We start from the raw sequence: 53,504 nt of genomic DNA on the forward strand, positions 1-53,504 counted from the left end.
AAAAAAAAAAAGCTAGAAGAAATAATTTGGGATCTCTGAAGTAGAAGGGAAACCCATGAAGTCTACAGGGCATGTTTCTTACGTGCTGTGTATCTAGAGATAGTCCTTACATAATTTTGGTTTGTTTGGAAACCAATATTATTAGACAAACCTGGGTAAATAGGTCATTCCTGAGTTGTAATTGCCTCTTGTCTTTAAGATTCCTACAGACAAGGATTATTTGTCTGGCACATAGTAAGCACCCAACACACATTAGGCGAATAAATAATGCTTCCAGAAAATAAAGCCTTACAGGCTTATAAAAATTAAAGAGATACCACGAAGCAAAATAAAACAGCTATACACATTAATTTTTTAAAACTCTGTATATTTAGATATATACATCTAAAAGAAAAATAACTGTAACATTCATTCATCCAACAAATTCATTTTTGGGGTATCCACTATGTAGCACGCACTGTGCTAGAAGCTGCAGATAGAAAAAAAAAGAGTAAGACAGAACTTTACGGAAAGCAGAGGCCTGCAGTACAGAGTGTGGAAAGAGCATTTTTGTGTGTGCTCTGATAAAGTAAGCGGGGGGGGGGGGGGGGGGTCAGAGAGTTACTGGTAGAGAGGTCAAGAAAAGCAAAAAATGCTTCCTGAAGAGCTGAATGTAAGCTGTTTTGTTTTGTCTTGTTTTGTTTGTTTCATTTTGTTTTAGATAAATTCAAATACCTTTAACCAGAACATTTAGAGTTCAAATTCCACGCCTATCTAGCACCAGTGGTTCTCAACTAAGAGTGATTTCACCTCCTAGGGAAAATTTGGCAATGTCTGGAAACATTTTTGATTGTCACAACTGGCTGTATGCTACTGAAATCTATTAGGTAGAGGCCAGGGATGTTGCTAAACATCCTACAATACACAAGACAGCCTCCTACAACAAAGAATTATCCAGTCTAAAATGCTGATAGTGGGCCGGCCCGGTGGCGCACTGGAGAGTGCGCCACTTGGGAGCGCGGCGGCGCTCCCACCGAGGGTTCGGATCCCATGTGGAGTCCGGTTCCCGCTCACTGGCTGAGCGCGGTGCGGGCGCAACACCGAGGGTTGCGATCCCGTTGCTGGTCCCCGGTACGGGCGCGACACCGAGGATTGCGATCCCGTTACCAGTCAGTAAAAAAGACAAAAAGGAAAAATAAAAATAAAATAAAATAAAATGCTGATAGTGCCAAGACTGAGAATTCCTCATCTAGAGTGAGAGAAGAATTAGGAAGTACAACACATAAAAAAACCACAAATACATCACTTAGTAGAGGTTACTCTAATGCAATTAATGTGATTATTAATTTAGTAAGGAATAATTTAATGAGCTGCCTCACTGTACATCAAAAAAATACAAATAAGAAAACAATCAATTAAATTTTATAGTGACTATAAATAAAGCACTTAAGTCTCACGATATGTACAATTCAAATATATAAATATTAATCAGTGTTATTCCTAACATTACTTATCAAACCTAGGGTCTCAGGAAAATATTGCTTGATTAGAATTCCAAATTAAAGAATGTCAAATAGAAATTGTGATTTTTTTTTTATAGCTTTCAGCTTCTAGAATGGAAAGGCTTAAGCCCATTCCTTTTGAGTTTAAAATTACATTACATAGTCATATGTTCAGCATTCTTTAGCTAGATACATTTGCTCCCTAAAGGAAGTTTATAACTTGTAAAAGGAGTTTTATGCAGAATACAAATTGAGAGTATTACATGACTATCTCTTGAGGACACTGAGTTGTGCAAACAGCATCACTTTATCTGACATAGTGGCTTTGGATTGGTCTATCTGTTCACCCTAGGGCTCTCTGGAATTATAGATCAGGGACATCACTGTCATACCCCAGCTGCTGCAGAAAGCTAGTAGCAGAAAAGGAGATTTATGAGTATTTTGGTTATACTCAACCAAGGATACAGGAGCTAATACAACAGGGAGCCTAGTGGCTCTAAATTGTAGGCATTATGCAAAAAGAAAGTGCAGAGTTGGGTGTCAAGAGAGTCCTCCAGGATCAACAGGACATCTTTGTAAAATCTCTAAAGAATAAATTTAACAGTTATTAAAGAACACCACCCTGTTGTTGTAGACACTAAACTTTATATCACCAGAAGGGATACAGGAATTTTCAGGAAACCATCTGTCATTTAATGGTGATAGTGACCTCAGCACTGCCAAACAATTCAAATCCCAGTTGAGAGGAGTGATTTAACCCTTTAGGGGTGGCTGTTTGGAGTTCTAACATTAGCAGATTATTAATATCCTTGTCAGTAAAGGAACTTTGATGCCAAAGGAAAACAAATTCATTGAGAATAACTATAATTAATTCTGTTATATGAGACATTCACGAATTATTTCCCTTCAATGATATGAAATTATCAGGTCATGATTTTGTTAATTTTGACCAAAGCCCTGTCCTTAGAGAGAAATGAGTAGATGTAATGTAATCTTCACCACAAGTTATGAAAGATCAAAACTAGGTCAAAATATTTTGAAAAAAATCTAAATTTCTGCATTAACATTATAAAAAGATTTACCAAGATAATACTTCTCTATTTTGTCTCTAATTAAAAGTTAATTTTAAAATAAATAAGCTCGATTTTCAGGTAACAGCAGGCAAACTAAAATTTAAATGTTCAGAGCCAACTAAGCACACTGGATAGTGCTGGGTGTTTACTTAGATTCATTTAATCTTTGTAACAATCTTGCAAGGAAAGTAGCATTATATTCATTTTATAGATGAGAAGACTGAGGCTTTACTTAATTTAAATGTTTTTTCCAAAACGGACAGAACTAGAAACTGGTACAGCAGGGGAAGGGGATGGGGAATCGTAAGGAAGAAGATCTGCTGAATCCCAAGGCTAGTAAGCTGTGTTACACCATGCTGCCACAAGAAATTACATTTTTATTTGTGTCAGACACATGAATATTAAAAGCCATCACTTGAAAGAGAAAGCATTAATACTGTAAGTTGATTATGAGCTCCCCTAAGCACCATACCAATATATCCAATTCCTTGATAACACCATTTCAGTGCCCCACAGGCAATGCCAACTAAACATGCCCCAAAATTGATTTATTATCTTCCCCACCTAAACCTGATCTTCCTGTTTCTCTTACCTCAAGAAAGAGTATCAACATCTACCTTGATAAAAAGGAAAACAGATCATAAGGAAATATAGTACACAAAAACTTTTACCTGGGTGACTGGATTCTGGGTATTTTTTATTTTATTCTTTATACTTCTCTGTATTTTACAGGTTTGGGGTTTTTTTTAATGTTTACATTATAACAGATGATTTTATCCTTTTTGTTTAAAAAATTAAAAAACAGAAAATGGTAGAGTAAAAGTCTCCACTTTCCCAATGCAACTTCGCTCCTCACATGTAAACACTATTTGTACATCCTTTCAGACATTTTTTCTATATATTATTTTTATTTTTATGCATTTCTGTACAAATATATAGTTTGTACAAATGTATAGTTTGGAATTTGTATATTTACATTTATACATATAGTTTTTCCTAAGTGAACCTCTTATACGTTATATTGTAACTTGCTTTTTTCCTCTTAACAATGTGTCTCAGAAATGTTTTCAAGTCAAATAATATAGATCACTCTCACTCTTTCTAATGGCTACAGAGTATTCAATTGTGATGTCTGTATCATAATTTAATTATTCCCCTTATTTCTGGGAATTTAGGTTGTTTCCAAATTCTCGTCATTATAAATAATGCTGCAAAAACCACTATTATTGATATACCATTTCAGCAATTCTCAGACAAAAATACACACACACACTCTTATCATTTCTGGTGCTTAGATGTACCTTACAACTGAAGGCATGTTACCATCACTGTCAGCCAGGTAGTATTGTTATGTAAAAAACTTTTTATTTGGGTGGGGGGATACCTTCCCTTCCTGCAAGAGAAAAAAGCATTAGCCTCAATACATTTTATATTAGATAAAATACGTATCTTTTTATTCGTGTGTATTTCAGACATTTGTGATTTCAGGCAAATACATAGCTATTCATGGGTGGAATTGCTGGATTAAAGCATATGTGCATTTTAAATTTTGCTAGGTACTTTCAAATTGCCCTTCATATAAGGTAAAGCAATTCATACAGCCATTGGCCATCTTAGAAAGGGCTTGTTTTCCTCACTAAGAGTGGTTATTATAAATCTTTGAAAATTTATCCACATAATGGTTGATAAACTGGAACTCTCTATTGATTTCTTTTACTCTTTTGTTTCATACATATTACAAATATTTTCTCCCCTTCTGTTACTCTTCTTTCAACTTTGTGTACAGTGTCTTTCACCCTGCAGTTTTTCTTTTTTTAATGTACCAGATTTGTCACACTTTTTCCTTATGGTTTCTGGGGTTTATATCTTGCTTAGAAAGACCTCCACCTCAAAATTATGATTTTCCTACAGTTTAATACTCATGTAGTTTTTTAAAAAATCTGTAACCCACTTGACATTTATTTTTGTGTATTGTGTGGTATCGGCATGTCTTCTCCCAATGTGGCTATTCTACTGTCTCCAAATCATTCATAGGCTACTTTATTTTTTACCCATGATTTTAACATATACTATATATCTACACATTACGAGTCTGTCTTTTTAATCTTGCTTCATTGATCTATTTATCTGTTTGTCTGTAAGATGCTTATATTGTTGTTTTGTTGTATGTTTCTAACAAGAAATGTAAGCCAAATTTTCCTCATTGTTCCTTTTTTTTTTAAATTTATCTTTCTTGATTATTTACTTTGCATAAGAATTTCTGAATTAGCTTAAGTGTAACAATACTGCTACTAATACCCTAATAGCCATTCTCCCCTTTTCCTACAATACCTGCTCTTTTAGTTGGGAACATGGCCGAACAGAATAAACACAATTCCTAGCCTTCCTGTCAGTTAGATGTGTACATGTGTCTGTTTCAAGCAACGAGATTCATATAGAAAAGCAGGCACAATTTCTGGGAACTGTTCTTAAAGTGAAGGTGTATGCCTTTCTTCTTTTTCTCCTTCTCTTCTGGCTGACAGATAGACAGGATGACTGAACACAACAGATTTTGAAGATGGCAGAGCAACAAGATAGAGGGAGCCTCAGTCTCTGACATCTTGAAGGGCACCACAAGCCATGCTAGGCCCACCTGAACTTTTTACATAAGAGAAAGACTCTTCCATCTTCCTTAAGCCACTGTTATTCTTAACTTTCTCTAACAGGAAATACTAATCCTAAATAACGGTGGAAAGGGTACTTAATATATGAGTTCATCTGAGGATAACTGACATGTAGACAATATTTTTTACAGAGAGGAACACAGAATAATTTTCTATTTATTCAGGCATTTTGTATCCTTCATTAAAATGTAGTTTGCCTCAAATGTAGCTTACATTTTTCCCAATGTCTATTCCTAGACAGTATATAGTTCAGATTTTTGTTGAAATGGAATTTTTAAATTACATTTCTAATTGGCCAATGCTAGTCTATACAAAGGTACAGATTTTCACATGTTGAACTATTTAAAAACACTATCTTTTGTTATTTCTAATAGTTTTTCAATTCATTCTTGTAGATGTACTATCTTTACAATGACATTTCCTGAAATAACAACTGTGTTGTCTCTTCCTAATATTTCTATTTCTTAAGGTTAAGTATCCATCCTATAGCCAACAGGCATTGTTGTCTTGATCATGACTTGATTGTGAATGTTTGCTTAAGTTTCCTGGTAGACATCTTAGTCAAGTTAAAAATGTTTCCTTCGGGCTGGCCCAGTGGCGCACTGGATAGTGCGCCGCTTGGGAAGCGCGGCGGCGCTCCCGCCCGAGGGTTCGGATCCCACATACGGACCGGTTCCCGCTCACTGGCTGAGCGGGGCGCGGGAGCAACGCCGAGGGTTGCGATCCCGTTGCCGGTCCCCAGTCTGGTACGGGGGCAACACTGAGGGTTGCGATCCGTTGCCGGACACGGAAAAAGACAAAAGAAAAAAAAAAAAAAATGTTTCCTTCTAATCCAATGTATTTCCTTACTCCTTCCCTTCTCCCCCTCCCCCTCCCCCTTCAACTGCTCTACAACATCATAGAATGTAATAATATTAATAAACTTTAAAAATTTGTAAACACATTTTAAAAGTCATATGCAATTTAAAGAAATTGAAAAAAAAAAAAAGTTTCTTGCTATTCCTAGCCTGACAAAATTTAAATGAGTGCTAAATTTAAGGGAATGTTTTTCCAGCATCTATCAAGATTTATCACATGGCTTTTCAGATTTAATTTTTTTTCTAAGTTACAGTAACAGATTTCTTTAATAGAGTTGCACTAGTAGATTATGTTGTGTTCTTTGAATAAACCCTATTTTGCCATGACATGTTATTCTTTTGAATTTAATTTTAATATTTTTTCAATGACTACATTTGTTCCTCAGACTGGTTTATCTTTAATGGACAATATTCTGGAATAAGAGGTATGCTGGCCTCAGAGACCAAACTGAAGTGTTTCGATGTTTTATATATCTAAAACAGCTTAAATAGGAATTCTCTTTCTTAAAATTTCTTGTTTTATTTCCATTTAAATGCAAGCATTATAAGGACAGCATTTTCTTCTAAATCTGATTAGTATTTTTATTAACTGGTTTATTAATATCCACTTGTTAATTTCTAGTTCTGTTGCATTGTGGCCTGCTTCACAGTCATTTTTTCATGGTATCTAAAAGAAATACTCTATAACTATTAAAATTTGTGACCTATATGATTCAAAATCTGTTTCCTCAATTTTGAGCTCTTTATCAGGGAATTTCTGAGAGCTGTGGCCAAATACGTAGCTATGATTGCAAATTTGTCAGTTTCTCCTTTTTTATTCAACAGTTTTTCTTTACATCAATTGATATCATGTTGTTTAGTGCATAGTTTTCAGCTGACTTCTGAAATCCTTGTATATTCTAAAATTGCTAAAATGTCCTTATTGTGCCTCTTGGTTGATAATTTGACTCAAGATAGAATTCTAAATTCAGAATAATTTTCCCTTGTAACTTTAAAAATAGCAATATCTTCTAGCATCCCATCGTACAGATGACAAGTCTTGAGACCAATGTGATTCTTTTCCTCTTATAGGTAAATTGTTTCTCTTTAGACATTTTGAGATTTTTCTCTTTATCCTGATATTACAGAAATTTCATAAGGATTTATACTGTATGACCCCCTTTTCATTAGTTTTGCTCAGCACGAGTCTTTGATCAAAATAATTTTTTTCCTATTATTTTCTCCATTTTTTGCTCTCACCTTCTGAAACTCCTATACACACATACATATATTTGCTCCAAAGTATTTACTGAGTACTTACTATGTCCCTGGCACTGTGATATATGCAGGGTATTCAATGGTGAAATCTCATGTAATACCATACATGAGGAATCCATATAAAATTAATTATTACTATAACTAGTAAATTATTATTCTATATAATACTAATTACATTTAAATGGTTGTTTTTCCCCTGCATTGCTTTCCCAGCAATTCTTTCTGCTTGTTAAGTTTGGTTGTTTGTCTCTATTTATAATGAGAGCCTAGGAGTCAGCAAGCTTTTCCTGTAAAGGTTAGGCTTTGTGGTCCATACATAGTATCTATCACATAGTCTTTGTTTTGGTTTCCTACACTGGGGAAGAGACTGCCTCTTCAGCAAATGGCGCTGGGATAACTGGATATCCATATGTAGGAGAATGAAACTAGACTCATACTTCTCACCATATACCAAAATCAACTCAAAATGGATTAAAGAATTAAATATACACCCTGAAACAATAAAACTTCTTAAAGAAAACATAGGAGAAACACTCCAGGAAGTAGGACTGGGCACAGACTTCATGAATAAGACCCCAAAAGCACAGGCAACCAAAGGAAAAATAAACAAATGGGATTATATCAAACTAAAAAGCTTCTGCAATTAACAGAGTTAAAAGACAAGCAACAGAGTGGGAGAAAATATTTGCAAAATATACATCTGACAAAGGATTAATATCCAGAATATACAAGGAACTGAAACAGCTTTACAACAAAAAAACAAGTAACCCAATTAAAAAATGGGCAAAGGAGCTGAATAAGCATTTCTCAAAGGAAGATATATGAATGGCCAACAGACATATGAAAAAATGCTCAACATCCCTCAGCATTCAAGAAATGCAAATCAAAACCACACTGAGATACCATCTCACCCCAGTTGGGATGGCTAATATCCAAAAGACTGTGAATGATAAATGCTGGCGAGGTTGCAGAGAAAAAGGAACTTTCATACATTGTGGGACTGCAAAATGGTGCAGCCCCTATGGAAAATGGTATGGAGGTTGCTCAAACAATTACAGATAGATCTACCATATGATCCAGCTATCCCACTGCTGGGAATATACCCAGAGGAATGGAAATTATCAAGTCAAAGGTATACCTGTTCTTCAATGTTCATTGCAGCACTATTTACAATAGCTAAAACTTGGAACCAGTCCAAATGTCCATCATCAGATGAGTGGATATGGAAAATGTGGTATATCTACACAATGAAATACTACTGTGCTATAAAAAAGAACAAAATACTACCATTTGCAACAACATGGATGGACCTAGAGATAATTATATTAAGTGAAACAAGTCAGGCACAAAAAGAGAAATATCACGTTCTCACTTATTTGTGGGAGCTAAAAATAAATAAATAAATACAAATAAACAGGGGGGGGAGAAGACACAACAATCACAGTTCCTTGAAGTTGATACGACAAGCAAACAGATATGAGGTTGTTGGGAGGGAGCGGGGAGAGAGAGGGGAGGGAAGGTTTCGGGAATGGGCCACAATAATCAACCACACTGTATATTGATAAAATAAAATAAAATAATATTTAAAAGAAATAAAAATGTAAAATCCATACATAAACAGATTGGGGTGGGGGGCCCGCAGATGGTAGTTTTCCAATCACTAGAGTTTTCAGTATTACCTGGAGTTTATTTTCTCAGCTTGAGTGAAAAAGTTTATAGCAGATTTTTGAATACAAAGAACCTCGCATTTTAACTCTGTGAGGAGAAAGAGAAACAATGAGGAGGAAAGGTGGGAAATGAACAGCCTTTTGTTTGCCTGTCTTCTAAGTATGAGGAATCAAAGCTCCTTGTAGTATCCACAATACACCTGGGGCATTAGCACACTTTCATGGCCCCTATATATGAAGGTACTTTTTTTAAAGTTCATGGAAAAATTCGTATTCTACAAACTTCTTGAAGTACCCTCGTATACGTACTGTCTCACTTTATTTGGCAAACAGCAAGCTGTGTTATGACAGTTAATTTATGGTTTTAGTTTGGAGGAATTCTGTGGAACAGCACCTCTGAGCCCAGAGACTTGAATTAACTATCTAGTCCTTGAAAACTCTGGCTTACCACACTAGACAGCACCCCCCCACACACCCCACACCCATCCCCACCCTCACAGCTGCCTCTAAAATGGGAGGTAATTCCATGATTATCATCTCCATGTGGCTGTCACTTCCTGGGCTCTCCTGGTTTTACCAACATCTGATTCCTTGTTTTATATCTTCTAGTAATACCACGCAAGAACCCTTGTTGTCTTTCTAGTGTGTTTATAAATTTATCTTTATTTCTGTAATATTTTATCACTTTATTTCTTCTGTAATCCTAACACAACTTTTTAGAAAATGACTTGACTCTACCATGCCATTTTGATCTGGAACTCTCCCAAATTCATACTCTTTACTTATCCAATAACTAAGCTGCTTGTAATTCCTTTCCACACTTCATGCTGTTTCATATCTCCCTGTCATCAGAGAGGCCATCTGTCACCATCAACATCGCCTCATCCTTACCCTCAACATAATATATATATATATATATATATTTTTTTTTTTTTTTAAATTTAAAAACAAAAACCAGGAAAATAAGGAAAAGAGGAAGGGAAAAGTAAGGAGACTAGTATGCCTGTTTCTGAGGAAGTCTAAAATGGTCACTGGGTCTACTCACTTTACTGCTGCAAAGAATCTGCCCTCCAGCCCTACAGGCTCCCTGATTTTGTCTGCATACCAAATAGGGATCCAGCCCTCTGAGTAGGAACTATAACTATCAAATAAAGTCAAATTATTAACCTATAATATGAATTGTAACTGTCACACTGACTGGAACATTTCTGCCTGCATGACTACTCCATTTTCTGCCCATGAGCAGATGTCTTAGTCAAAAGTCTGCTTGTAACTAACGCCACTGAATTGTGCACTCAAAAATGGTTAAGTGGTAAATATTATGCTAAGCATATTTTATAATAAAAAGCTTATTGATACAGTAAGACATCATGGGGATACGTTCTGAGAAATGAATCATTAGGCGATTTTGTCACTGTGCAAACATAGTTTGTACTTACACAAACCTAGATGGTAGAGTCTACTACACACCTAAACTATACAGTATTGCATGACAATCTTACGGGACCACTGTTTTATATGTGGTCCATTGTTAACTGAAAAATCGTTATGTGGTGCACGATTGTATTCAAAATAAGGATGATTCGCTAGACAAATTGAATGTTAAATAATATGTCTAATATAACCTGACGGTATCTACTTCCACAGTAAGAACAATCTTGCCAACAAAAACAAAATTCTCAAATATGTTCCATAATACACTACCAACATTTTCCTTGGTAGTTCTTTTTGTGTGTGTGTCTGTGCATAAGAGAGCATGTTATATTCGAAAACTACTATTCCTGTTGACTTCACGATATGTTTCTAAGTATCAGACTCCCAGAAATGTGTTACAGATCATTCCAGTGCTTTCATAAAATATTACGGTGAATCCCAAAAATCTCCTGTTTTGATATGAGAGTCATAGGCACCAGAAATTTGTTTGAGGGCCCTATCAATGTTCTCAAAGTGCAATCACTGACCACTAACTTCAGAATCACCTGGGATACCTGTTAAAAATACATCACCTCCAAAGACTATGTTCTAGTAAACCTGAGGTGGTACCCCTAAATCCTCACTCTTGCAAAAATTTAAGAATTACCTCCCTTTCTAACATGCATGGTGACCTGAAGGATGAAGAGTCAGCCAAGGAAAGCTGATATAGGCTAGAAACAGAAAATGCAAAAGGTCTCTGCAGGGAAGACCTTCATCAAAAAAGTTACAGAAGGCCATTACGGCTGCTACAAAGAATGGCGTAATATAAAGTTGGAAAGCTAGTCCAGATCTGACCACCATGATAATGAGTTTGGATTGTACAGTACAAAAGGAAGTGGAAGATTAGCATTATCTCAATTACATTTTTAAAAGATTTTACTTCTATGTAGAAAAATGAGTCTAGCAGGGTTAGTGAACGAGCTATTTCATTGGTCCAGGAAAGAGATGATAGTGATTTGAACTGTGTTGGTAGCAGCAGAGATAGAAGAGTGGGCAGATAAATTTTGGAAATAGAATAGACAAACTTCCTGACAGATTGGAAGTAGGAAGTGATAAAAGTGAAGAATACAGTATATAGTCCCTATGCATCTGCCTTAAACACCTATGTAGGTCATAAATAAACTTCTTTGGTTATTAAAACTACATATCTTGCTTTTTAATAAAGAAAACAAGAAACACTTGGAAAACAGAAGTTGAAAGGTTATTAAAGATCGTCTATAAATCCTTATTATAAAAGGAATGAAAATATAACCATTAAGAATCACTAAAATTGATCTGCCTATAAACTGCCATCTACAAATTATCCAAAAGGAAATACACAAATTTGAATTTCTGAATTAAACACAGTAACAAAATATACTTTATTAATACCTTGCAAATAATTTGGTCTATATAAAGGCACATGCTGCCCACAAAAATTACTACTTACATGGGTCTTTCCTATCTCTCATTCTAAAACATTTACCTAGAAGTTGTTACACAGGATCCTAATTAAACAAGATTCAAGCCAAAAGTTTCATATCTCAATCAGATTACCAGAGACATTCTTTTTGAAAAGACACCCTACTTAGTGTTGAAAGTACCAAGTACTAATTATAACCCAGAGGAATCTATTATTCTTTTACCTTAGCCTTTCCAGAAATATTTTAAAATAAAGTAGAAACAAGAAGATTAATCAAGCTCTATTACCCTTAAAATCTGAACTCCTGGGCTGGCCTGGTGGCGCACTCAGTAGAGTGCGGTGCTTGGGAGCGTGGTGGCGCTCCCGCCGAGGGTTCGGATCCCATATAGAGACCAATCCGCTCACTGGTTGAGCGCGGTACAGGCATGACACCGAGGGTTGCGATCCCGTTGCCGGTCACAGTACAGGCGCAACACCGAGGGTTGCAATCCCGTTACCGGTCACGAAAAAAGACAAAAAGGAAAAAAAAAAATCTGAACTCCTTAGCAAAGAGGCTTCCTAAAGCCTATTAACTCAATATAGACTCCTAGATCTAGGATAGACATTTCTCTAGTCTCCAACTAACCTTTTCTTATTTGGCTTCAGATCCCTACAATTATATGAGTGCCTATTGGATATTCCCAGCTTAAAGGTAAGCAAATCCAGCTCACCTCAAAAAAACCATATTGGCCCAGAAAATCTAGTTTTAAAAGCTCTGTTTTATGCAAATAGAGAAATTATCTGTGAGATTCTATAAATGCCCATACATTCATCCACTTAGTGCTTTACTGCTTAATATATCCATTTTTCCATCCATTAAATGCCTCAAAATTTTGAGAAGCTAGTTTTATTGAAATAGGTCCCCCCTCAAAAGAATAGATTCAAAGAAATAAGAACAGTGCTTTTCAGTGACATAGAGAGATGGTCATTTGAAAATAAATGACTTAAGAATAGATCATCTGTCAATCTCATGTTCTCTTTTTAAATATGTAGGTATATAAGCCATAAAAAGTAAAAATAGGAGAGAAATATTTAAGAGAAATAATTATTAAAAAAAAAAAAATGTTTGCATTTTGGTTCTTCAGCCAAAAACAGACATGACAAAAGAACTAACACAACTATGGAAAATTTACTTGTATTCAAATGTATTTTCAGAAGATTTCAAGATTTGACACAGGCACAGAAAAAAAGAACAAATGAAAACAAACATAAACAAGGTCAGTTATAGAGTGACCTCTATTTGAAATGTATTTTTTTAAAAATTTTTTTAGTCATACTCTTTAAAAATATGACAGAAAAATGTTTTAAGTCTTCTCAATCATCTTGAAATATTTGTGAGCTAAACTCATCATTAAGGCAAATCTTGATTTTAAACACTCACTGTAAATAACTGATGAACTCTGTTTCATTTAATTGCTAATCCAGGGAGAAAGTTTTTGTAAAAAAACATTTTATTGCTACAAAGGGGAAACATAGTCACAAAAAGCCTTTAAGCATATCTTAACGCAAATTACTATTCAATGTTCAATGTGGTAAAAAAATACACAGTCAGAGCACAACATACTTGCCCAATTTATCTCTTCTAGGGTAAGTATTCAAAAAATTAATGCACACTTGAATATTCACTCCCAAGAGCAGCATTTAAATTCAAATGATTAGAATATACTAACAATAATACACATCTGTTATCCTTAACACCAGTAAAGTAATAAAAATTAAGCTTAAAAATTATACAAACAGTTCATCAGATCTAAGTTTGGTAGCTATAAAAATTAAACTAAAATAATCTTACCTTCATTTTATGAAATGCCAAACATTCAGAAATTATATAAAACAAATTTTAATGTGTGGAATGCATGCAACATTGGTGTTAACTCATATTTTAAGCTATTAAAATTCTTACCCTTTTCCACATTAGGATAGAAATTTAAAGCTCTTTTTAAATCTAATAGCATGTATTTAATTTTCTGCAGGTTGCTCAGCAGGGAAGTCAACAGGCTCTTCCTTTGCTTCCTCTTCCTCTACTTCCTCTGCTTCTCCCACTCCCTCTACTTCCCCCATTGCCTCTCCTCCTCCCTCCACTGTCCCTACTTCCCCTACTCTCTCCCCCTCTATGTCCCCCTCTCCCTCTACTCCTCCTTCTTCTCCAACTTCTCTCTCTCCCACTTCCTCCACTTCTTCCACCTCCTCTACTTCCCCCACTTCCTCCACTTCTTCTTCCTCTTCTTCATCCTCCTCTTCTTCAATAGGTTCATCAATCTTTTCTTCATCATCTTCATCTCCTTCTACTTGCTGATCCTGAGAATGATCTTTAATTTCAAAAGGATTTTCACCCTAAAAACATGAGAAATGGCTTTTAAAACCAGTACATTTATTTTCACATCAATAAAAGTTTTATTTGCTATATCATGAAGAATTAATACTATTTGAAGCTTTTTATTTTAACTTATGACAAATCCATTAAATACTTGTTGAGTACCTATTTCATACCAATTTGGATTTATAATTGAATGAAGGCATTACTATATACTCCATAAACTGGAGTACTTAAAGGCCATTTTTTCTTAACTGAATTTCTAAAATGATATATTCATGACAAGATAAATATGTCTTTTTTGGTAGAAACAAAACAGATGATGCAAAGATTTACATTCTACTTAATTACACCAGTATTCAGGGTACTACTGTTGTAGGATCTCTTTTAAATGCAAATAAAAAACCGGTAGTTTGTTTCACCTACTAGATACCATGCCTTACTTCCACTTTTAAAAGGTACACAAATCTTTAATTCATTAAATATTCACAGGTACAGTTTTATTTTAATGTTTTATTTTAATACCTGAATTATGTATCTCGATCCAATCTCACATAAATCGGACCATATTAGAAGACTATATTCATATAGTAAGAAATGAAGAGGCAGTGAAGGTTATTAAGTAAGAAAGTATTAAGATAGGTGCTACATTTTAAGATGAACCAGGTAGGAATGTGCAGGATGAAGTGGAGTAGATAGGCAACAAATACTAGTGAGGGGACTACTGTAATAATCCAGAAAAGGGAAATGTAAAAGATGTTGTAACAGCATTAACAGAATAGGTAAATCAGAATGGGGAAAGGGAAAGCAGAGGGTGTATGCTATATATAATCAGAATTTATGATGTCTAAATGTCTAACTGGCAGTAAAAATTTGCAACTCAAAAGAGAGGAGAGTTCAAAGTAAGATATTCACATTTGGGGCCGGCCCGTGGCTCACTCGGTAGAGTGTGGTGCTGATAACACCAAGGCCCCGGGTTCGGATCCCATATAGGGATGGCCGGTTTGCTCACTGGCTGAGCGTGGTGCTGACAACACCAAGTCAAGGGTTAAGATCCCCTTACAGGTCATCTTTTTTTTTTTTTAAAAAAAAAAAAAGATATTCACATTTGTGAATTGCTTGCATAGAGTGCATAGTGAAGTTAGGATCTTAAGTGGGATAACCATGAGGGGAGACTGGAGGAGTAAGTAGAAAGGGCTGAGAATAAAACCCTACAAAAATACCTATACATGCAGCTAAAAGTCAGGAGAAGGAATACTTGGAGAAAGCCCAGGATAGTAAAATATTATCTGGCAAAACAGAGTTTTAAGAATAAGTGGATCAAGAGTATCAAATAAAGCAAACATAAAAGTAGCAAAGGACTGAAAAAGGTAACTGAGTCATCATCATTAATGTTGAATGAGGGTTCTTGAGGATTTATTGTGCTATCCCTTTTATTTTTGTATGTTTAAAATAATAAATAATAACATTAAAATTTTTTTAAAGGCCAGAAGATTTGATAATTACATCACTGGTAATCCTCAGAAGAGTGGTTTCAAAAGTATGACATAAGTGGGAGTTAGACAGCAGCATGTATGTCCAAGAATATATCTTTACAATTTCCTGTGAAGCTCTCAAACAACACAGGCCCTGATCCCACACTGTGAGATTTTAGTCAAGTACTGGAGCTTGCCCGAATCAATCTTAGACCTCCTTAATCAAAAATCCCAGGGGAGAAGCCTGGTAACCTGTATATTTAAGAAGCATTTCAGGAGATATTATCAGAGAAGTTTGGGAAACTAATTCAGAAAGTTTGAAAAAGCTCAGCAGCTTTTTATTTGATCTTAACCTCATGGGTGTTTTAGATTACATTCATCCAGTTGAGAACTACTAGGATAAAGAGTGACTAATAGGAAGTAAAGTGCACAATGCAAGGTAAATAATTTTTCAAGTATGGTGGGAAGAGAAGAGATAATAAATTGGGGAGGGCCAGAGTCTAGGAAAACTTAAGTGATTTTTAGTTTAGGGAACTCAAAAGCATGTCTTTTTGGGGAAGACTGAAAAAATAATAAATGGGAAAAAACAAGTAAGGAGAGAGATACCAATGAAATAAGAACACAGATGAAGGACAAAGGATTTTCCCTCGCAGATAACAATAAAGGTGAGAAAACACACATAAATCTAAGGCAGAAAGGAGAACACTTATTGAACTCACATCTATTGGTCTCAATCTCCTTAACTCAAAAGAAGAGATAAGAATATGGGAAGTGAAGGGAGTAAGGATGAAATTTGGGAAATGTGAAGAGCGGAAAAAGTTTGAAACAGTCACTGAAGGAAACTCATTAATAAGTAAAATTATTGTGAACCGAGTGAAAACCTGGCAAACATAGGGCTGGCACAATTCCATGATATTTTTCAAGAAGACCAACATTTAATAAAGCTAACCACAGGCGGCATAGCGCTGGGAACTGGCAAATAGTGGAAAAACAAATAAGAAAGGAATTTTAGAACAAAGGGGTGACCAGGAGTGTCCAGAATAGGGAGTAAAAGTAGAATAAGCTGATAGAGTGGGAGAATTAGGAGAAACTGATAACTGATCATCCCGATGCAGATAAAGATTTGAAAGGGTATTCTGTCAGACTGAGAGCACTTGAAACTGAAAGAGTTTTAAGCCATGACCAGAGCTGACCATGAGTAGAGGATGTTCTGAGGAACGACAACAGGAAACTGAGCAGACAGGAATGCTGAACAAAGGGAAATCATTGAGTAGTGGGACACCAGTGCTTCTTGAATTTTGACATGTTTATGAATCAACTGAGATCTTGTTAAAATAAAGATTCTTATTCAGTATGTCTGGATATGACTAGAAATTCTGCATTTCTAATGAGCTCCCAGGTGATTCCAATACTGCTGGTCCATGGATCACATTCTGAATAAAAAGGTTCTTAGAGTTCTTCTCAATTCAGGTGCTTTCTCCACAACACGTACATGAGCAAGACACTCCTACCAGTGATGTCTTCGTGAAGTGACTCAATTGTGTGGCTTGAACACACTGTACAGAAATTCTAATTTGTATTCTTCCCTCATTAATTATTACTTTCATACATCAGTAGAAACCATTAACTTGTCTGTGATAAAGCAAGAATAAAAATCTAATTTTTGCTAATTTAGCTATGACGCTCTTGTCTTTTTGATGTCATACCTCCCATAAAACTGGGTTTCAATTCAGGGCTTCATTCATCTTTTAAAGTGGTGTCAAGAATATAGTAAACAGTGACAAATTGACCAACCAATTAGAAAATAAGTCCCAAGAACAAGCCAAAAAGAACTTAGATTATTCAGCTCAGGAGTTACTTGACTGAGGGATAATTTAATGGTCATTATATATATATATATATATATATATATATATATATATAAGGCCTCTTTCACAGAGTAGCTGTTAAATACCACAGAGCCAAAATAAACAAATCCTCTTTAGCATATAAAATAAAGACTTACATACTAATGTCAATAACAGACTTGTAAATCACCAGTGTAACAGCTCTCTTCAGTGTAGAATGATTTTAAGTTAACTATGATTTTATAAAAACTCAAAAACTAACCTAAAATTTATTTCTATTAATTTCCTGAATAATAGTAAGTTCTTATTTGTATAAGTGTTCATATGAAATTTTGTGTAAACAAGGATTCAAATAATAATATATGGCAAAAATCTTGAGGATAAAGTGGGCCAAGTATATCCAATTGTTCAAAACTGAGTTTCCAAAAATTATGGGCAAATCTCCTTTCTCCTGGCTTCCTGATTTCATCAGGGAGCTTCTTCTAGAATAACACATCTGACCTCCTGCTTCCCTTCCAGCTTTTGTCCAAGGAAGAGCAATGACTTATCCAATTAGTATGCCTGGAAAAAGAAACTGGGCATGGACAACTCAATCCCTTCTGAGTTCCCTCTTTTGGTCTTCCTAGCAACTGAGAGGATACATTCTAGTACGTTCTAGGATATGTGGCTAAGTAGAGGAAGGCTGTTGTTGTCCAGTTGGGCCAGTAATAGAAGTTGGGGGGGGGGGGGGGAAGGGTCTTCCTAGCAACTGAGAGGATACATTCTAGTACGTTCTAGGATATGTGGCTAAGTAGAGGAAGGCTGTTGTTGTCCAGTTGGGCCAGTAATAGAAGTTGGGGGGGGGGGAGGTAAGTCTATCTAATTTAAGAGTGAATTATTAAAGTCCACAGTAACTACATATCTAAAACATATTTTCCAAGTCAACCTTTTTTTTAAATCAGGAATAAAGCTGACATTTTGATGTTCTATGTGACTTTTGTGTATCTCTCAATTGATTCAGAGCTAGAAAGGAGATAACAGAGGAATCATTTACTACTCCCCTCCCCTTCTCAATCCCAACAATCAGGAAAAAAGATGCTTTACCAATATTCAAGATACTAAGTAAAATTCTTCCTAATATGCTGTACTATATTTAAATATCACAAAGGATTACTATGTTACCATTTAATTACTGCAATACTACAATATTACCCAGAAAGCTTTTGCCCTAAAATCTTACCTTAACAAAACGTTCATATCGTGCCTTCACTACTGGATTATTTAAAATGCTTGTAGCAGTCAAGACACTCTCTCTTTTTATTTGTTCCTTATAAGCCTATGAAAAAGAGATTACACAGAGGGTACTTGAAAACGATGCCATGAAAAATATTTCCAAAACTAAAATTACATTTTATGCTCAAATCCTTATACTTAAATGATTTATATCCTGTCAAATTAAGCTACAGAGCAACAACAGCTACTGTGACCACAATCTAATTCATCTGTGTATTAAGACAATGAAGATTCAATAAGCCAATAAATTCAATAAAAAACACTCAGTCCCCAAATACTATAAGTTTAGATCTACTAGATAGTTGCTTTCTCTCTTTTTTACTCTACACACACCTCACCAGCCCCCAACTACTAATTTTCATACTATCAAAAAAGAATAAATTTTCATACTACAAGAGTAATCAGTCTTCCTCTAGATCATGGTTACCACAAGACTGCCTTACACAGAGGAGAAAAGGTAATAATATGGAACATCTAGCTGCCAAAAAGGTGTCAAGGGAATATCAAGAGCAAAGAAAGGACAAAGATTAAAAAAAAAGACTGTATGTGCTCAAAGTGCCTAAAGAAGTCCAAGTTAAATGAAGTTCACTTCAATACAAAACATAAATTTAAGACTTAGATATGCTCTATTTGAAACTTAAGGCTTTAATATTTGAATCTTTAAATCTGCTTCTCAAACGAACTAGTTTCCCACAATATAAACATGTGAAGCAGAAATATGCTAATCAAAAAGAAAGTAAGTTTTTCAGGGATATTCTACTCAAAAAATGTAACAATGTTAACTGGTAATATTAGTTTTCAAATTAATTTTCCCCAACCATGAGAAAAATATATCAGTTATTTCAAATCTTTGCTGTTTTGTTCTAAAACACACACACATACACTCACAAGACTGTTTTAAAAGTTAATAAAAAATAACAGTTCAACAGTTATGATTTTCTAAATGCTTACTATTTATTACCAGGCACTATTTTAATTGTCTCTAATTGGTAGATGGTAGGACCACTTTTAATTCATCTAATCCTTCAACAATCACATAAGAGTAGAATGATTATCCATCCTCATTTGACAGATAAGAAAACTTGGACAAAGAAACGTTAATTTACTTTCTTAACATATGTTACATACTGAACCAGGAAGTCTTGCTCCAGAGCCCACCATGTTAACCAGTATGCTATACTGCCTCTCTGAGTATACTTATTCACATATGAGATTAATAGGACTGTATGCAAGTAGATGGGTGTGAAACAATGGCCAAGGGCAATAAGGGATTGATAGATAATTCAATGACTTTTTTGAGATAAATCCTAACTTACCTGCTTCCCTTTTATGTGATCGGGAGATTTTAAGTGATGCTGAACTGCACTATATAAAGCAGGGATATACAGACTACAAGCACTGCAGTGAACAGTCACCACTTTTATCATGTGATCATCCACAGTAACACCTACAAAAGAAATCCAAGTATTAAAGAAATGATTCACATATTCTTATTTCTCAGAGATCAAGTTTTTACTACTTAGTTTCCATGATTATTTATACCCCTTCTTCTAAAAAAAGGATCAGAGTATGTAGGTTTATGTTGTTTTTCTATAAAACTAATATATAGATAACTGATTAAAATTAAAGGTGCAGTTACATTGTATTTCCTAAGCATAGTACACAATCAGGCTCTGAGGCTTATAAGTCTATCCCAAAAAAATATGAAGGAAAATATATGTTGATTTTAATAGTAAAATAAGAATTTTCATGATTATTAATGTGGGTTGTTACAGAAAAAAGATGTCAAAATTGGATTCAAAAAGAACAATGTATAGTTGGAACTTGAAGATGGTGATTGGGGTTTATTACAGGCAAAGATATATACAAAGGAAAGGTATGAGAGAAAATGGCACTCTGAGAATTGCAAGTAATTAGGTACAGCTGGGGCACAGAGTATAAAGAAGGGACAAAGAAGAGAACAAAAAAAGGGGAGGGCCTAGGTTATAAAGAGCTTTATGTGCCAAGACTAGGAATTTGAACTTTATCCTGTAGAGGATGGGGAGCCACTGAAAGTTCCTGAACTAATGAGATCACGTAGTAGAATTAGAGATAAGAAAGACTAGAAATAAGGAAAATAGGAAAACACTACAATTGTCAAAAGAACGGGTTAAGAATTTCTACAAATGCAATAAATAAAGAGGAGGTAAAGAAACAGATTTGGAAAATATTTAAAAGATAGACTAGGACAAAGTGCTATGGATATGATAAGGAAAAAATAGGATAAACCCATACTTCTAACTTTGGTAGATAGTAGGGCCACTTAAGATAAATAAAAGAGATATTTGTGAGTTTTTGTTTTGTTTTCCTTGTGGAATGGAGTATGCTCAAGGAGATGATAAATTTTTTTGGAGATGTTAATTTTTTGTGACTGTTGAAGAGATGTTGGTAGGCAGTTGAATGTATGAAACTAGCACTCAGAAGAGAAATCTGTGCTAAAGACATAGATTCATAAGGAATCAACATACAGATGTTCATTTAAGCTCTGTACGTAAATGAACTCATCAGGAAGGAATGTAAAGGGAGATGATAATGGGGCTAATGACAGAGTACTGGAAAATACCAAATTCTAAAAGACTAAAAGAAAAAAAAAGCACAAAGACTAAAAAAATGACAAGGGATAAAGAGAACGTTAGGCCTGTGAAGTGTCACAGGAACCAAAAAAGGAAAGATTCACATAGAATGTAGTTAGTGAAAAATGTTACAGAAGTCAATGATTCAAAAGGACCTACAGAAGTTGGTGTTAGTAACTTCTGTCAGAGCAGTTTCAGTAAACTAACAGCAGCAGAAAGTTGTTTACTGTGCATAAAGTAATAAACGGGAGGGCAAGAAACAGAGTGTGGACTATGCTTAAAGAAGCTGGCCATTTAAAAGGCAGGTTTTAGGAGAACCAGTGTCTGTTTCTTTCTTTTTTTCCTTTTGTTGTTTTTGTTTTTTCAAAAAAGAGCATGTTAATAGGCTTCAGAGATGAAATCAAAAGAGAAGGAAAAATTGAAGACCAGGAGAGTTCATGATTTGAACTTAGAAAGATGAGAAGGGATAAGAGAGACAGAGGACATGGAAGAAGTATCTTTCACCTAAAGGAAAAGATGACTTTTCCTCTAAAATTGAAGTGAAGGAGGTAACAACACATGATACAATTGTAAGCATGAGGATAGGAAGGTAAAGTTCATTTCTGAGAATCCACTCAGGGCTACAGCATATATAACTCTGTACTATATCACTCTCAGGGGTTATCACTGACATTGAAATGGGTTATACTATATAAAATGTAGATGTAAATTTCTAAAACAATTTGGTTAAATACTTACCTTCCATAATATCTTTTCCTGTCATTTTGACTACTTCCATTTGATTAATTGTCTGTTGCTTACGAATAGATGTTTTCTTGAATTTATTCACCATGCATTCCTAGAAAACAAAACAGGAAGAATCCACATAGTTTTCAATAAGCACTTAGTATATGCTTAGAACCATGCTCATCCTATGGAAGATATAATGTCTGCTACATAAGAACTAATATCTGAGCTAATATCAAAAAGCTTATGATTTATTTGAAGACAGTCATAAAATACTAGCAAACTACAAAAAGTATTCATCTTTCAAAATATATTTTAGGCATACAGAGAAAGAGACCAAAGAGGGCTGGAATAGTCAAGGTCTTCACAGGGTAAGTGGGTATTTAAGTCATAAATGACAGATAGAAACATGGTAAGGCAGGAAATTACAAAAAGAAATTTTAATTAAGGAACCCAATTCTGTAAATACAGAGGTCTGAATGACCACTGTATTTCTAACCTTTTAATAATTCTATCTCTTCTGCCCAAATTAACTTTATGTACAATTACCAGTCCAGCTCAAGTCCCTTCTTTAAGTATTCCTGGTCCCAACTATCTTCCCCTTCTCCAACCCCCTACAAATACTTCCGCATTCTTGGCATTGTCACTTAAGTGTACTATCTGAGTATCTGTAAATGTCTTCTGTTTCCAATTATTGTTAGTTCATGGACAGCAGTATCTGTATCTTTAGTGCCTGACATAGCACCTTTCACGGGTATTCAAGAAAAACTGTTAAACTGATGACCATATACTAATAATACAAAGGACACTAAACAGACATCAGGCTCTCTGACTCTGAATTCAGACTCTGCCACTTACTGACAGAGTTGATTAACTGCTCTGAGCATGATCTTTCATGTTAAAAATGAGGTGTTATGAGGCTCAATTGATATAATCAAGGAAAGCACCAAGCTCAACCCCAGCTATGTAGTAGACTCTCAATGGATAGCTGACTGCATCAATAAATAGTTGTTAAAGGAATCCTTTCTCTAACATCTCTACCAGAAACTACTGTGAAAAATGTAAAATGATTTTTCAAATAACAAATCCAAATTCTATTAGAGAGGAACTCACATCTAATTCTGGGTTAGTTTTACTACTCTTTCATTAAATAAATGGTAAATTAAATTTTTAGAATATAAAATGGAAGAAATGGGTAGCTGTGAAAAAATGAAATTATAGAAAATTCACATCAGATAAAGTGCTTCTCACTTCAAAAACAGGTACTTACATGCAAAAACTCCATAACTACTTTATCAAATTTGGTTTGTTTCTGAATATGATCTAATGTTTTCTGGTGTGAAGAACTTTCCAGATGCAGTTCAATATCTTTCTCTTCAAATGTTCGAAATTTACAAAATGAACATGTGAATGCCATCCTATAAGGAAAAAAAAGTTTTCTTTAGATATTGCCTTATTCACTTAGCATTCATAAGATACTACTGAAACTGATTTTACTAGCATAAATGACTTCCTTTCTTCTATTTAACAATTGATTTAAATTTACCTTAAGTTAGAAAAAATAGTATTTCTTTAAGTACCTATTTGTACAGCACAGTCATTATAATTATACAACTTTGTATTTCTGGCCTACCTCTGAGCTTCTGAGTATAAAAGAGTAAGTGGGTCTACAAGCTATCCATTTCAAGTATAGGCCAATTAAAAAGCCAAAGCAAACCACAAATATCAAGTTCCAAAGCTCCACATGTTATTTTACACTCATCCATCCTCAAGCTTGTAAACCACTAAGGTAGTATCAGCAAGGCCAGGTGGCACACCAGACAACCATAATTCACTCCAGGGGGCTCTTAGGTGATCAAAAGTCCTGCCCCCTAAACACTACTTAAGGGTGACTAATAGCCTGGACTGGACAAATTTACATATTTAGAAGCAGAAGAACCACCCCAGGATGGGAAGCTCTTAAATTCTCCCATTTAACTGTTTCTATCTTATGTATATTGTTACTTCTTTTTCCTGGAATTATGACAAGACTCTCCCTAACTAGTTTCTGTCTTTAGTCTCCATTTTACAATTAATTCCTTGCACTGCTATTAGATTTATTTCCCTGGTTGAGAGTATGGGCTGGGGAGCCAACTGTTGGGTTTATATCCTAGCTCCCTTTTTTGACTTTGGGCAAGTTGCTTAACTTCCCTGGGCCTTAGTTTTCTTATCCTTAACGAGATGAAAACCTTTATAGAGGTGTTGTGAGGATTAAAAAACATTAATATGTATAAAGCCTTTAGAACAGTTCCTAGCACACAATACTTATCCAATTAATTATCGTTACTTCCTTAAGGATACAAGCACATTATTACTCCAAAGGCTCAAAAAACATTTCAGCTGCCATCCAGGAAATTCCCTAATCTCTTCTATCTCTTTATGGCTTTACACATCAATACCTTTAACACTGTCTAGCATTAAATGCTTAAATTAGATTATACCTTTATCCCTTCTAGAGTCATATCTACATACCTTTCCATTTTCTTCCTCTTCCTTTTTTTTTTTTTTTTTTTGCAGCTGGCCACTACAGGGATCCAAATCCTTGACCCTGGTGATAACACTGTACTCTAACCAACTGAGCTAACCAGCCAACCTGGCTTTCCATTTTCCAAATGTCAATATTTTATTTCTTTGCTTTTACTTCAAGCCATGCTCTACCTGGGCTGCCTCTCCTCCCAACTCCTCCTGCAATGTTACCATTCCTAGATAAGTTCAAATACCTCCTCCTCTATCATGTAGCCTCCCCTGATTTCCCTGCACTCTTATTTAGAAGTTATCTTTCATAAGAGTACTTTGCACTTCTCTTTTGGCACTCTTCACCATATACTGTTGTTTGTATACACCTCTCAAACATCCATCCCTTTCCCCCCAGGTTCCTTTAAGGGTAGGTATACATAGTCACCTTTTCAATCTCTTTATTTATGTTGAAGCATTGAAATATCCAAAGGAAGACATCACAAGAAGAGTCATTATCATCTATCTCTAATACTCCTAACTCAAAGTAAAACTGCTCGGATAAATTAAAATAATTTTAAACTGTTTTAAAGAATTCTTATCCTAAACTGACAATTTAGTTGAACTGGCATTCTTTTGGTTATACCTTCAGGTTTATATTTACAGTTATGGAAAAAAAAGCTAAATGAAAGTTCAGTTCTTTCATTTCCTCCAAATCACAATATTTATTGTATTAACATAGGTATATCATATCCAAACCTACAATTTTTAATGGAAAAAGTGCTCATAAGGATAAATAGAAAAATTAATCTTCTAATGAAAAACCATTTTTAGACTCCTACACATTTGATATAAAGTGTTAACTTGAATTCATTTCCACACCAAAGTAACTAAGCCTGTTACCTCTGCCAAAAGAAGGAATTTCAAGAGATGAAAAGTGGGAGAGATACTCGCAAGGACCAAAAATAGCAGTGCTCTTAAAACTAGAACTTCTTTTTATTAATTCTTTTTTTTTTTAACCCCTGTACTCAGTACATTCCAGTATGCGTTAATTCTTAATAAGTTTAATCTTACTTTTCTCAGGTCCCAGAAAATTAGGAGCAACAAACCAAAAAAAGAATAGGAGATTACTAAAGCTAGACACAAAGATAACACAAGTATACCTAGAGGAATAATATCAAAGACAGGCTAAACAAACAAAAAACATCTGGGAATTTGGATGCAAATGAATTTTTTTTACTACTTTTTACATAAACAAAATTAATGTATATGTCAAGACCAAGTAATAACAAAGAGTATCCTATTTTACATAGAAAGAAAGCCACACATTTTTAAAAACTTTCCATCAAAACATTTGCTGATTCTTCTCTTAAAATTTTATCTTTTAAAATAAGATAAAGTTTTACCTACCTAGAAAATTCATTTCTGTGAAACATTTCATTCCTTTCATGCTACATAAATAAGTTAACTTTTAAAGAACAAAAATATATGTTGAATGGGAAATACAATAAATTTACTTTTAATTTTTATAATCTTGATTTTTCTAGCATAAGCTGTGCCTGGGAAGATTTCAGAAAAAATGCTTTAAAAAATATCAATTATAGTCCTTTAAAATTTTTCATATTACAGTTGATGCATTTGCCTTTTCTGGGAAACTATTTTTTTAACGAGCCCACTTATCTGACTCTACTAAACACAAACCTGTAGCCACCTCCATATTTCTCACTGTTTTTTTCTCTTCTGCGCCTTTGTTTCTCTCGCCGAGCCTCAATTCGTCGCTTCTCTTCTTCTTCATTTTTAGAATCAGTTTTTGCTAAAATATCAAACAAAAAAGTTAAAACTAAAAATCACTTTTCCATTCTCCCTTTTCAATCACCAGTTCTTAAAGTACAGACATAGAGGGTTTACTTAGTGATCACACTCTAAATTGAACTAGCCAGAAAAATCAGAGTTTGAAACTACCCAAGTATTTCCACATTCCTGCTAAGGCTTATTATCTGTCTTTTGAATCTATCCATCCAGGAAGGTGTGAAGTGGTACCTAATTGTGGTATTGACTTGTATTTCCCTGATAACTCATTGTTCAGCACCTTTTCATGTGTTTAGTGCCATTTGTCTGTTTTGGAGAAATATCTGTTCAGACTATTTGCCCACTTTTTAATTAGGTTATTTGTCTTTTTATTATTGAGTTGTCAGAGTTCTTTAAATATTCTGGATGTAAGTCTCTTATTAATATATGATTCGCAAATATTTTCTCCATTGTGTGAAAAGTATATATGTTCACGTTCTTCATGGCACCCTTTGAAGCACAAAAGTTTTTAACTTTGATGAAGTCCAACTTATCCATTTTTTCCAATTGTTCATGCTTTTGATGTCATATCTAAGAATTCCTTGCCAAACCCAAAGTCATAAAGACTTACCCCTACATTTTCTTCTAAGAGCTTTATAACTTAGGTCTTGGATTCAAAGTCTTGCATTTCAGCTTTTGCATGTAGCTATGCAGTTGTCCCAGCACCATTTGTTTAAAAGACTATTCTCTCTCCATTGAATAATCTTGATACCTTGTTAAAAAACCAACTGACCATAGATGTGTGGGTTTATGTCTGGCCTCTCAGTTCTATTTCACTGATCTATATGCCTGTCCCTGTCCAGTACCACACTGTCTTGATCACCATTGTTTTATAGAAAGTTTTGAATTGTGAAGTGTGAGTAAGAAGAACTTTGTTCTTCTTTTTAAGGATACTTTGGCTATTCTAGGTCCCTTGCAATTCCCTATGAGTTTTAGAACCAGCCTGTAAATTTTTGCAAAGAAGTCAGTTGGGATTCTAATAGGGACTATCCTGAATCTGTAAGTCAGTTTGGGGAGTATGGCCATCTTAATAATGTTCAGCCTTCCAATATGTGAATACTTATTTAATTTTTCCATTTATTTAGATTTCTTTAATTTCTTTCAATAATATTTTGCAGTTTTTAGAGTATAGGTTTTGCACTTCTTTTGTTAAATTTATTTCCAAGTAATCGATTCTTATTGATGCTATCATAAATAAAATTGTTTTTAATTTAATTTTCAGATTGGCTCTAAATTTTTTAACAGTCAATGTAAAAACAGAAATACGATTACCTCTTAAGAGTTATCACATTAGGAAGATTAAAACCAAATTAATTTTCTAAAAGAAGCACAGCTTTTTCTAGTACTAAGGACCATGAAAATTTTCTTCCCTTTTTCCTCATAAAGGGTATTCTATGTGATATGACATACCATTTCCATCAACAATACCTCCAACAATAAATATAACACCCAAGAAAGGGGTCTGGATCAAAATCATGTGTAAGGACTTCTTAAAAATATATATTTTTTCTAACAAGCCTCACTGGTTAGCTCAGTTGGATATAACATGGGTTCTGATCCCCATATAGGCCAGCCACACACACACACACACACACACACAAAAAAAAAAAAACCCAAAATATAGATTTTTCTGGCCCCATCTCTCAGGATTTAGGGAAAAGTGGTGGACCAAGGCATGTGATTGTAAAAGTATCTTTGGGTATTCATGACTAATTAATAACTACACAAAAAAAAAAAAAAACCCAAAATATAGATTTTTCTGGCCCCATCTCTCAGGATTTAGGGAAAAGTGATGGACCAAGGCATGTGATTGTAAAAGTATCTTTGGGTATTCATGACTAATTAATAACTACACTAAGTCACTCATGGATCTAATTTCTATAATTATAATTACTATGCAGTTTTTCTATATAAATATGGAAAAGTTCCCCAAAAGTATTGAATTTAAAAAAATAAAAAGTATCCGATATCATAGGAATTATGTTTTCCTACTTACTGGGCGATTTGCTGAGGCTCATCTTCTCCGTAGGTTTTGCTAGCTTGGGTTTCTTGACAGAGGTTCCACTGGGTTTATTAAATGGCATTTTTCTCTTTATTCCTTTTGCAGCAGCAACTGTCACATTGGTGGGTTTGTTTTGATAGTCAATAACAACTCCAGGTCTATGAATGCTTTCAAAATCACCCATATGCTGTAAATTTGTAAAATCAAGAAAAATCAGCATAGTGTCAAAGAAAAAACATGAATTCATACAAAATTTTCATGTTATTTATCTACTAATTTTCACCTGAAAATTCCCTAGAATGTAACTAAATTCTACATGTCCACTCTGAAAAAACACACTGAAAAACTTTGTAAATTATTACACGAACTCAAATCCAGTGAATTCGTATTTTTATTTCCAGTAGAACAAATATGGATATTTCCTATCTATTTTCACTTTTACAATTCAAAATTACTTGAGATCATAAACAACATATGTGCCTGTCAGAATGGTACCACTTGTACAACTCTCTGACAACTCCTCTTCAGAGTTCCTAACTGATGTTTTCCCATGAAAAGACCTTAAAAGAAATCTTTATTTTACTAAAACCTGGCTTAAATCTAAGATACACAAAGAAGAACATGTTTGTAGATTGAAGTAAAAAAACATCCAGAAATCATTTAGGATTTCTCCCTGTTGAAAAAGGGAATGAGAAGGCGAGATGGAACATTAGTATGAAATAGGAGAGTTAAAGCATAACCATGCATCAACTTCCAAGACACACTTCAGATAAAGAATTGCATCTGACGTTCCATTCACATTCTTACCTAGAGAAATATATTTTGACCAAGAAACCCAAGAAGCAAAAGTTTACAGATGAAGAGTCATGCACCCAAACGACTCTTTGTGTCCCTTCCTCTTCTCTTGTCATTACCAAAATCCACTACACCAAGAGGCCAGATGTCCACAGAAATTTATTCTGCTAATCTTACTTTTAGAAGATAAAGATTGAGGAGTAATCTGAAGAGAAGGACCCAATGGGAATTGTACAAGTGAAGATTAAAAATGAAGGTCCTATTGGTTCGTCTACTTCATTAACAGGAGGAAAGAAAAAATCCATTCAGACTAGAATGGTAAATACAAAGTACAGTAATATTTGCTGCACTATCATGAAAACAAAGTTGATATCTGAAGTCTCATTAAGAAAAAATCCTTTGCCTAATACACAGCATAGAAAATGTTAAGTGTTTTCCAAATTTTCAAACTGAAATAGATTTTCATTTTTGAAATCCAAAGCCTATTATCCCAACTGTTTTCAATTAAACTATAACCATGAAGTCTGGTAGAACAGCAACATATCAATTGCTTACATTTACATATTATGCTTAGTAATACCTATCTAACCTAGTAGACTTCGGTAAATTAGTGTTTCCAGGTAATTTACATAATCACATCAGAAAAATCTTCATTTTATCCATTAAAGGTGCAATGCATTTTACATAATTAAGTAGTAACTTAAAAATGCAAAACTTCTACACAAATATAACAAACTATACTGATGTACCAAAGGCTAACAAACAGAAACATCTGCCCTACTTTATCAGAAGTACTTTCCTCAGCAAAGAGAATATTAAGAGCAATTGACTTAAAAAAATTCTTACATTATATCAAAAATACAACATTCTTTATATGATCAAAATACTTAATAACCCCACAATCTACATACACTTACTAGACAAAATTTAATGTCAATCAAGTTACCTAAGAACATAAAGCATAATCTTTACACTATATATCCTGCAATTAAGCACTTGAGGACTAGTATATCTACTCATTTAAGCAATAATCTACAAAATATTACTTCCTAGGAAGGAGCCATTAAACATAACTGTACAGGGAGGAAATTATCTCTCAACAGTAAAGCTAGCGACATGAGGGAAAATAAAACAACCAGTAACAGGACATACCGTAAGACAGTGAGTTAGCAAAAATACACTGACCACAAATCATTCTACAATCTATCGTACACATCAACTTCTTTGCCATGTAACCATGGCTAAGCTATCCTAATCTTTCACCAACTTTTATTAGTCTCTTGTGTTTAAAGTGAAACATGGAGCTTTGAAGAAATTCAACTTGCCAGAGTTTAGCAACAAAGTATAAACATTTTATCATACATTGCACCTTTAACCTACTCAAAAACTCAAAAAGCGTTGTTACCTTTTACAATAATCCAAGAACTATCTCACCAGCAAAACTGCTAGTGGTTACAAGGAAAAATGCAACTCCTTTTAACCCCTTTTAGACCAAACCTAATATCCTCACCTTTTCAATAAAGGGAGATTTGGCACAACTTTATGAACAATCATCTCAAACTGCCACTTATTTTCTGAGGTGCTGGGAAAACCTTTTACAGTCAACCTAAAAATTATGTTTGTGACTCAACTTTTTCTTCAAAATACACTGGGATGAACAGTGTTTATTCTAGTTGAAAACCATGGTCTTGAAAGGGTTTAAAAGAGTGACTAGTGAAAAGAATCCGAAAAGATTCTGTTGTACTTACTCCTCGGCCTCGGCCTCTGCCTGTTGATGGTCCTCCAAAAGCATCATAGTTTCTGCTTCCAAACGTACTTTCAGGATAAGCAGGCGTTCCTCTCCCCCGAGAGCCTACAGGTGCAGGCTTCATATGGGGTGAAGAAAAACTGCTGTAGGAAGAGTAATTCTCTCTTCCTCTGTCCTCCATAAACCCAGGCCTCAATTTTGAACGGGAGTAAGGTGCTTCCCAGCTAGACCCGCCCTGGTTTCTACCTCCGAAAGAGTCAAGGCTATTCCGGTAGGAGCTCTCAAATCGACCACCATAACTACCTCCGAAGCGGCTTTGTTCGGGTTCATTAAAACCATAGCCAGATCTGTACAGATCTCGCCCACCCAGAGAAGACCTGGAGTCGTAAGACTCATAAGGTCCAAACCTGGAAAAGTTGCACAGTGAGGGAAAAAACAAAAGTAAGCTTACTAATGTTAGACAATTCAAAAGACAAGTTATCAGATGACATTTATCAACTAAAATTCATTTATATGGTTTGCACAGTTCTACTTTTGTTCACTCTTGATTAGGGCTGGGCAATTCAGCATGAGACCAGATAGAAAGCTATCTGAGTCAGTTTCTAAATATGAATTGAGTTTAATAAATCTTAGCTTAAAAATCTGCTTTTTAGTAGCTTTTCTATTTTATTAAGATTTGTCTATCGTTATTTAAGCCCAGCCCTAGTCTTAGAAAAGGTCATTTGCTAAAGTTCACAAACTATTCAAACTTTCTTTGAAACCATCCCTAATATTGAAAATTACAAAACATTTACAATATTTTGGCCTCCATTAGGGACGTAAATTGAAGACTACACAGATGTAGGCTATTTGTGACACAGAGAGATCCTTTTGCACCCCCAATAATCTAAATCACAAAACTGCTTCATGGTGTCTGTAGTAGTCAAAATTTGGGGAATTATCTCTGGTTATGAAATTTGACAATCTGCCAAACTTCAGCCAAGGTCAATGACCAATCCTCAATCACTTGTTACTTGTAGACTAGTAAATCTAACAAATCTAAAAGAATAAACATAAAATAGAACATAAAAGTAAAAGAACACCAACATATACCCTCTGCATATGAACTTTCAAGGCAGATGAGAAAGCATAGATTTTATAAGGTCTTCAATTATTTGAAAAATTATTTCCTATCAGGAAATTATCACATAAACCTACTCTAAAAATGGGAGCACACAGTCTCTTCAAGGTTTTAATAGAGTCAACAGAAGAAACAAATCAGCTTACTTCCCACAAATCTAATACATGGATTACAAAAGTTGCTTGATATCTTACAACCCAGTTTTATAAAGGTCCACAATTACACACGAGATAAATGATAAAATCTACAGAAATAGTTTATGCACATTATATTTACAATGTAAAAGGGAAAAATTTATATATTAAAGCATTTAAATGTTATATTACTTCAATTATTTACAGATCACTAAACAGAAAGTACTATTTACTTTTGAATACTAGTGACTACATAAAAATTATTCCTCTTTCCAACTACATTTTTCAAAACATCTATCACATAAGCGAAATTATTAACTGTTCATTTTCTTGATTTTTCTTTACTATAAACCACAGTGGCACACTTGAAGCAGAAAGAAGGAAAGTAAGCAATATTCAGTACATCATTAAGGAATCCAGATCCTTCAATTTACAAAGAAGGATGACAGCTTCAAATATCTAAATAGTTTGACTTATTCAGCAGGAATCTTTGTGCCTCAAAAAGTAAACCCACTTTTCCTGAAATATGGTAAACCCTAAAGCCTGTAGTTGTTTAACTAGTTTTAAGCTTTACACAATATCGACAGTGAAATATAAATATAATCTAGACTGTAATCAAAGGTACAGCACGAGGAAAAAGTTCATGGAAAGAATTACGTTATCTTTTAATTCTATTTTCCACAAACGTTTGAAGTACCCTCATATTCATGGCTTTAATACAATGTTTCTATCCTAGAGCACAAGTGTTTTTGGTGTAAGTAGTACCTGCCAATAAATAACCTGGATATGATTTAAAGAACATCCTTATTACTACAATGTGCTCTTGCAACTTACTTTAAAATTAAAATTAAAAGAATATCTATCCTAAATGTTTCTGAGGAATTTAATGCTGCTAGACTGGTTCAGTTAAATCCATTCTAGTCAGACCATTTTGTTGCTTTACATATAGCACCCCACATTACGAAAGATTTTTTAAAAATCATTCAAAAAAAGCTTCACAAATAATATTTCCAATAGCATATTTTTATATTTGTTCAGGACATTTCTATTGGCAAGGAATTAAAAGTAAAATAAGTTTAAAAAAAAATGTTCACTGCTAAAGACAGAATATCTCACCACTATTATATAGAAATGATAACAGTTATCTGGGGTTTTCCTAAAATAATGTCTGCTGGTGATCCTGCGGTAATTCTTATAGCCATCAATTAAGACCTTTAAACATTTCAGGTGATTATTCAGTACCAAACAGTGAAGTTCAATTATCATAACATGCCTAAGTAATACTTAAAATGATATATCCAGAATCTTATAGTTGTCTAATTATTTGGCCAAATGATTAAGCAACTTACCTGCTACCCCCACCACCACCACTGTGACTGTCCATGCCATATGACTGGTTTAGGTAGGAATCCATGGATCTTTGATCCCCATAGGATCCATGGCCATAGTCATGATCCATCCCTATAAGAGTTTAAAAAGAAAAAAATTAAATGGCGCTCACCTTTACTGGCGCTCACCTTTACTGGCACTCAAAAGAAGAATTTTTAGATAAAAATCCTTGAATGTCAGACCTCCATAAGATCCAGGGCCATAATCTCTATCCATTCCTAAAAGAGAGTCAATAAGAAATTGTCAGTAAAATACACTATTCTCCTCAGGAATCTTTGTATAAAACACAAGATATTCATATCAATCACCTGAGATAATGATTCATCATTGACATTTAAGGTAAACTTCCACTATACATTGAAGGAAAAAATACAAAGATGATAATATACTGAAAAATCAGATTTGCTAACAAAGTATGATATTTCAAAGAAAACATTATCAACTAAAAAGTTCTATATGAGAATTATTTCCAACTTAGCCAATAATTATTTGACTAGGGGACTAGTATACGGCCCTGAATTGGTACTACAGTGTATATAAAAATAATTAATAATATGAAGGTACTTCAGAAAGTTCATGGAAAAATAGAATTAATAGATAATACAAATCTTTCCAGGAACACTATGAAGTACCTTCATACATAATTCCTATTCTCAAGAGAAATCAGCATTTAATAATGTCAAAAGGGAAAATTTTTGTCATAATTATACTATGACATAAGTATACTACCATACTTGTTTTCTGCATCCAATTGCTCTCAAAATGTCTAAAAACTCAGAAGGAACTACATTTTCAATTAGCCACATTCACAATAACTGAAATAGATATTTTTTAAAAGTAAAATTTTGAAAAAATTGGGACCAATCTGTGGCACCGTGTCTATAAATAATACGGACTCAACAAATATTTAAATCTTCAAATTCCATTGAATAAAGGAAATTAACGTGAATTCTAACAATGTTAACATTAAAAAAAATTCTAACACAATAAGGGTACTAAGTATAATTTACTGACACTGCAATTATTCCTACATCCCAACCTCTGACATAAAAAATAAATACAACAAAAGATGTAACAAAATTAATTTACAATGTGTATAAAAATGAAAAATTAAAACAACCATTTGGAATTCGTTTCCTATAAAATCCTTTAAAATCCTTCATTGCTACCCGCCCCAAATTTTATGTATAAATAAATACAATAGTACACACAAAGCAAATACCTTAATTTATATTTTTAAAACACTTAACTTTATTTCCAATCATTTAAATATTTCTAGTCCTAACAATAATAATAACAACAAAAACTTTACAAAAAATACTACTCAGAATCTCACAACTTTAAACCTGGAAGTGACCTAAATGATCAAATTCAATCTCCTCATTTTAGATTTGGGAACTAAAGTCCAAAGAGATGAAATGACTTCCCCAAAGTCCCATAGTATCCTCCTGTCTACCTTCGTGCTGCTGCTTCTACAAGAAACATCTTCCTCTATCACCCCAAATATCTGCTTATTGAAATTTTCTAATCTTTTAAAGTTCATTTCGAATATTAATGCATTCAAGACAACTTTTCTTGATATTGTCTCAGCTGAGTATCACCCTTCTCAATATTTACAAAAGCCTGTAACTCTTATGTGAGGCTTATGATACTCTATTTATGGCCGCATCTTAAATTTACACTAGTCTAATGGTAATGGTCTGATTTCTACTAATTTTTTATAAATCTTAGAGCAGCAGTTCTCAAGGAATGGTCTGCTGACCACTGGGAGTTGCTGAGACCTTTTCAGGGGGTCTACAATCTCAAAACTATTTTCATAAATAATACTACAATATTATTTGCCTTTTTCATGCTGTTGACATCTACACTAAACTTGCAAAAAGCACTGGTGGTTAAAACCGCTGGCACTTTAGCACAAATCAAGGCAATGGCACCAGACCATACTAGTAATCATTATGTTCTTTAACATCACACACTCACAATAAAAAATAATAAAATAAAAATGCCATCTTCACTTATGAATATCCCTAATGAAGCAGTAAGAATTATTAATTGCATTAAATCGTGACCTTTGAGTACACATCCCTGTGACACTCTGTGTAGTGAAATGGGAAGTACACATAATGCAACATTTCTGAATAACAAAGTATCATAACTGTCTCCAGGAAAAGCCATTGTGCAAATATTTGGTTTATGAATTAAATTAGCCACTTTTTGCAAGGAACACTCTCTTTACTATAAAGAAAGACTGACATACTATAACTATGGTTTTCAGGCTTGGGAATTTGGCAGATATTCAGACTATCCACATTTCAAGTGCTCAACAGCTACATGTGGCTAGAACATCTTGGCAACACAGTTCTAGACTGAGGAAACAGACAATTATTTGTCTTAGAGTTGGTAAGTGTATAGTATAATTTATGCTCATATATCTCATACAGAGCACAATTTAAATCACTCTATCATAAATAATAGGCTCAAAAATGTTAAAACTCATTTACAATTACAACACATGAAAGGAGCTGTGGAGTAGAGGAGAAAAACTGACTTATGATCAAAATAACTAGATGTGCGACATCAAGTCTAGAATAGGATTAGTTTTTACCACCTCTACACTACTAGCATCCTAGTACGGGCTACCAGCATCTATCACCTAGATTATTGCAACCTCCTCCTAACTGGTTTTCCTGCTTCCACTTTTGCTCCCTTAGGTTTATTCTGAAGACAATAACCAGAATAATTTTAATAAAACGTAAGTTAAATCATGTCCAATGCTCAGTACCCTCCAATGGCTTCCAAGTAAAAGCCAAAGACTTAAAGTAACCTATAAGGCCCTATACCCGTGGCTCTTAACCAGGAGCAGTTTTACACCCAAGGGAACATTGGCAATGTCTGAAAACACTTTTGGTTGTCATAACTAGGGGGCAAGTGCTACTGACATCAAATGTGTAGAGGCCAGGGATGTTGTCAAACATTGTACAATGCACAGGACATCCCCCTACAACAAAGAATTATATCCTGTGCAAAATGTCAATAGTGTGAAAGTTGAGAAATTCTGGCATATATGATCTACCCCATCACCTCTTAACTTCATTATCTACCACACACCCTTATTCATTCCACTCCAGCTACACTAGGCCCCTTGCTGCTCCTAGAACACATCAGGTGTACACCAATTCTGGCACCCGCTGCTCCCTCTGCCTGAAATGCTCTTCCCCTATATTTGCACTGTTCACTCCCTCAACTCTTTCAGGTTTTCACTTTCTATTGCTTCTTATATATAAGCAAATTACCTTTGATTTTCAATGCCTTCTGGCTACACCTCACCACTCTAACCTTAAGACTGGGAAAAATCATCTCTTCTAGTCAAGCCAGTCTTCTTAAGTCTCTTTGAAGCACAATGTTCTCAGCCCTACCTTTGTTCCTGCTGTTCCCTCTAGCTGGAATGTTCTACCTTTTTTCTATCTGCTGTTTATACTCATATAAGAGGTAGTATAAAGAAAAAAAAATGTAGACACTGGAAATATAACTTCCTTCCAAAAATGGTGTAGTGGAAATCTGTATCTTGACATGCTTTCCAATGCCTTCTATGGAAAATACAATGCTAACAGTGAAGTGCATTGTTGGCTTCATTTGATACCTATACATCTTTTATTTTCTAAAGCCTATAGCATTCTTCCTCTAGATAGCCTGATGGCTTGCATCCTCATCTCCCTTAAATATATGCTTAGATGGCACTTTTTGGTGAGTCCTTCCCAGTGACTCTCTTTAAAATTTCAACACACATACACTTGTCCCCCTTCCCTGCATTATTTTTCTCCCTAGCAATTATTACCATCTAACATACAAACATATTACTCTTCATCTTATTTACTGTCTATTTCATCCCACTAGGCTAGAAGCTCCAAAAGGGCAGGAATATCTGTCCGTTTTGTTCACTGCTGTATTCCCTGCTCCTAGAACAATATCTGATACACAGCAGGCACTAAATATTTGTTGAATAAACTCAAATCAACCCCTAAAATTAATTTCCTCATTTGTAAAATGGAGATAATCTAGACCTCAAAGTATTGTCAAGCAGTGATCTTTAACCAGAAGTGCATTCCAAAATCATTCAGAACACTTTTACACAACATATACAGCCAGAGACCACTTGCCCTGAAATTAAGATTCAAGAATTCTAAGGTATGACCTGAACATATATACTATGAGAAAGTTCCCCAGGGGACTTTAATAGATACCCTCAGATGAGAACCACTGTTAAAACTAAAAGAGAAAAAACATAAGTCATAACATTAGATCTTACATTACAACATAACATTACAACACTGTACATTAAGAAGGAAATAAACTTCTGGCCCTGCATGATTCTACATTTTAAGTCATGTGTTTAGAGATTAAACCCAATCATGTCCTTCTATAATTCCAAATTTCTCTTTCTCTCTTTGGTGAAAGCACTAGTCCTACTCGCTCCAGCTCAAAATCCTGGAATCATTTTTATTCAACCCTCTCAATTTTCTATCCATTACTTGTCAGCCTGCAAGTTCTGCTAATTTTCTCCAGAAAAAAGTCTTAATATTTTTTAAATTACTATGGTTACCTCCCAAGTTGAGGGTCTTGAAATCGTTACATCTAAATTTATGAAATGGGTTTCTAGCTAATTTTTACTTTCAATCTAACCTATGAGTGGATACAAATTAAACTTCCTTTGGTAGTTTTGTTATGATACTCTCCTGCTCAAAAGTATATTCTTTGGCACTCACTTTATATTGACTACTTCCTACATGCTGAGCCACATTAAATCCAAAGTTTCTCTTAATCTTTACACATGAGAAATAAAAATTAGCTGTATGGTAATTATTCCCATAAAACAGCATAGTCTTCTTTTGTAGTACATATGCTTCAGTTTTATTTCATAAATATGTTCTGTACAACAGCTGGATTTTGCAGTTCTCTAGATGTCAGGATATTTAATGCCACTCCCTCAAGTCCTTCATATAATGCTTTTTTAACCTCTTGGAATTACTCTGTATTCGTTTTTGTGTTATTATCTTGTTTGGCAGGGCCTTACTTGTAACAACTATTAAAAAGACATCCAGTTGTATTCTGCATACCTCTCATGATTTTATCTAACTCTGCAGTCACAAGTCTAATGTCATGCTTATGTCAATAAATAATCAGGCTTCTTTATGTGCCCCTTAGACAGTTCTTTATATGCTAATACAGTTAGACACACTGAGAAAAATGATCCCGAAAACAAAATCAAAATACAGTACAATAGAAGCTATATAGAACCAAGCCAATAATCCACTTAATCTACATTTCTCAATATCAAAGCCTCAATTCAACAAAAAGAACTCAGCCAGTGTCTTGTAATTCATCATTCAGAATGTCATGAGAGCCTTTGGAATAAATTAAAAGAAGTATATTTCAAATAAAATGGACAAAAAGGCAAATCTGAATAATATCTAACTTTTTTTGATCTCAAATTCCCAAATTCAAATACTATATATAGTATGACAGCATTAACACTGAAAAGTGATATATCAAGAGCCAAAACAAGAACTGAAAGAAGGTGGAACTGGCTTTTTACACTGATACTTAATTTTTTTTTTCATGGGTATGAAGAGCAAAGCTGAAATGCATTCCCTCAACAAATTCAAGAGCAAATGAAAGAGGATATTTAACATTAAAGCTTTGATAAGTATTCCTGCAAGCAGAGTGTGTGTAATCTATGAAGACATATTTAACAGAAAGAAATCAGTGCAATATTAATGAAAATCCAGTTATATTATCTACTCAAAAACAAACAAATTTTTTTAAATGCCCTAAACTCAATTATCTGAAAAATCAGGATACAAAAAATTACCAATATTCTATTTTTGAAAATATATCTTTTTCTTCACTACCTCTCCAAAATGTTAGGTTTATCATCTAAATTATGGTAATGTAAAAATAGTTTATAACACCTGATATACAGTATAATAACATCCAAAAGAGGGGAACCAGTACTGACTTATACTAACAAAAGGAAGACAGATTAAATTACATATCAAATAATGCAAAAACCATTGAGATATCCAAGAATTGATTCTATGTAATATAAAATATTTTCAAAGTTAGTATTTCTTTTACCACTTAATTTTCTCTCTAAAGATTTCAAGCTCTTAGCTGAGAAATGCATATAACACATATATGTATATGTGTGTGTGCTATATTCATCCAAGGTGTGGCATCACTGAAAATCATATTGCCAATTTCCTTGTCAAAATTAATTTAACAAATGTTAAATCTTTTAGTTAACTTTACAAATAATTACTCAAAGAACAGGATTTAATACAGTGGTCATTTGGATACAAGAGAACCTTGTTATGCTACACAGGATTGGCTCCAGATACATTGTTAGTCAAATTCTACCTCCCAAATACAGCAGTGGTGGCTGAGGATAGGCAGTGAGAGAACACTGCTTAGAATCGTAGGCAGATGGTGAAAATAAAAATAGATACACTAAGTTTTATTATTGTTTCTCAATTCTCTACAGATAATGGATTCCCTTATTGCCTTGGGAGTTGGGGGGGAAGAACGTTCCTTTTGCCACCCACCCCCTTGTTATCCTCTGCAGTACCTTGTTGGTACTGTCATCAAATTCAGCATGAAAACACAATATTTTTTTATTTTCACTCCCAACTCTGGCCATTTCAAAGATTCATAGTTTAAAGGTATCTATATCAAAATGAGTCAAAGTCCAACTAAAACAAACAAAAACACCAAAAGTGTGCTACTCTTACAGTATTCTTCCTATTTCAAAGTAACTGAAAACTATCCACAAGAGTTAGTCCAGTCCCCTTTCATATATTACTTAGATTTGGCAGCTTTAACTCTTTGTACCATGAAATCAAATAAAAAATCAAAAGCTCATTTCAGTAATGCTGAGATCACATCTCATTCTATGTTAAAGATCATTTTTTTGGTGAGGTTAGAGGCTTAACAACTACTTAGTGAATTGGTTTTATTTAGAAGTGCCTGGTTACTCAGGATTAAATCCAGTTTAATCATACAAGCCCTTTCCCATGTCTCCCTAATGCTGTCATTACATACCATTTTACCTCGACATCAAATTCCTACAAAAGTTGGGCAAGACTTGAAGACAAGATGAAGATCAAATTAATTTTACATTGTGACCCTGTGGAAACGGTTTAAAGAACTGGTGACAGAGACGATGGAAAGTATTGCTAAAATACAGTTTATTTAATCAGCAAATCCAACACAGGCAGCTGTGTACAGGTCTGAATGTGAAGGGCATTTGATGATTGTTGTGCCAGAATTCTGCCTCACCTAAGTCCCATCACACACAATCCAAAGAAAAGTGTTTTGGTTCACAGAAGTATTTCAAATTAGGTATTAACAACCAGGTAATTTTGGTGAATAAATATCCCAGTTTGCTAACCAGGAAATATTTTGCTTTCCGTCATGTATAAATATCTACCTATACACATCACTTAAAAGACGCCCTTTAAACTCATCTTAAACTAAGACAACCAGAAGCATCACCGTGAACAAGCCTCTGAAAATTCTATCTGGCAAGAAGTAACCGGGGTTGAGGATTAACGAAACCGACGATCTGGGTCGCTGCCCTGTCGGGCGCACACGAGAAGAGGTGACGGAGGCCCCACTCGCCCCTTTGCCCGACACCGGGAAGTTGGAGGAGTCGGGCAATTTCCACTCGGAGGCCAAGCAGAGTCCGGGGCCCGAGCCCGGAGGCCCTCGCACTCTGGGCGCGTCCTTCCCGGCACCGAGGCCGGCACGGAGCTCCCAGGTCCCCGCCGGCAGCGGGCGCCCGGCGGGCCGGATCGGGACTCGATTTCAAGTATTTATGGAGTTTCTGCCGTGGAGACACAGAAGTCTGGGACGTTTTTAGTACTCCGTGAGCAAAGAACAGATTGCTAAATGGGAAACAATTATGAGAATGATCCAAGACAAGCTATTATCCGGTTCTGAATTTTAAGGTGCAAATACAAGAGCTGTAAAACTTCACAGACGGGGAGGATTTGTGGCAGAAGTTGACCAGAACTTGAAGGATGGCACTCAAAAACACACACACTTACTGGTATTGTATTATTGCCACTTTGGAAATAGTGTTGGGGACAGCGGGCAAAGTTATTCACCCACGAGACAGTATGGAAAGAGACAACTGCTTTGGTGACCTGAATCTAGAGCACGTGAACCACAGGTTGAAAAAATATTTTTTTTTTCATAGAACAAATGGAGGCAACAATGAGTTGATCACCAGATAGGAAATCAAACTATTTACTCTTCTTCAGGGTCCAACCAGTTGCTGGAACCAAGTTCCAAGGGGCAGCCTCTAGAAATACAACTGGAAGGAAAACTCACAGATATACTGTGTATTACGGTAGCCCCATATCTGGCCGGGACATTGTTTCCTCTTTATCACCTTTCTTCTCTACCCTGATTAATTCACCCTGTTCTCCACCCTTTTCTTGTTTCCTTCCCCCCTCCACCACGTATTTTTTTATTCACCTGAGCTGAACATGTTGAAAACTGAACTCATAATTTCCCTCCTCAAAACCTGCTCGTCCTCCTTGTATTCTTTCATCTCTGTTAATGGCATCATGAGCCACCACCCACTAATCCCAGAAGCCTGCAAATCATCCAGTTGAGACTCATCCCTCTCCCATCCTACCACCTCCAATCTATACTGAAGTCTTTCATCTGCTTATTACCTCCTAAAATTTATTAAACTTGCCCCCCAACCCTACTGCCACTACATTTTAGACTCACATTTTCTCTCTCCAAAATTATCACCTTAGCTTCCTAATTAATTTCTCCGACCTTTAGCCTCCACGTTCTCAGCCTCCGCAGTCATTTAAATTCAGATCTGAACATGTCATCATGCATCTCTATCATGAATTAGATCTAGTCAAGACTCCTTAACCTAGAGCACACACAGCAGGATCTGGCTACTGCCTGACCTCCGCCATCTCCCTACATTTCCCCTCTTCCTCTTGCACACTCTCCCTGTTGATTACCAATTTCAGGCTACTGGTTCCCAAAACACCCCTATGCCTTTTCATGCCTCTGAACTTTTTCTTTGGAACACCACCTGACTAACTCTACTCATCCTCAAAGCACAGCTCAGGATTTATTTTCTCTAAGAAATATTCCCAGATACCATCTCCACCCCCAGGACAGTACTTCTCAAATATTATACATATGATTCACCTAGGGACTTGTTAAAACAGATTCACATTCAGTCAGCCTGGGGTGGAGCTGGAGAGTCTGCATTTCTAACAAACTTCCAGGAGATGCTGCTGCTTGTGGTGGAACCACACTTTGAGTAGCAAAGCCTTGGGCTCTGTTATAGCACTATCTCCCATGCATTAAATGCTCTGGCTATATGTCTCCTCACATTAAAAGCTCTTTGAGGGCTGGCCCGTGGCTCACTCAGGAGAGTGCAGTTCTGATTACACTAAGGCCACGGGTTCGGATCTCATATGGGGATGGCCGGTTCAGTCACTCACTGAGCATGGTGCTGACAACACCAAGTCAAGGTTTAAAATCCCCTTACCGGTCATCTTTTGGGGAAAAAAAAAAAAAAAAAAAAAAAGCTCTTTGAGATTAGGATCAAATCTTCTTTGTATCCTAAGTGCCAAACACATGTGTTTACCAAGTAAAACTGAGCTTGAACATTTATAACTTTTTTTTCTTGTTATTTTTTCCCTCAATTAACCTACTGGCAAAGAAATGATTTTGTAACCTGAGCTCTTCAGATTTTGGCACAACTGGAAGTAAACAAACATTGGGTCATTGTATTTGTGTGTCACATGTATATACAAACACACACACAGATCCTCTCCTCTGAAAGAGAAAACTGTCAGACAACGAATTCCTAATTCCAGAAGACACCTGGCCTCAGCACAGATGCATGGAGAGCTAGAATACACATCTCTCTTTTCCCATTCTTTCTTCTTTCCCAAATAGGAAGTGCTTTCACAGAGGCAGATGGACATACCCCAGAGACACCCTGCAATACATGAGAGTGCATCTATCTGTTTGTTCCCTAATTCATTTATTCAACAAATATTGACTGAGCACCATCTATGTGCCAGGCATCATTTTCTTACTTTACTATTAACTCTCTCCCACAACCCCACCTTCCTCAGAGTCTAGCCAGGCTACATGTTCCCATTTTGTTTGCCTCAGATTTTTATCCTAAGAGGTCAATGCTTTGCACAAAGTCTTATGCCACATTATTTCCCACATGTTTTACGACAGGCAGCCGGCTAGTGAATGCCAGACCAACAAAGTTTGTTGGGAAATAAAAAAGAATAGGGCTTTTTATGTGCAGAGGTCAAAAAGGTGTGAGGTCAGGAGAAGACTGCAGGGAGAAGGAGGAAATGAGAGGTCACACCTTGGACTTGATCCTGAGGGAGTTGTCACAGAAGCCCCATCCCAGAACCTGAGAAGAGCCAGGTGAGTGGATTCCCTGGGGACCCAGGGACCTTTGTTTCTCATCTCCTCCTACATACCTTCTGCTCCTGCAACACAGGACCATCAGCTTTTCCCCAAACAAGCTGTGTATTTCCCATGCCTTTGCTCATGTTGTACTCTTCTTCTATTGTTTCTTCTCTTCCTTTACCATTCTTTGGGTTCAGTATAAATGTTGCCTCTTTTTAAACCTCTCCCTAAGTTCTTAATCAGAATCTCCTTCACTCTGTGTAGTCTTATCAGCGGTTATCACAGTTGGATTCCTGTTACTATTAGTGAATGAGTTAGTTATATCCTTGTGTAGTGCATTGTTTATAATTTTTCGATGTAAAGACCCTTCTTTTTCCCCCTTTAGATGGCCTGTACATAGCACATTGTCACTATATGTTGAGGTGGAGGAGCGTTAGCCAAATCGCCACTGAAGAAAAGACTTGATCAGCCCTTTATTGGGTACCCAGAGCTTCATCAGCACAAAACCACTGTATCCTACAACTATTTTGGAGAGTAAGCAACAATAGAGTTGCAAAGGAGAGTTCTGATTTCACAATGTTTTCCTAATCTGTGTCCAAATAGTTCTTCCTCCCCATGTTCCTTATCGAATCCACAAACACTTAAAGAGGGAAGTCAAGAACTAAGAATTGGGCCAGCCCGTGGCTCACTTGGGAGAGTGTGGTGCTGACAACACCAAGTCAAGGGTTAAGATCCCCTTACCAGGCATCTTTAAAAAAAAAAAAAGAAAGAAAGAAAGAACTAAGAATTACTATCTTGTAGCAAGGCAGTCAAACTGAAATAAAGTAATTCCTATTGAGGGCTCTGGGGACTTATCAAAAGAGAGTTGGTTATAGGGCCACAACACAGCAAAACTGCTGAAAACAGCTGGTATGACAGCATTGAATGAAATGCATTTTATACATACAGGAAGATGTCTCTCCCTGATTTTAATATAGAACTTCAAAAAGATACAGGTGTTGCTAAAAGCTGAAAGGAATAGCAATTAAAATAATAACTAACCTTTATTAAGCTCTCTGTGTTAACAAATGTTCCAAAGTACTTTACATATATTAACTCATTTTATCCGCCCAACAATCCTATGATGTAGGTACTACTATCATCCCCAATTTACTAATGAGGAAACTGAGACCCAGAGAGCTAAATTTACTTACCCAAGGTCACACAGCTAATAAAGGGTAGAATCAAGATTCAAACCCAGTAAGCCTGGTTCCAGAGCCTAAGTTTGCATCTCTATCATTTTGAAGTGTGTACTGTACTCTTCTGAGCAGATACTGTGTGCCAGGAATTTAAAAGGATACTCTAATAACCATATTTCTAAGCTTACAATAAGGTAGCTTATACCCTTTTCCAAATGAGGAAAACTGAAGAGAAGTTAAGTTACTCACCCAAGGCTATACAACCAACAATTGCTGGCTCCATATTTATGATAAACATTATATAGTCATGCCTAGGTCTATTGGTGTATGGAGCAAAACCTGTAGACCCAATATCATCATCAGGGTCCTCAGGTTAAAAAATAAAAAGACTTTGCTAATCTGTATATGATTTTACATAACTGTATAATGCTTTGTCCTGTGCTCTAGGCTCTCTCAGATTAGAAAACCTGATTAGTTTTATATGAAGTTCCTTTCCAAGAAAGCAAAGTAAAGTTTCAAATGCAGAGTGCTTTTAAAATGTAATAGTTACCATCCTTCCTTGGCTACATATAATATAAAGTGTACTTTTCTGGATGTTATTTCCATGCTCCATCTCTCAGCTTCAGAGGAGGTATTAACAGTATCATCTGCATTTCAGTCTCCCTTCAAGCTGTGTCCTGAGTTCTGTTTCCTTTGGAGGGGCTTGCCCCACTCTGCCAAGTGGGATCCTTCCATCTCCCACTTTTCCTCCCTCAGTTTGGATCCCTTCCTTTCCCCTGATCAGAGAAGGGGATCAAGAGGGGAGAGAACAGCTTAGGTCCCTAAGCCTCCAGAAATGCCCTCCTCATCCCCTTTTCTTACTCCCAAAGAAGGAAGAACATCCCTGACAGATATGGAAAGGTGCACACTGCCACATAAATGAGTCATTCCCCAGAGGAAAAAGGAAAAGAGACCCTCCATTTTTTTTGCAACATCTCATCTCTTCTTTTTGCTATCGCCTTTCCCCCTACCCTTGATTTTGCCCTATCTACACTTCAGATTTCTATTTTGTGTTTAACTTGCTGCTTTTTTTTCATATTGAAAAGATGACTGCCCCAAAAGCCAAACTAAATGAGAACTGAAAAAAAGTTAAACGAAATAATAATGTGTTATAGTTCATCATAAATTTTAATTTACCAAGTAAATTGAGAGCAAGCTGGCTGTGACATCTGTCAACCTCACTCATTGCCAGAATCAGTCTGGTGGATCCGTCCTGCTAGAAAAATGTCCTATTTCTTCCTGGCCCTGCCAAAGCTCCAGGCTTCATTGGAGAGGATGATTTTTCTAGATAGAGAAGGACATGGATCTACAAGGAGTCAAGTTCTTCTGCTGGACCATCCAAGGCTTGTTGAGACCTGGCTATTTCTCTCCCACTAGAAAATGAGCCACTTGAAGGTGAAGATTTCATCTTTGTGTCTCCAGCCCCCTAGCACCATATCTGGCATGTGATAGATTCTTTAAAATGTTTGTTGAATGAATAATAAGCAAACGGATCCACAGCCAGCTCCTGTATTCAGATTCAATTCTACATTAACTCAACACATAAATAAAAATACAGACATACAACATTGAAGCATGCATGTACACAGTATAAATCCCCTTCTTTAGAGTCCTTACCCACCACATCTAGTTTACAAACAGAAAAGGGGCACAGTCCTAAAACAGCCAGTAGAGGACACCACACACCAAATATAATGATGATTTGGCTGCAGAAATTGAGCATGTTCTAGTTCTGCTGGTCTGAAGGTTGCTAAATGGAAACCAATCTAGAGAATTTTCCTGTGCTCTTCCTGTATTTCTATTTTCGTGTCATCATGGATATAAATTTTCCTGTCTGCCTCATTTCATTAGGTTTCATTTCTAGAGATGATCTTTAAAGGTTGAAACAATGAAAAATGTTTATTGTATTGGTAAATTTGAAAAGCAAGATACAAAATTGCGTATGGACTCTGATGACCACTATGTCAATACTTTTAAAAGATAAAGCATAGAAATAAAATGGAAAGAAAAATTTCAAAACATGAGCAATGATTCTTTTTGTGATGACTTTTTATATACACATGCATGTTTATTCTTCTATATTGTTCAAATTTCTTGAGCAATCTGATAATATAAAATATATATTTGACATAAAACAAGATGTAATATTTATTAATGATTAGTGCTTATAAAAAGTTCCCTTTAGCCAAATATTGTATTTCATTCTCTTTGGAGATAAAGTTTTTCATGGGAAGCACCTCTACTGGCCATTTTAGTCAGTGGTTCTTTATTGTAGCTCTACTTTAAAATCATCCAGGGCACTTTTATTTAACTGCCAATACTCAACCCTCACTTCAGTTATTCTGATTTGATGTTGAACCTAAAACTGTCACCAATGTTTAATTACTTTAAATAAGACACTCACTAGAGATACTATTGGAATAAGTTCTGTTCTATTTCATTAACTTGTAATTCTTCAGAAAATGTCAAGCCTAGAAAAAACGACTTTAGAGATTGAATAACAAAACATTAACTGATCATTCTATGTGTGGGAAACGGTGTAACAGCCACACCCTGAGTCAAGGCTGGTACAGACACATGCACATTTTACAGCTCTAAGAGCTGGCTTGGTTCCAGTATTCCCTCTAACTACCCTACAGCCCTTGGGAGATAATTAGCTAATGACAGTAAAGGGCTTTTACACTTGAAACGTTGTATAAATGCTAAACACAGGAAACACACAGAGGATTTCCACTGATTGCCAATACTTCTCAACAAGAGACAATTTGATGCATCTTTCAACCAATTTCTCTTTTGCAACTGAAATCTTCCTAATCTTTAATCTGAGGGAAACGAAGGAGGAGTTATTTTTTTAAATGCCTTTCCTAAAAATCAAAGACCTAAGAAGATTGCCCCTTTCACTTTATCTCAGAAGTGAGGTTTCTGCTTCAACAAAACACCACATCTTAATGTGGTTTGTGTGGATGAAGTTTTGGCAGTTTGGCTGGTTTGCTTGGATAATTGAAGGCAGGTCCTACACACAAAAAAAGAGGTCATACTAGGTGGTCTAGTAGGAGTCCTGCAACCACATAGACATCATCTTTTATTTTAAAGCAAATAACTCATGCACATGGTAATAAATCACATAATATAAAAAAAACTTCCAGTGAAAAGCAACAGCCTTTCCCCCTTCCCTTGCTCAGCTCCAGTCCCTCTGCAGAGGAAAACTCCCTCGTTTCATTTGGTGTGAGATCATTTGCTATTTACTTCCACTGCAGCCTATATCTCTCTTCTTGGTTTACCAACTTGAGTTGATATTAATTGATTTCACAATATCAAAATAAGCACCTATCTCATACTAACCTTCTCCTCCCAGTGTTTAATAGCAATAATAGTATTTTATTTCCTCTATTAGAACTACACTTTTATATTTTTAAATAAATACTCAAATTTCTATTTTTTTAATGGAGTATCTGTGAATTTCCTGTTCTATACAATGAAGGGAATGGCTCCCCTTCCCATTCCTCAACTTTTCCTCTCCCTTCCATTTTTGCCAGTTACACTTCACCACTAACAAAATTATTAATATTTGCATTATATGCTGCAGCCATAAAAATTATTTCTTACTTTATCTATAGGTTCACTCTAGAAGTTAGAAATCTATATGCTTCCTTCCCAAAAGGACAGTATGGAACGGGGAGGAGGAGGAGTAACTTTACATTGGAGAAACCTGGCAAAAACTAGCTCAGCCAGGTGTTCAAGGTCAACATCAACAGTAATAAGTCATGTTGATAGTATGTGGCCTTGATTTGATGTGATAAAAATGGTACTTTACCTTTGTGGTCTTTCCCCACAAAACCAATATCCCCAGGTCTAATCATAAGAAAAATATCAGCCGAATCCCAAATGAGGGACATTCTACAAAACATCTAACCAGTCCTCAAAACTATCAAGATCATCAAAAACAAGAAAACTTTGAGAAGCTGTTACAGCCAAGAGGAGCCTAGGAAGACATGACAACTGAATGTAATATGGTAGCCAAGACAGGATCCTGGAATAGAAGAAGACATTAGGTAAAAAGTAAAGAAGTCTGCATAAAGCATGGGCTTTAGTTAGTAATAATTTATCAATATTTGTTCATTACTTGTAACAAATGAATCATACTGCTATGGGTTAAATGTGTCCCCCAAAGTTCTCCTTACAGCAAAACAATATACAACTCAGGCCGGCCCATGGCTCACTCGGGAGAGTGTGGTGCTGATAACACCAAGGCCAAGGGTTAAGATCCCCTTAACAGTCATCTTTTATAAATAAATAAATAAATAAATAAATAAAGGGAAAATATTCTGATAAATGGTCAGCAGAGATCTGATGTATTCCTTTTTCCCTATGTTTCCCAGTTAAGTAACATTAAAAAAAAAAACAAAGGAGGCTAATACGGCATTTAAATTTCAGAGTCACTGCATGAGGACACATAAATACAGCAAATTCCATTTGCAATAAGAAAAATATGTGTTTTGATTAATTCAATATTGTAACTTACGCATAGTTGATAATTTTCAAGGAATTAAAATTTTATATGCACTCCACACCCAAACTAGAATGACCACAATTTAATCTTTCTCTCTCTCTTTTTTTATATTTCAAAAATTAATTTGTAGACCTCATTAAAATTAAAAACTTCATTCTTTACAAAACATTATTAAGAAAATGAAAAGACAAGCCACAGATTGGGAGAAAATATTTGCAATACACACATGTAACAGAGGACTTGTACCTGGAATATATAGAAGACTCGTACAACTCAGTAATAAGATGACAACAACCTAAATTTTTAAACGAGTAACATATTTGAACAGATGCATCATAAAATACACCAATTGTGGGCCGAGCCCGTGGCGCACTCGGGAGAGTGCGGCGCTGGGAGCGCAGCAGCGCTCCCGCCGCGGGTTCGGATCCTATATAGGGATGACCGGTGCGCTCACAGCGCTCACTGGCTGAGCGCAGGGTGGCCGGTCTCAAAAAGGACCAAAAAAATAAATAACATTTGGGCCGGCTCGTGGCTCACTCGGTAGAGTGCAGTGCTGATAACACCAAGGCCGCGGGTTCGGATCCTATATAGGGATGGCCGGTTTGCTCACTGGCTGAGCTTGGTGCTGACAACACCAAGCCAAGGGTTGAGATGCCTTTACCAGTCATCTTTTTTAAAAAAAAAGGACAAAAAAAAAAATACACCAATTGTCAAAAGCTCATTAAAAGATGGTCAGCATCATCAGTCATCATGGAAATGCAAATTAAAGCCATAATCTTACTATGCATCCAATAGAAGAAAACTAAAGTTAGAAGTATAGACTAACTAGAACTCTAACACAGTGATGGTAGAAATGTAAAATGATACAACCACTTTGGAAAACAGTTGGCAGTTTCTTACAAACTTAATACACAAGAGTAATGAAATATATGTCTATACAAAGATTCTACACAAATGTTCATAGCAACTTTTTTCATTATAGCCCAAAATTTGAAACAATTCACATATCATCAATAAGTGAATGGATAATAAATTGTGGTACATCCATATAATGGAATACTACTCAGCAATAAAAAGTGAACTGCATGGATGAATCTCAAAAACATTACGCTAAGTGAAAGAGCCAGACTCAAAAAGTACATACTATATAATTCCACTTATATGCAATTGTAGAAAATGTAAACCAGCCTATAGTAACAGAAAGCAGAGCAATAGTTACCTGGGGTCAGGGATGGGGGTGAATGTTGACTGCAAAGGGGCATGAGGGAACTTTACGAGAGGATGGAAACTTTCTTTAGATTGATTGTGATAGAGGCTATATGCATGAATACATTTGTCAAAACTCATCAAACTGTATACTTTAATGGTTTCACTTTATTGTACATAACTATATTTCAATAGTTAATTTTTTTAAAAAAGCAACAATACAGTTTATCTTTTAAAAACTATCAGAGAACTGCAAAAATTTCATTGAAGAATTGATTATATAACAAAGAATAGGAAGCAACCTAAGTAATCATTAGCAGATGTTTAATAAAGTCAACTATGATGAATCTACTATAGAACAATGTGTAACCATTAAAAAGGGTGAGGTAGTTCTGTGTGTTTGATATGGATATTTATGACATGTGAAGTGAAAAGACAGGTTACTTGACAGTATGTATAGTATGATCTCATTTGTGTAACTATATTCTGTATTATATATACATGTGAATTTTTTTTTTAATTTATTTTTGGCAGCTTACCAGTGTGGGATCCAAATCCTTGACCTTGGTGTTATCAGCACCACACTCTCCCAAGTGAGCTAACCGGATGTAGTGGATTGAGTTATGTCCCCCCAGAACTCATTGGAACTTGAACTGTGTTCTCCAAGTTTTATGTATTAGAAACTTAGCCCCCATTGTGACTGTTAAGAGGGTGGGACATCCTATTATGGTAATTGAAAGGTGGAGCCTTGAAGAAGTGATTGGATTATAGGACCGTGCAGTAGTGAATGGATTAAAAGTAGTGGTCAGGAGCGTGGTTCTGAGGGCTTTAAAAGAAAATGAGAGTCTGTCTCTGCTCTCTCTGCTTCCACCATCTTGCAACTTGAGACCCCTATGTCTCTCTCGCCACCACCAGATGGACCTTGGACTTCCCAGCCTCAGAAACGATAAGCAATAAATTTTAATTTCTTTATAAATCACCCAGTTCCGTGTATTCTGTTATAGCAATAAAAAACAGACTAATACACCAGCCGTCCCCTACATGTGTATATTTAGATACATGAAAATTTCCAAGGGATCTATCTTAGTCTATATAGTGGTTATCTGGGACACTAACTATGAGGTGAGATATTCACAAGAGATTTTTCACTTTCCCATTTTTCCATGTCGAATTTTTACAATAAGTTAGCTTCACATGCATAATCAGCAGAAACGATAGTGATAATTACACTTGCGGAAAGTAAAAGGCAATTGCACTTTCAGGCATCATTATGAACACCAATCATTTTGTCCTCTCCAAGTGGGAAAATGTTGATTAACAGAGATTTTTAGTTCATGGAAACCACTGAACAAGGATTTTACTATATGTTGGAAAGAAATACATTCTGCTCAATTCTTCCACCAACCAGGTACAAAAAGCATATAACTGAATTGTGGAAGAGGAAATACGATGACCAAACTTGGCAAAGTAGGAGGTTTCCATACCTAATCACTCTTCCTACCCCTCCAAAAGAATCAGTCCATATTTTTTCTCTGGGCAAGAAACTGAGAACATCTACCCCTAGTACTCTTTACAATGACATACTGTGAGGGTAACAGTGATCCATAGCACTGCAGCTCAGCATTTCTGCAGATCCTTGGAATCTTCTTAAGGAAATGAGAATTTTGACAACCTTAAATGCTCAGACAAAACACCCAAGACTCCCCTTGTATAACAGACAAGGTCAGGGCAATCCCAAGAACCACAGCTCAGTATACCATTGTTCTCAGGAGAGACTTTCGAAATACTGTCATCTTCACGTGTCTTCTCAACTCTGCAATTAAATATTCTCTTACTGCCTCCTGTAGTTCTCCAAGTCTAGACACTATAATTATCATGACAATTCTGCCAATGTCCTAATTAACAGAGAATAAAAAGCCCTGAAAGAAGGATTCCAGGACCCCAGGACTTAGATTCAGCAGTCATATCTGCCAATGCCAATGCGGAAATTAGGCAAATAGAGAGAATGATTCATTCACTTTTTCACTTCCCTATCTCCCTAATTAACAGAGAATAAAAAGCCCTGAAAGAAGGATTCCAGGACCCCAGGACTTAGATTCAGCAGTCATATCTGCCAATACCAATGCGGAAATTAGGCAAATAGAGAGAATGATTCATTCACTTTTTCACTTCCCTATCTCCCCTTGCTTGGCCTTCCTGTATTATTCTCAAAAAGAACATGTCAAAAGTTTCTTCTACTTTCCTTGCTCCCAATTTAATCTTCCCATCCCACACGGTTCTGCAGAGGCCCATTTCGGCCATGAGAATTCAGTAGATAGTCTTTGCTGAACTAAGACATTCCAGTTTGCAGTGTGTTTTTGAAAACTTATTTTTATGAATAAATTATGAATTTCTGCAGCATGCTTCAGT

The 53,504-nt window shown here is 35.5% G+C and overlaps 1 protein-coding gene across 4 annotated transcripts; it reads right to left on the reverse strand.

Moving 5' to 3' along the window:
• Positions 1-13,040: 13,040 nt before the first annotated feature.
• On the reverse strand, positions 13,041-33,905 carry ZNF326 (zinc finger protein 326). 4 transcript variants are annotated; one of them, XM_008576794.1, is made up of 11 exons: positions 33,869-33,905; positions 33,647-33,758; positions 31,290-31,450; positions 31,045-31,161; positions 28,496-28,688; positions 26,353-26,464; positions 23,429-23,576; positions 22,171-22,270; positions 20,137-20,267; positions 18,768-18,863; positions 13,041-14,246 (listed from the first exon to the last, which is right to left on the reverse strand). In XM_008576794.1, the coding sequence occupies exons 2-11, from the start codon at positions 33,684-33,686 to the stop codon at positions 13,872-13,874; spliced, it is 1,473 nt and encodes a 490-aa protein (XP_008575016.1). In that variant the 5' UTR covers positions 33,687-33,758; positions 33,869-33,905; the 3' UTR covers positions 13,041-13,871. The 4 variants fall into 4 exon arrangements, with proteins under 4 accessions (XP_008575016.1, XP_008575015.1, XP_008575017.1 ...); XM_008576793.1 differs by having other exon boundaries at positions 31,045-31,450; positions 33,869-33,902; XM_008576795.1 differs by lacking the exon at positions 31,290-31,450 and having other exon boundaries at positions 31,045-31,186; positions 33,869-33,899.
• Between the last annotated feature and the right edge of the window lie 19,599 nt (positions 33,906-53,504).

The sequence above is a fragment of the Galeopterus variegatus genome, unplaced genomic scaffold (genome assembly GCF_000696425.1).
Source record: "Galeopterus variegatus unplaced genomic scaffold, G_variegatus-3.0.2 Scaffold1403, whole genome shotgun sequence".
NCBI lineage: Eukaryota > Metazoa > Chordata > Mammalia > Dermoptera > Cynocephalidae > Galeopterus > Galeopterus variegatus.

Bases quoted from the DNA above. Each gene is read 5' to 3' on its own strand.
- ZNF326 (XM_008576793.1), bottom strand. From the start codon at position 33,902: ATGGATAGAGATTATGGCCCTGGATCTTATGGAG. The intron at 20,268-22,170 runs GTAAGTATTTAA...TTTCTTTTGTAG, and splicing joins AGGAAAAGATATTATGGAAG to GTGTTACTGTGGATGATCAC. The intron at 14,247-18,767 runs GTAAGATTTTAG...TCATGTTTTTAG, and splicing joins GATATGAACGTTTTGTTAAG to GGTGAAAATCCTTTTGAAAT.